Source organism: Podarcis muralis, chromosome Z (genome assembly GCF_964188315.1).
Source record: "Podarcis muralis chromosome Z, rPodMur119.hap1.1, whole genome shotgun sequence".
Classification (NCBI taxonomy): Eukaryota; Metazoa; Chordata; class Lepidosauria; order Squamata; family Lacertidae; genus Podarcis; species Podarcis muralis.
Window position 1 is genome coordinate 28173332 of NC_135673.1, and position 72089 is coordinate 28245420.

General features: G+C 43.9%; 1 protein-coding gene across 2 annotated transcripts; it reads right to left on the reverse strand.

The window, feature by feature from the left end:
• Window positions 1-19285: 19285 nt before the first annotated feature.
• CYSLTR1 (cysteinyl leukotriene receptor 1) lies at window positions 19286-46774 on the reverse strand. Of its 2 annotated transcripts, XM_028715235.2 has the most exons (3): window positions 46468-46773; window positions 26108-26192; window positions 19286-24861 (listed from the first exon to the last, which is right to left on the reverse strand). In XM_028715235.2, exon 3 carries the CDS (start codon window positions 24842-24844, stop codon window positions 23807-23809), a length of 1038 nt encoding a protein of 345 aa, XP_028571068.2. In that variant the 5' UTR covers window positions 24845-24861; window positions 26108-26192; window positions 46468-46773; the 3' UTR covers window positions 19286-23806. The 2 variants fall into 2 exon arrangements, with proteins under 2 accessions (XP_028571068.2, XP_077778420.1); XM_077922294.1 differs by lacking the exon at window positions 26108-26192 and having other exon boundaries at window positions 46468-46774.
• Between the last annotated feature and the right edge of the window lie 25315 nt (window positions 46775-72089).

Here is a 72089-nt window from a genome sequence, read left to right on the forward strand (position 1 = left end):
ATGCAAAACATGTGCTTTGCAGCCCTTCCATGGGAAACTGAATCAGATAGCTCAGTATTATCTATTCAGAGGTTGGGAATTTCAGCCTAGGGGCCAAATACCCTGAGGACTCTTCTCAGCCATGGCTTTCTCCCTGGGACAGTTCTTTCACTGGCCCTGCTCCACACCTGGCTGGAATGTGTGATACAGAATTAATCTCTATTTGCACCATGTAAAGTCATCTGGTTGAGAGATGGGTGTGGCTTTAGGGAAACTGTCTCATGGGCCAAGATTGGCCTGCGGTCTGGAGGTTCCTCACCTCACCCGAAGAATTGATGCTTTTGAATTATGGTGCTGGAGGAGACTCTTGAGAGTCCCATGGACTGCAAGAAGATCAAACCTCTCCATTCTTAAGGAAATCAGCCCTGAGTGCTCACTGGAAGGACAGATCGTGAAGCTGAGGCTCCATTACTTTGGCCACCTCATGGGAAGAGAAGACTCCCTGGAAAAGACCCTGATGTTGGGAAAGATGGAAGGCACAAGGAGAAGGGGACGACAGAGGACAAGATGGTTGGACAGTGTTCTCGAAGCTACCAGCGTGAGTTTGACCAAACTGCGAGAGGCAGTGGAAGACAGGAGTGCCTGGCGTGCTCTGGTCCATGGGTCACAAAGGGTTGGACACGACTAAACGACTAAACAACAACAAAAGTAAAGTTAAAGGGACCCCTGACCATTAGGTCCAGTCGTGGCCGACTCTGGCGTTGCAGCGCTCATCTCGCTTTATTGGCTGAGGGAGCCAGCGTACAGCTTCCGGGTCATGTGGCCAGCATGCCTAAACCGCTTCTGGCAAACAAGAGCAGCACACAGAAACACCGCTTACCTTCCCACCGGAGTGGTACCTATTTATCTACTTGCACTTTGACGTGTTTTCGAACTGCTAGGTTGGCAGGAGCAGGGACCGAGCAACGGGAACTCACCCCGTTGCAGGGATTCGAACCGCTGACCTTCTGATCGGCAAGTCCTAGGCTCTGTGGTTTAACCCACAGCACCACTTGCATCCCTCACCCTATGTAGAGCAACCTTATTGTCTGCTCTGACAGACAAAGGCTCTCCAGGGTCTTTCTCATCACCTGCTACAGATCCTTTGAAGTGGATGTACCAAGAGCTGAGCATGGGAAATAGAATTTGTACTGCCTCTGACCTATGTCCCTTCCCCATTCCCCTTATGCTGAATTAGATCGCTGGTCTATCGTGCCTGGTATTGTGTATTGAGTGGCAGAGGTACTCTTGGGTTCCAAACAGAAGGCCACCCCAACTCTGTGACCTGAGATCCTGTTCCTGGTGTTGGCCGGGTATAGCACCGTATTGGTTTCTTTATTGAAGGAACGTGGCCATAGAAGAGCAGTGGTGCTGCTAAGAACAGGTCTAGCTTAATGTTGTAGGAATGATACCAGTGTTAATATCTGCACTGCATTTACTCTACTGATAATGATGTTTCTAACTATCTTGAACAGAACTGTTGCTTGATCCAAGAGGATGTGCTACATGTGACAAGATGAAGACCAAGCCAAGCATGTTTAACATTAGTCACCATTTCTCTCTCTTCCTTCCCCTTGAAGCAAAAGTACAATCCTTGGGAGTGACATCACTGCATTTAGCCATAATAGCTGAGAGTGCAAGATTCACACTCAGATGCTGAATCAAGGGCTTTGTGTATCCTACAGTTCTATTCAAGTGCAGGAAACGTGCATAATGGAATATCAGCTGCTAAATTTAGCTTCTTGAAAATCTTCATTAAAAAAATAAAATAAAAACAAGCTTCTTGTCCTCATGACTGTGATGGTATATTTGAAAATATGAGGATTATGTTGGGTGAAATATCAGAAACCAGAGGGCTGCTTGATAATGATGTGGTGTGTACCAGTCTCTGGCTGCTGTGACTCCATATCATCCAGGGTAACCATCACACCAAGGATTAAAAAGCCACAAGAAAATACAGATTCTGTAGCTTGGTTCTGTACAGATCAATTCTGACATTGGCACAAAATTGAACTTTGGTGCAGAACACGTGCGTCACTCACACATTGCTGCTAAAATGATATTTGCAAAAGTCCAGGTGTGAATATAGCCTGGTATAGCTGGAAATGTGATCGCATCGATGATTGGAAGAGGAAATCCTCCTGTTATTCAACAGGATTAAGATTTATTTATTTTTTTAAAGAGCAGCAACAAACCTCAAACCCCTCAGACTGAATGAGGCTTAGTGAAGATAGCACTTACAGAAGGATATGAGTTAGGCCTTTTAAACTTTGTGGGTGTTGTTCACATCTTGTGGTTGGACATCAAGGACTGACTAGTTAGTACAAAAGGAAGCAACCTGATCTATTTATTGTGATGGGCATTGCATATGTGTAATGCTGTGTCTCATTTGGTTTTGCCCTAAAGAGGATGCAATTGGTTGCTAAGGAAGGTGCAGATTAAAAGACGTGGGAGGGATTTATATATCATTATTTGTGTTGAGCAAACCTCTCCTGCCTCTATTTAGAATGGGTCCTGGCAATCTGAACTGCAATCTGAACTTTATCAAGTTTGGAACATAGGAACTGGAGTTATACTGCACAGACCACACCTGCTCAATCTCTGTGACTGCTACTTCCCTCATCCCCACACCTGATCTCCAATTTCAGACCTTGTGATATATCAGAACATTGTGATGTTTAGCTGCTGATATATCATGATTTTGAAAAACCAGATATCACTCAATCTTAGTTGTTGTTTTTTTAGTATACCCAAAATCCTTATAAGGGGCTGCCCCACATTTTGTTCAAAAAATTGCTTTGCAGAGATAACTACCATAGAGTTATCAAACATTTTAAAAGTAGGGGGTCTGTGCCTTGGCTTTTGAAAAAATAGGGGGTCCTCAGTTATTAGCTAATTGGGAACCACTGGACTAAAGTGATACCTGCCTTTTCCTGGAACTCTTCTTGGTGCGAGACTTTCATCGGTGAGCTGAAAATTTGTTTGGACCTAAGGCTGAGAGGGGGACGCGGGTGGCGCTGTGGGTAAAAGCCTCAGCGCCTAGGGCTTGCCGATCGAAAGGTTGGCGGTTCGAATCCCCGCGGCGGGGTGCGCTCCCGCTGCTCGGTCCCAACGCCTGCCAACCTAGCAGTTCGAAAGCACCCCCGGGTGCAAGTAGATAAATAGGGACCGCTTACTGGTGGGAAGGTAAACGGCGTTTCCGTGTGCTGCGCTGGCTCGCCAGATGCAGCTTTGTCACGCTGGCCAGATGCAGCTTTGTCACGTGACCCGGAAGTGTCTGCGGACAACGCTGGCCCCCGGCCTCTTAAGTGAGATGGGCGCACAACCCCAGAGTCTGTCAAGACTGGCCCGTACGGGCAGGGGTACCTTTACCTTTAAGGCTGAGAGGGAGGGTGTGTCAGATGGGAAATGAATTGATATTGATTTATATATATTAGTAGCACTGTAATATAATATTTTTATGTGTATATTTGTAATATTTAAAGTTGCCTGTTCTTGCTTCTATTTTCTGTACACCTTTTGGAAATATTTTTAATATATTCCTGTCAAGACTGGCCTGTACGGACAGGGGTACCTTTACCTTTAAGGCTGAGAGGGAGGGTGTGTCAGATGGAAAATGAATTGATATTGATTTATATATATTAGTAGCAGTGTAATATAATATTTTTATGTGTATATTTGTAATATTTAAAGTTGCCTATTCTTGCTTCTATTTTCTGTACACCTTTTGGAAATATTTTTAATATATTCCTGGGACAGTGCAATAGCTACATGTAGGGCAAAAGAATATACCAGCAAATCAAATTAATAACAACATACGTAGCTTCATTGGAGAGAATAAACTTCAGTACAGGGGTGCAGAGACGCAGGAAACTTCAGTTGCTTTTATAAACTATAAAGTAATGTTAAGAAGAACCCTGCTGGCTCAGACCAAAAGCTTGTGTAGTCTAGCATCCTGGTCTCACAGTGGACAACCACATGCCTATAGCAGGAATTTAGAATTTGTTGATTTTAAACCACAGCACTACTTTGAAAAATATCATAAGGCTGCCTTTGAATGAAATTTGTGGAGACACTCGTACACTTTCCCTTACTATCCTGGTAGTCTCATTTCTCATATGCATGATTAAGAACAAGCCACAATAACCAGAATCAATACTGCTGGATATATGGAAATGCACCTCTGTGTTCAGCAAGCATTCTCTGGAGAACTGCTCCACATATGCTATCTGTTGTGATTTGGTGGGTCTGCACCTGACATCTTTCCCATAGCATGTATGGCCAGAGAATCTCTTTTTCTCCTAGCTTGAACACTGGTAGATTTGGGGGGCAATTACAGAACTGCAGCAATTTCAAAGGAAGCGGCTTATCAGAATTATCTCTCACATCAAATTGAGTGCAAGCACTGCCTTACACAGGGAAGTATTAGTGTTGGCAATGTAACACTATTTCATACTTGACTTGTGTACTTTTAAAGAGTAATTTAAAGGAGAAACGAAGGGGGTTCTTTGATGGACTTCCAACAGCCAGTGCACTGAGTCACACTACATTTCTGTCCCTCTCACACTCTTCCTTCCCAGATTATCACTATCTACACACATAGCCTTTGAAATACACAGCATTACTTTTTTCACAGTGCAGATTTGTACATGGTGTTGTTTAGTTGTGTCTGACTCTTCGTGACCCCATGGACCAGAGCACACCAGGCACTCCTGTCTTCCACTGCCTCCATTTTGGTCAAACTCATGCTGGTAGCTTCGAGAACACTGTCCAAACATCTCGTCCTCTGTCATCCCCTTCTCCCTGTGCCCTCAATCTTTCCCAACACCAGGGTCTTTTCTAGGAAGTCTTCTCTTCTCATGAGGTAGCCAAAGTATTGGAGCCTCAGCTTCAGGACCTGTCCTTCAAGTGAGCACTCAGGGCCAGTGGCGTAGCGTGGGTTGTCAGCACCCGGGGCAAGGCAAGTAATTTGCGCCCCCTAACCCGTGGATTTGCGCCCCCTAACCTGTGGATTTGCCCTAACCCTAGATGTTTCCCCCCCGTGCGGCCGGCCCCCCCTGCACCCCCCACGCTACGCCACTGCTCAGGGCTGATTTCCTTCAGAATGGATAGGTTTGATCTTTTTGCAGTCCATGGGACTCTCAAGAGTCTCCTCCAGCACCATAATTCAAAAGCATCAATTCTTCAGTGATCAGCCTTCTTTATGGTCCAGCTCTCATTTCCATACATCACAACTGGGAAAACCATAGCTTTAACTATACGGACCTATACAGATTTGTACATATCCATTTGCAATTGTACATACCTTCATACAACAATGTCATCTGAAGTGTTAGCTACTATCTGTGTTGTACACACTGGTGGGCATGTTTTCAAATTAGAGTACAATGGTTTTCTCTATTCCCTATCTTCAATTGTTTCCACAGACCTTTTCTTAAAAAAAGATATTTATCAGCCTTTCAAAAGAGAAGGGCTGGAAATGGGTACATTGATATACTGCTATATGGAGGCTATATTTTGGTGGACTTGTAAAAGGGTAAAAGAGTATTGAGAAATGATCCATAATGAATTGAAAAAAAAATGTTAAAGGTACTTCCCCCAAAAAACCAGAGTCCTTTCTGTTGGGGATAATTCAGACTGAAATTTCCAGGTATCAGGAAAGGTTATTTATATATGCCACTACTGTGGCCCGTATTTTGTTAGCCCCAAAATGGAAAACGAGTGAGTTTCCAACCAAAGAAGAATGGCAACTTAAGTTGACAGAATATGCACAACTTGCAGACTTAACATATAGAATAAGAGAACAAGAAGAACATACATTTAAAGAAGATTGGAAAACGTTTATTGAAAAATGGGAAATAATTGTGTACAGCTGAAAATGCTGGCAGCATTAAGATAAATTCAACAGTGTAAATAATGGAATACTGAATGGTATAGTGTTTGTAAAATATGCAGGAATTTATGATATGTAAAATGAACCATGGAAAGAGAAGAAGGGATGTCATTGATATCTTAAGGATGTAAAATAAGTATTTTAAATTGTAAAACAAAAAAGCTAATAAAATTATATATATAAAAAAACAAAAGAGAAGGGCTGGAAATGGGTGCGTTGATATACTGCTGTACGGAGGCTATATTTTGGTGTACTATGTTACTGTACTGCTTTCAAGTTTGGATGCTTCAGTCCTGGGCAAGTTAAACATGATAATGAGAAGGGGCACAGCACTGCAACATCAGAACATCTGCCCTAATGGGAGGTGACATGAGAAAGTCGTCTCTGTGTACAAATGTATGGAGCATGTGCATTCTTGGCCTAAAATGGATTGCAACCTTTCCAGTAGAATGTGCTTTAGATCCACAAATACTGTGGGACAGTGATGTTATGGGGGTGCGCAACACCCCTAAAGGGTACCTGCATTCAGTAATGAATGCACATTATCACACGGTGTGTACACACCCTATGTATGTGTAAACAAATTGCTGGTTTTGTTCAGAGGCAGTTGTTATGAGTTAGTAGTCATGTCCTCCAGGGAAACACCAGTAAACCATAATCTACAGAAGTTTCTTCCCAGATTCATGTAGCCTAATCATGGCCTCTAATTCCACCAGCAGGCATTTAATAACCAAGTACCGGTAAGTGCACAGTTTCATTCCACATACCATAGTGTTCTGAGTTTGGGGGGTTAGCCTGTATGAGGCCTGAGTGTGTGTTTGGATTTTGGATTTTATATCCCGCTTTATCACTACCCTCAGGAGTCTCAAAGCGGCTAACATTCTCCTTTCCCTTCCTCCCCCACAACAAACACTCTGTGAGGTGAGTGGGGCTGAGAGACTTCAAAGAAGTGTGACTGGCCCAAGGTCACCCAGCAGCTGCATGTGGAGGAGCGGAGACGCGAACCCAGTTCACCAGATTATGAGCCCACCGCTTTTAACCACTACACCACGCTGGCTCTCAAGAGTCCTTTCTAATACCTGGAGTCCTGGCTCCAGCAAGGGTTAAAATCTAATGAAGCATTCCACGTGTGTCACCTTGCCTCTGTGATAGAGGGGGCTTGGGGCTGCGTGTCATGGGCGGCTGCCACAGAAGTTGGGGTGCGGCCCTCTAAATTAGAATTATTTGGAGGCCCTGTCCCCCATGGCTGCCATACTTGGCACCCCTGGAGCATTCCATTGTTGAACAAGCCAGGCATCTTTCTTGGCGAGTTAATGGCCTTAAGTATTTAATATAACAAAGGAGGTTGCTCTGGGCCAGAGGGCAATTGGGTGGACCCTCTCCCTCACTTGGCTGGTAGTGAGAAAGAGATAAATTTGGTGTGAGTTTGAAGCCTGCTAGAGGGAATGAGCCATATTTGATTTCTGCTTGATTCTAAGGCTGTTATTATGGGAGGAGAAACCTTCTGGGGCTTAATGTCATGAGCCCCCTTCTTCATAGGCTTTGGTTGTATATAAATGTGTAAATAGACCATGTATTCTACCACAGTCTCCACTTCCCCTCATTCCAAGGAAATCAACCCCTGGGTAAGTGCCTGGAACCCCTGGAATCTCATACCACTGGGAGGCTGAGGTGGCATGCAACAAGAGTATGAGAATTATAAGACTTGCAAAAGGCTTCTACTTGCACAACAACTTCCAATCTCAGGGTTGTTGGTTTTTTTTATTAAAAAAGTGGGATGAGACTCATGAATGGAATGCAGGAATTGAGGGCTATAACCTGTTCAAAAGGAATAGACCAAACAGGAAGGTAGGAGGAGTAGCATTACATGTAAAGGATGCGTACGCTTATGAAGAAATCCATGACCCCGGAGCACAGAAAGCAGATTGAGGATATATGAGTAAAAACTGTAGGAGAAATAACAATGACCTTACTGTGGGTGTCTGCTTTAGACCACCAAGCCAGACTGAAGACTTGGCTGAGGCCTTCCTAGAGCAGATTACCAAGCATGCAAAAAGGAGAGATATAATAGTCATGAGAGACTTCAGTTTTCCCGATATCTGTTGGAACTCAAACTCTGCCAAGAATGTAAGGTCCAACAAATTCTTCTATTGCCTTGAGAACAAGTTCATTTCCCAGAAGGTAGAAGAAGCAACAAGGGGGTCATCTGTCTTGGACCTGGACCTCACCAACAGGGGGGAACTGATCAATGAAATGGAAGTACTGGGAACCTTGGGAGGAAGTGATCATGTCCTCCTGGGTTTAATGATACAGAGGCAAGGGAAATCTGCGTATAGTCAGACAGGCACTCCGGACTTTAAGAAGGCCAATTTCATAAACCTTAAAAGGAGTTACTGGGTGAGATCCCATGGTCAGAAATACTCAAAGAGAAGGGAATCCATGATGGCTTGGAATTTCTTAAAGATGGAATATTGAAGGCCCAAATGCAGACAATTCCAATATGAAAGAAAAGTGGGAGGCATCTAAAGAAACTAGTGTGGCTGCATAAAGAGCTTACAGATGAGCTGAGATTTAAGAAAGGCATGTATAAAAGTTGGAGGAAAGTGGGAATCTCAAAGGAATATCCATGAGTATCCAACAGTTGTAGGCAGAAGGTCAGACGGGCCAAAACTCAGGAATGAGCTCAGGCTTGCAAGAGAAGTTAAAAATAATAATAAAGATTTCTTCAGCTATGTTCAAAGCAAAAGGAAAAACAAGCAAGTGGTAAGTGCTTTGTGCGGAGAAGATGGAGAAATGCTATTGGGAGACAGAGAGAAGGCGGAACCGCTCAACACCTACTTTGCCTCTGTTTTCGCCAAAAAAGAAAGCAATGCCCAACCTGGTGATAACATAATAAACGATGAAAGCTGCAGCCCAAGACAGGAAAAGAGGTGGTAAAGAGAACACAAAGCGACTTCCAAGGGTACTAAAGGAGCTTGCGGATGTAGTCTCAGATCCTCTGTTTATAACCTTTGAGAATTCTTGGGCAACAGGTGAGGTCCTTGGCACATCACTATTGAGAACATGCAGCCTGGCTTTGGGACAGGCTGTCCATCTAATTTCAGAGACCTCACTTAACCAGTGTGACAGAGCGCAGGTTGTGGCAGGAAGCCTAGAACTCATGGGGTACCTCTTCTATCCATAGAGAAGAAGGGCTGGAATTGGGCGGGGGGAGGTTGCGCTTGCTCACTCAGAGAGGAGTGAATCCAGGTGTCCCTCACAATGTTGGGATTTGTTCTTCCAGAAATTGGAGAGCCAGTTTGGTGTAGTGGATAGAGTGTTGGATGAGGATTTAGGAGTTTGGAGACGGGGGTTCAAATTGCCACTCAGCCACAAAGGCTAGTGGGCCACTCAGTGACTCTCAACCTCAGCTTTCTTCTGGGGTGGTTGAGAGGATAAAATGGAGAGGGGCAGAACCATGTACAACACTTTGAGTTCTTATGAGGAACTGTGGTATATAAATGAAACAAAGCAAGAGTTTAATGATGTGCCTCCACTAATACTCAACACCCAGATTTGTAAATAAGCACAAATATCAGCAAAAGGCAATAAACCTGCACTGATCCTCTTCATTGCAAGTGAAGCCAAACCGGGTACTGCTTGACCCATTAAACCTCTTGGAGAAACAGAGCAAGCATAGAAATATTATTTCTCCAGTTCCTGCTGCTAAGAGGGTCAGGGTCTGGTCAGTTCCTGGGTGGCTAACAAGCTAGGAATGACGTAGAAATCTTGGTGATAAGATAGCGCCTGCTTTCAGACTTTAATAGACGCAACACAAAAGAAGAAAGGATGGACACTATTTCTTCACCACAGAGTTTTGTAATAAGCTGGTATTGGAATATGTAAAGCAGTGGAAAATACCCCCCCCCCCCAATGACATGGCAAAGTGGGTTCTCCTTCATGGAGAGCACGTGTTGTGGTGGGGGAAACCATGACATCCCCCTGTTGCTGGGCGGGTTAGTATGGCTGGCCACAAATTTGATAGGGCACCTCCAATTGTTGCTGGGGAGAATTCAATGTTGCAAAGTTGATTGACTGTTGGGGTGCTATTTATTCCCTGTGTGCAGCATTGAGCTTCCTCTTTTTGCTGCACGCATTGGATCACCTGCCCACCCTCCCTATATTTAGGCTTGTTCGTGCTGACCTTGCTATGCCTGTCATGGGGTTGTCTGCTTTGGGGCAGGGGCCTGGTAGGAATTTTTACCATTTGGCTGATTGGCTGGTGCCATTTGGTTTTTTGCCTACTGCGTAGCAAATCGTCACAACTTGTAAGGTTGTGGTTAGGCATTGGTTTATGGTTTGGTTGGTTGAGGGGCATGGATTGGCAATGCCTGCCCCTCCAATGCTGCTGCTGCAAGGGAATTCCGTTAAAGGAATCTAGGGGCTCAACATGCTCTTTTCTGAACCCCTGGCAAGGGGCTAGGGCCACGCAAGAGCCCCTGGGAACATTTGGGGAGAGGAGAGAGCCTGGTGCCCAGCCCTATTCTCTCCCCCCAAAATATTTACCCTTACTGACTTTCACAGGCTTGCGGTTGTCAGTTCTGTTCCTACCTCTAAGTGGGAACAGATAGTCGCTAACCAACGCCTAAGCAACCACTCACATTCTGTAATCAATAAAGTTGTGGCCAAAAAACCAAAACAAAAATTTTGTGTGAACTGTGTCTTTATTTGAGGGTGTCCTGGGGGTCCTCGACACGCAAATATGGTTTACTTTTTTCTCCCTAGCAAAGTACGGAGCAGGAGTAAGATGCTTTCCCACTTCCTTTCAAATCTGTGTGCTTTTTAAGGCTGATAGTTGCTCTACAGAATTGGTTCCCAATTGGTGGTCCAGGGACCCCAGGAAGTCCACGTAATCCACCCATGGAGTCCATGGCACATAACAAAAATGACCACAGAAATATCAAACTTTTCAAAAGCAGGGGGTCCATGGCTTGGTTTTTGAAAAACAAGGGTCTCAGTACTTAGCTAATTGGGAACCACTGCTCTACAAGACAGGGGCATAGCATTGAGGGGCATGGGGCAGGCATAGCCCTGGGCACAAAATTATGATGGGGCATGAACTAGGCACGCCCCCCCCCCCCCGAGGAGCCCCATCACGCCCTGCCTGCTGCCGCGGTCCCTACGCCCTGGTGCCCAGCCTGACATCACTGCTGCATCCCCGCCCTCCTTGCTGAATGGCCACCTGGCCAGCATCGGGCAGCAGCAGGGGGATTCACTTGCCAAGGGACTCATTGGCTGGCTGGGTTCTCTCCTGCACGGGCAGGCAGGCAGCACAGTGTGGCCCTGCTTGGCTCTGGTGGCTAGGGCTGGGCTGGCATGGTGGGCATGGTGAGTTCTGTTCACCCTCATGCCCAGTACCCACCCAGTGTGTGCACGGGCTCACACCCTGGTGCCAACAAACAACCCAATGCTGCTGCAACAGGATACAAATGCCTTGGTAAAGCAAAGAAAGGAAGAAAGCACACACTTTCTTCTCTCTCTATGTGGAGATCTGATCTGGGGAAAAGCAGAGAGAGAAGTAACCAGATTTGGTGCCACCTATGACACTCACTTAAAAATAAAAATGTGCCCATGAACCTAAAATGGTGGTAGGAAGAAAAGGGCATTCTAAGCACCGTATTCATCTTCTGTATTAATCAGGGAATTGCTGGCTATTCTGGCCTGCCTCCAATCCTATTTAATATTTTGCCAACTTGAAATCTTGCAGTCAAGGCTTGTGTGGAGCAGGACTATCCAAAAAGACTTCTGACACATATAAGAAAATACAGTTGGTGAGATAGAAATGAAAATTTGCTATATTTGTCCGTTGAGACTCTTGAGTTTCAATGAAAAGCAACATTTTGTGGGGGAAGCTTAGTTTCTGTTTTCTTTCATTTTCAACCAAGGTCATATTGGGAAACATCAGATAACTCCCTTTTCTTGAAGGGTTTGTGTGTGTTTTAAAAAATGGAGGATTCAGGGGAGCTTATCACGCAAACCTTGGGTAGGCAAACTAAGGCCCGGGGGCCGGACCCGGCCCAATCACCTTCTCAGTCCAGCCCACGGATAGTCCAGGAATCAGCATGTTTTTGCATGAGTAGAATGTGTCCCTTTATTTAAAATGCATCTCTGGGTTATTACTGGGGCCTGCCTGGTGTTTTTACATAAGGAGAATGTGTCCTTTTATTTCAAATGCATCTCTGGGTTATTTGTGGGGCATAGGAATTCATTTATCCCCTCCCCCCAAAAATATACTCCAGCCCACCACAAGATCTGAAGGACAGTGGACTCCTGCTGAAAAAAATTGCTGAGCCCTGGTCTCACACCATAGGTTAGGTTTTTTGTGTGTGTTTTTTCTTTAAACCTTTTGGATCAGAGGCAATGAGACAGACACATACAGTATACAGGTTACATGATAGTCTAAAATAAACTTTTTTAAAATATTGAGTGATACAAAATTTATATAAAAAAGTGGAACTTTTGATAAAAGGGTTGGGACATGAAGTCTAGTGTGCTGCTATGCAAAAAAAAAAAAAAAAAAAGCTGTTTTCCGATATCAGGTGTCATTTTCACAACGTCAGGCTGAAACCAACATGTGAGTAATGGTCATGACATTTCTCAGACTGAAAAATGATCAGCACAGCATCAAAAACCTAATTAAGCAGCAGTCTTTTATGTCAGTTGGGGAACGACAACAAAACAACAACAAAAAATTATATGCTGCCCATCTGAATGGGTTGCCCTCTGTGCAGCTTCCAGCAAATTAAAACAAACACATTAAACATTAAAACATCAAACATTAAAAACTTCCCTATACAGGGCTGCCTTCAGATGTTTTGTTGTTTATTTCCTTGACATCTGACAACAGGGCGTTCCACAGGGTGGGAGCCACTACTGAGAAGGCCCTCAGTCTGGTTCCCTGTAACCTCTCTTCTCGCAGTGAGGGAACTGCCAGAAGGCCCTCGGTTCTGGATCTCAGTGTCAGGGCTGAATGTTGATTGTGGAGATGCTTCTTCAGGTATATATAGTAATCTCATGCATATCTTCCTCAGAAGTTCTATTGGGACTGGCAGGGCAGAAGACAAGGAGGCCAACAGTAGGTGGAGCCAAAACCATTGACAGGTGGAGCTGACTATTTCTAGTTTCCTCCCCATCCTCTTCCTCCATGCTAAGGAGGAGGAAGCTGACTGGCAGGGTTTTTTGTTCTTTGAAGTCCCAAAGTCACATCTTCAAAGCACATAGCAGGCAGCAAGGCACTGCTAAGACCCCTATTCTGTAGAGCAGCTGATGAAATGAAGGGGGAGAAACTGGCTGCTAGCTGTGCCTTGCTGCCTGCTTATGTGCTTTGAAAGCCCAGCTAAACTGAGTAGGTTTGGGTGTGTGAGAGAGTCTCCTGCACTAAGCTCTCCCGTGCACTCGGACCAGGTTAAAGACTAGCCCACACTCTTGTGCTAGTGCAATTGAGCCCTCTAACCCAGTTCACTCTTGCAGACCTCAAACTGAATCCCTCCAGCAGGATAATGGCACTATGAAGGCACCCTTAGAGTATCATAGGCAAACAAAAGGAAACAAGGTCAAATCCACCAGTACCTCTGGTTATGAACTTAATTCATTCCGGAGGTCCGTTCTTAACTCGAAACTGTTCTTAACATGAGGCACGCTTTCACTAATGGGGCCTGCTGCGCCACCAGCACGTGACTTCCGCTCACATCCCAGGGCAAAGTTTGCAACCAGCAGCATCTACTTCCAGGTTAGCGGAGCTCGTTATCTGAAGCGTTCGTAAGGAGGACGGTACGTAACCCGATGTTCCACTGTAAACAGTTGAAAATATGCACTGACATGTCAGAATTGCAACCTTTAGTTGCCTGTGTATGGGGGTGTTTTATTTCACTAGAAAGTGGGAAGCCATAGTGCTATCTGCACAAACCAGAAGGAGAAGCCACCAGGTTTAGCACAGGGAGTAGGAAAAATGTGTGTGTGGCAAGATTAAGGAATCTGTGCACCTGCAGATGTTGCTGGACTCCACCTCCCATCAGCCTCAGCATGGACAATAATGTGATGTGATGTGTAATACCTGGGTGCCCACAGATCGCCCACCCATAGGTATGGGGACAATAGTACTGGCCACTGGTTGGAGTGCTGGACCCTGTTCAAATCCTGCACTCAGTCATAAAGCTCACTGAGTGATCCTGGGCCAGCCTATCCTACCTAACAGGGTTGTTGCGAAGGTAAAAATGGGGAAGAGGAGAACTATGCACACCACCTTGAAAGAAAGGTGGGATAAAAACATGACAAACACAAAAAAAGCTGGGAATTATTATTCTAATGATGGGTTGTAGCTTATATTTGTCAACATTGTGAATTATGCCACCCTAGAGAGAAACAATGTCCATTTTCTAATATTCTTAAAAGACCTGTGATTATCCTGAGGTTTGGGAAATAGATGAATCTAGCTAACATTAACCAAGTGATTGATAAAAAGTGGGAAGCTACAGTCTTTAATTGATTGACAGCACACATATGCACTCCCCTTCTGCAAATTTCCTCCAACACTCCATCTGAAGGCTGAGTATAAAGGCAACTTTTGGCCCCACCTGTGGTTTTTAAAGGATTCTGGGAATTGTTAGGAGATCCCTTTTCCCCTCACAGAGTTCTGATTCCTAGAGTGCCCTGAGAAGAGGGATTGACTGTTAAACTGCTCTGGGAATAGCAGCTCTGTGACAGGGTACGAGAGTGTCCTAGCATGTCTTGGCATCCTTAACAAACCACAGTTCCTAGATATTTTGGGTGGTGGGGAGCCACAACTCTTCTAAATGATGGTGCTTTAAATGTATATCGTAGCTGGGACAACACTGAGCCAAAGTCTAAGAAAGTTTTAACTGAGAATTTTGGCATATTCTGAACAGACTAACTGGTTTCTATGCTTTTCACATGTCCTTCTGAAATAGTTGGCACAGTCGCCACAAAGGATGTTGGTTATCCAACACTGAAACATGGATAGATGTTCCAAGCTAACGTTACTTCTTGTTCCAAGATGTTATCCAGTCCTGAATGGCTATCAGTCAGAAATATCCTGCTTTCATGGATGTAGTCTCTCTGAATACAGTACAAACCAATACAATTAATATTTGAGGTGCAAACACCATGCAGGGCTCATTCAGACTTCCTTTTGCACCATGCTTTTCAAGTACAGGTCCACACTTTAAAACTCAGTGTCCAAGCAGGGTTTTTGTTTTTTTGTTTGTCCCAGCACTTCCCTTGAATTTTATCACTGAACTGGAACAAAGGGCAATCCTTAGAAAACCTGACTGCCCTTGGGGATAAATAAAACACAATTCCAGTTACACTGCAGTGCCATCTAGCAACCAGACAGAGCACAGTACTGCCTGCAGAAGCCAGCAGGTTTTCACCCTAAAAGTATTCACTCAGAATGCCTTACTAACTTTGTCTCCATTTCTAACATTAGTTTTACACATGATCCCTGGTGCATCATTGAACTGTAGCTTTTTGATAATTTTGTTAATATTTCTGAGCATTTTAAGCTCTTTAATGAGATAAAACCCATATCGGATAACAGCAACAAAAATCACAATCCCTTACACAGAGAAGAAGTACAGCAAGTTGCTTGGAGCTTGGGCAAAAATACCTGGTTGCTTCTCATTTTCTGGTTGCAAGAGCTTTTGCAGTTGGGGAGCTTAAGCTGCTGGAACAAGATTTGATCCCAGATGAAATTCCTCAGCAGCTACCAATGAGTCAAGGTTTAGCTTCTGAGTCCATCAGGGGAAAGTGTGCATAAAATTGCATGCATTTGTGACAATAACAGATAACATGTTAGTGGAAACTGCTTGAGAAAAATGTGCCTATTAGGAGAAGTTTCCACTAAAATGATGACACGTTTTCATGAGGACTTAAAAGAATTTCAGACTGATAGAGAACTGTAGATAAATAAACTTAAGATGGGGAAAATTAGAAACTGAGAAAACTAAAAACCGTCACAGCTGCCCACTCTTAGCTGTGATTCGGTGCTCAGTTAAAGCGCTATGAATCTACTTAAAACTGTCATGGCTCCCCCCTCCAAAATTATAGGAGTTGTAGCTGGTTAAGGGTGCTGAGAAAGGACGTGGGTGGCGCTGTGGGTAAAAGCCTCAGCGCCTAGGGCTTGCCGATCGAAAGGTCGGCGGTTCGAATCCCCGCGGCGGGGTGCGGTCCCGTCTTTCGGTCCCAGCGCCTGCCAACCTAGCAGTTCAAAAGCACCCCCGGGTGCAAGTAGATAAATAGGCACCGCTTTCTAGCGGGAAGGTAAATGGCGTTTCCGTGTGCTGCGCTGGTGCAGGCTCGCCAGAGTAGCTTTGTCACGCTGGCCATGTGACCCGGAGGTGTCTCCGGACAGCGCTGGCCCCCGGCCCCTTGAGTGAGATGGGCGCACAACCCCAGAGTCTGGCAAGACTGGCCCGTACGGGCAGGGGTACCTTTACCTTTACCTTTAAGGGTGCTGAGAGTTCTTAGGATGCCCCTATTCCTCTCACGGAGCTACAGTTCTCAAGTGGTTTATCAGTCAATCCCACTTCACAGGAAACTCTTTCAGGAGAATAGCCGTCTCCTAACAACTCTCAGCACCCTTAACCAGCTCTGCTCCCATAAAAATTTTTTTTTGGGGGGGGGGGGAGGAGCCATGTCTGTTTAAAGTAGCACTACAGTGCCACAAAGGTGAAGTGTGAATGTGGTCTGCATTCCATGCTCTCTTGCGGTTGCATGAGCAGGGCAGGGCAGCCATTGACTCAGGGGATAGTTATTTTAAATGATTTCCCCTTGTGAACTTAAAATCAATGGCAGGGCAATTTCTCCTGCCAGATCCTGGTATAAAGTTGTGCCAGTGATAGGGTGTTGGCATGGATTGAAGGGATGTTATTATTCTAGGATATGGCAGAAGTGTAATGCAGGTTGGCATTGATGCACTGTCAGACAAGTTGCTGATGGCAGACCCTATTTTTCAGGGACACCCCTGATTTAGAGAAGCCATCCCAGTTTCTGATTTGATCCCAGAATGCCCCGCTTTTCCTTAGGATGTCCCTATTTTCATTGGAAAAATGTTGGAGGGAATGAAATTATCCGACCCCTGAGCCAGCGGAAGGCAATCCTGTATACGGAAGGTGTTTTTTAAAAAATGTTTAATGTTTTATTTTGTTTTTATATATGTTGGAAGCTGTCCAGAGTGCTTCATCAGTTGTATGTCTTCTATCTTATTCCCAGCTGATGAAGATTATTACGAAACAGTAGTATCATTCTGGAAACAGTGTCCTTTTGAGGCTTTTGAGATGTCTTCCATTGAAACGTTTGAAAGACTATAGAGAGACTTTACTTCTGAAACTTTTGAGACATCTTCTGTTGAAACTTTTCAAAGACTATTGTGAGACTGCCCTTAGATATCTGTTCTGAACACACAGCTTGATGGTCCTCGCTACCACTCTGTTATATTGTACATATGAACTTGGATTGGCTAATTCTGTTATATATTCTCTACTATTAGCCTACATGTTGTGTTTGTATTGTTGTAATTAGCTTTTTCTTTTTAGCTGGTGCTGTTCCCACCCTGCTGTTATCAAGGGGAGGGAGCAGCAGTGAGTGGGACCACCACAGTGAGGGGAAATCCCAATCATTCAAGACCAGAGGCCTAATTAGGCCTTGCCAGGCCTTCCCAGTTGACCTCAAGGCTGATTTGGTAAAGGTGAGACTTGGACGAGGGTGGAGCTTGGATGAAAGGGGTTTTCACTGATGACCTGGGGACCTGAAAGAACTTGTGATCGTCTCAAGGCAGCCAGAAGTGCCTCATCAATGTCCCACCTGCCCACAGTCCAAGAGTTCTACTCGATGCCCAGTTGCACCTCTTCATCAGCCAAGTCTCAAGAATGAGGGCAGCAGCAGAATTTGTGGGAAGCCCAGAGTTGGTGTAGGAGTGCCCATTTGGTTGCCAGGAGGCTCTATCACCCAAAGTCTCCTTGGGAGGAGGGAGAAGATCCCACTGCAAACAACGATCCAGCTGATGATCAGGTAGAAAAAGGCTCAATCCCCAGCATCTTCAAGCTGGGTTGGGAAATGCTCCTGCCTGAAACTCAGGAGAGCAGCTGCTGGTTAGTGTCGGCAACACTGACCTAGATGGATTACTGGTCTGACACAAAAAAGTCAGCTTCGTATGTTCAATGTAGATCCATTTGTAAAGGACCATAGCTCACTACAGGTTTTGTGAAACTCTGGAGAACAACTGCCAGTCAATACTGAATGAGATGGTTCAGTGTGGTATAAGGCAGTTTCATATTAAAGAGGAGGAGCAGGCAATAATGAAATACATTTCTTGGTCTCTTCTGGACCGTTGTTGAGCTAACAGCTCCTTAATGAGCAGTAATGGACAGCATTGCCGGGGTGTGTGTGTGCTCATATGACTTCCCAATAGGGGCAGGGGCATGGTGCAAATGCTTTGGCAGAACCAATCTGGTACTCCTGCCAGTGTTTGCACCACACCAACCTCCCTCTGCCTTTTCTCCCCACTTCACCTTCTTGATAAGTTGCAGTGAATCAACTGGCAAGAGGTCAGGTGAGGGGTGCAGCTCTACCATGCCACAAGCTGCTGCTCTCGAGCTCCTTAGTGCCAAGCGCACTTACCTTCCCTTGGTGATGATCATGACAGGGGTCAATTTGGAGGGAATGCCAAGGCTCCTCCTGCCAAAATCTGGTGATGGGTCAAGAGCACCATCTCTATGCAGCTCAGGGGTGAGGAAGCTTTTTCAGACCAAGGGCTGCATTGCCTTTGGGACCAACCTTCTGGAGGCAGTAGTGGGCAGGGCCAGGCATAAATGACTAGAGGCAAAAGTGGGCACAGCAATGGATGTGACTTACTTTTGTATTGTTGGCTACTTTCCTGCCACACAAAAGCCAAAGGTTTCTGCGTGCACACCCACCCACACCCACACGTGTCTCCATCTACCATCCAGGAAAGATTTTCACTTGAGGAGGATGTGGAACAGGGTCAGCAGCGAGGGTTGTGGCTAGAGGAGACCCCCAAGAACCAAGTATAGAGGTCTGAAGGGCCACTTTTCACCTCTAGGCCTGAAGTGCCCCGTCCCCGATAAAGATCCATTTGATCTTGCTCCTAGCCTCAGCAGCTCCTGATATTTCTGCTACCTTTTCTGGAAGTAAACTGGTCTAGCCATTTTTGCAGTCTTTCCTTCTAACCTTTTTTGCAGTTAGCCATCGGAGACCTCACTGGATAAATACAAAGAGCTACAAACTACAGAATTTTCCTGGCCACTCGTGTAATTTGTGCTCATTTTACAAGCCCCACCTCAAGGGAAGCAAAAAAAGGAGGGTCTGCATACGTATATTTACATTCAGCACAAAGACAAAATTGACACGATATATATTTTACATGCATGTTACTCTTGGCAATACACTCCACATAGGCCATAGTTTCTAATAACTACACTGGCAATTAGAAAATCACTTTTGAAATTTAATACTTTCTGCAATTGCTACCTTGCTGAGGTTTCCTTGTTCATTTCTTTGCAGGAGGTGTCCAGTGCATTTGCCTTTAAACCATTGTTTAGTTTTTCTATGATTTAAAGTTAAGTGCCCTTAACTCTAGAATGGGGGTTAGAATCATAGAATTGTACAGTTGGAAGAGACCACAAGGAGCATCTAGTTCAATTTCCTGCAATGCAGGAATTTTTTGCCCAATGTGGGGCTCGAACCACAATCCTGAGATCAGATATCTCAGGCTCTACTGACTGAACAATCCCTTCTTAGCATTAGGAGAGCTTTAACCCATTGCGCTTCACTGTAGCCCCAATTTGGATTGGGCTCCCCTCTGCTGGCAGTTTGCATATGGAACAAAACTCCAGTTCAGTTCGATGGAAGGCCCATCCCCACCTTGTGCCAGTTGGTGGCAAATGGGGATGTTGATTCAGATTGTAATCATAGTTGGGACAATGAACAGTTAAAGTCTCAACTCCAAAGCTAGGTTTTCTGATCCAGATCAGAGCCACCAAAACAATCATTCATGTTTTCTTGAAATAAATAAATAAATAAATGAAACCCTGTGCTAGAGATAGAAATTTCTTTCAATTTTTGTTCTCTCAGTTTTTCATTTTTTCCCAGTCTGAAATTCAATTATGTATAGTCCTGCAGCAATTTGCTTTCTAATAAAAAAGGAAAAAAATTAATCCCTTCCCCCCAGCATTATTGTACAATTTTCTCCTGCTAAATACATTTTCTATGCAATATGGACTACGGCACACATTTTCACAACCATATACATTTTTATATATCTAATATATGTATTTTTGTCAACACTGTTTGGAGAACTGCATTGCAAAGTTCAGATAAGTGCAAAATTTCGAAGTGCAAATGGCAGTGTTTCACTTCTCATTCTGTCTTGGAAAGTGTTAATTAGGTAGGTTTGCTTTTAAATGTGAACTGACTCAAATTCATCCTACCTCCCCTTCTCTGCCCTCAAGGATAAAGATACAGAGTTAGTGTGTCTATCTAGTTTGGCACCATGAGGAAGAGATTACTCCTACGTTGCTTGATTGGATAGGCATTGACTCTGGCATGTTGAAGGGAGATGAGCCCTGCCTTGATCTCCCTGGAGCCTTTATACCAAATAATATTTTGCATTTTTGCCATAGCACTATTTAGGAAGTAGGCTTAAGGGTCCCATTGGCCCTGACGCAGTTCTGAATTCCCTGCCTCTTTGGGAATTCAGTGCACATACTCATCAGCTCCCCAGCTGCATTAATTCCCACCATGACAAATGTTTACATTTCCCACTGGCACTGTGATTAATGTCTTGAAAGTTTGCGCAATGGTCTTGCTGGAGTTTCCAATCCTGTTTACTTTGGTCCACCAGCAGAGCTGTATTTTCTGCTGCGGCTCCACCATAACCTCCTGAGTGCTGAAGGAATGTGTGCATTTCCCTACCGGCTGTTTCTCTTCTGTCTCTTTCTCTCCCCCCGCCCCAGCAGCCCCACTTCACTCAGATTTAGGTCACTCTGACATTTTCCTCCCCTGCTCTCTCTTGAGATTTTACAAGGATGCTGAAAATTCTGCAGAACCTTGCCAACTAAACTTTGGGTGTGGGAAGAGGATTCAAACATAGCTCATTTATCTTTGCATTATCAACACTGATTGGCAGAAGCTTTTCAGGGTTTCAGACCTGGTCTAGTGCACACTATAACTAAAGCACAATTGAAGTGCATACATTCCATTGCAGAATTGTGGGCACTTTAGTTCATCCCTCACAGAGTTTACAATCCCTAGTAAACCATAACAAACTATAGCCTGCAGAGTTCTTTGAGGGACAATACTTAACTAGATGGACCTAAGGTCTGATTCAGTGTGATTCTATGTTGCTAACATGAGCCTTCTTGGTCATAGCTCAAAACTCTAAACATGCCCTCCCAGTTCTCTTTTCTGCACTAGTATCAGAGCTCACTATAGCTTTGTGGTCCCTGCTTTGTGGTGCACGCATTTCAGCCAGGGCTGGCCCAAGACATTTTGGCAGCTGAGATGGACCCCCAAAATGGCAACCCCCCCCCCACCAGGGAAATCTACATCAGGAACAAGGAAGGGGAAAAGATTTAAATCAGGATCTGCAGTCACCTCACCTTGCCGGATGGGTGGGTCGGCCCTGATATACAATGTAAGCCAGTTTAATCAGTTTCTTGGCAAGCAGTCTCATTGACACCAACTCAAGAAATAAGACAGTGGTTCTCACATACTCGGTGGAAATTCTAGATATGCAAAAGCATATACATTTGTAAATTAAAATTTAATAAGAACGTTTTTAAAAACAAACAAACTGATGACCTGAGAAAGCTCTGTTAGCCTCCAGGATATAATGGAATGTCAAAGTGCCTGTTGAAAGGGAGGGGAAAGATGGTGTAGGTGAGAAGAGGAAACTGGTGTGGGGAATGTTTAGCCCTCTGGATGCTGTTGAACTACAACTCCCATCAGCCCCAGCAAGCATGGCCAATGGCCAGGGATGTTGGGAGCTGTAGTTCAGTAACATCTGGAGGACCAAAGGTTCCCCACTGAAGTCCTTTACATCTTATACTAAGTACGCTGGAAGGTGGGATTAAAACTGGTGTGTGTATCTAAAACAACCCTTTCCTGCTATATATGCTCTGGAGGTAGAAAAGGGTAAGGAAATGGATAGGGAAAGGTTTTTACCCTTCTCTCTTAACTCTAGAACTTGGGAACATCCACTGATGCTGGCAATTCAGGACAAACTAAACAAAGCATAAGCACCAGTTCCTGGAGGTTGAGGCACTTTCAGGGGCTCCCTAATGTTTATTTTATTTTGAGGAGGCCAGGCCCCCTCAGTGTTCAGAGGGCATTTGGCTCTGTCCCCTGGCTCCTTGCGGTGTCACATGCATGACGCCAGGACATCACATGGGGCCCCTTCAATCATCTTGAAAAGATGGCACCTCTGAAACAAAGTACAGTGGTACCTCGGTTTAAGAACAGTCCAGTTTAGGAACTATTTGGTTTCCAAACTCCGCAAAACCTGAAATAGTGTCCCAGTTTGAGAACTTTACCTCAGTCTAAGAACAGAATCTGAACAGTGGAAGGGCACCGGCGGCAGGAGGCCTCATTAGGGAAAGTGCGCCTCAGTTTAAGAACGGACTTCTGGAACAGATTAAGTTTGTAAACTGAGGTACCACTGTACTTCTTCACACAGCACATATTTAAGGTAGTGATGGTCACCAATCTCGATGGCTTGAGAAGAGGATTAGAGAATTTCATGGAGGACAAGGCTATCAATAACTACTAACCATGATGGCAGTGTGTTCCTGAATGCCTGTTCATAGGACTCATAAGCGGTGGAGACCGCTGTTGTGTTCAGGTCCTTCTTTCAGGCATCTGGTTGGCCACAATGAGGACAGGATGCTGGCCTAGATGGGCCACTGGCCTTATCCAACAGGGGTCTTAGGTTCCTATACCTATTCCCTCTCCCATTCTCCAGAGGACCTTCACCCTTCTTCACCCAATTATAGCTATGATCTTTCTGAGAATCAGATCACTAGGATGTGATAGTGACTTTGCAACACTTAAGAATTAATTCATTTCCCTTAATTTGGAGAGAATCTTGTGGTTCGATAAGTGTTACTGGGAATTGTAACTCAGTGAGGGGTAAACTACAGTGACCAGATTTTTGGGGAGTGGGTGGGATGTGTGTGCTTCAAAAGTGCTGTGTGTCCCTTTATCTTAGAACAAGCAGTATCTAGCCATTGTTTACTCTTTAGCATTGCCTCCACAAGGCTACATGTTTGCAAGTCAAGCTGTAAAAGACACAAATGCACAAGCAGTCCAGGATGTATTGATTGATTGATTGATTGATTGATTGCTTACTTGCAATGCAAAGTTACTGGGCAACTGTGAGACAGCCACTATCTTTCAGCCTAATCTACCTTGGACTCACATAGCTGTCAACGTTTCCCTTTTTTAAAGGGAAATTCCCTTATTCTGAATAGGATTCCTCGCAAGAAAAGGGAAAAGTTGACAGCTATGCCTTGGAGGTTTGCTCTGTAGATAAAACAGGAGGAGAGAAAACCATGTACACTTCCTTGAGCTTGGAGAAAAGGTGGGACATAAATGTGGCAAATAAATATGACAAATCATCCCACACATCTGCTAAACCACCAACACACATGGGATAATGCAGCTCAGATTGGTATGACTGCTACAGAGGTATCTGAATGACACCAGAGGTCATGCCAGTTCCAGGTTGCCTTGCACCATCATGTTCATAACTTAAGAGAAAGCAGTGTGCCAGCTCTTTTGGCTTCCCACCCTGTCATGATTTTCTGGTAGCTTCTGCAAAGGCTATAAGCCCATCTCTTCTCGTGCCTTCCCATTAGCTGGCTCCTCCTCAAAGTTCTTTAAGGACATCTTGAACTTGTGTGCCTGTGACACACTGGAGGCCGACCCCTTTCGGAAGGTAGAAAGCCTTTTGCGAAAGTTGCCTCCAGAGAAGAAATAGAGAAGTGGGTCGAAGCAGCAATTGAAAGCTGCCAGGGAAAGCGTTATCACCACAGATTTCTGCATGTAGAGGGTATCCTCACAACGTGAACCCCTTTCCATCATGAAATGAATGTGGACCGTGCGTTGGACATGATAGGGAGCGAAGCTCAAGAGGAAGGTCAAGGTGACAATGACAATCATCCAGACGGCTTTCCGGCGGGCCGCTTCCTTTTTTTGCAGGGAATTTTTCAGCAAGGTTCTTATGATCATGGTGTAGCAGGCGGCGATGGTGGTGAAGGGAATGATGAAGCCAATAAATAATGCAATATAATGGAGGACCACCAGCTTCAGCATCTCATCTGCTGGCGGGGGCTCAAAGCACTTAGTCTTGTTGCTCGAACTGTCCAGGTATGAGCCACTCAGCAGAAATGGCATGCTCGTCAGTGTCACAAAGATCCAAATGGCTCCGCATACCAGCACGGCTTTCTTCCGAGTTACAAACCTGAGGTTCTGCATGGGGAAAACTATGGCAATGCAGCGGAAGAAGCTCATGGCCGTCATGAACATGATGCTGCAGTACAAGTTGACGTACATGGCGTAGGAGCTGATCCGGCATAGGAAGTCACCAAAGAACCAGTCGCCCTTGTGGACATAGTATACCACCCGCAGAGGCAGTGTGCACACAAACAACAGGTCTGAAGTAGCAAGGTTGAGCATGTATATCTGGAAGGCTGTTTTCTCCTGGAATGTTCTTATAAGGACACACAGCACAAAGCCGTTTCCTAATAAGCCCAACACTGAGATTATAGAGTACGTCGTAGTGTACACTTGACTCCGGAATTCATCAATGGTGGCACTGCATGTCGTCACGTTGCTCTGCATATTTTCGCCACGAGTCATCAAATTGAACTCAGATCCTGCAGTGGGGTTGGGGTGGGAGAAAAGGAAAGGGAAACAGCATTAGTGTGGTGTTTTTATACAACTTTTGCAACTGCTGAAAGAGATGGCTTTACAGGGCTCCCAGTGAGCTAGTAAGCTGCAAATTAATAATCGGATCTGAGACATCAGTTATTTGAGCAAGCTGGTAGAGATATTATTTCAGTGACCTCTGGATGTGAAAAAGTTAGGGAGAATTGTGAAACCATTATTCAACAACAAGCTGAATAATCAGATCGATCAATCAAATAAACACCTGGTGGTTTCAAAAGCTATCCCCTTCATTTAAATGTTGCACTTAAGAAAATGCAGCAAATTAAAATAATTCTAATTACTTGAGCACATGTCCTTATACAAGCTCCACTTTAAAAGAAGCATTTTCTTCCATGTGTGGAGAAGAAATTTAATTCAAAATCAAGCTTAGTCTTCCATTTCAAACTATTGCTTCTGTAATACGTGAAGGTGTCCGTATTTAATTATTAATTTAATAATTAATTGAGCAAAGTTCAGGCATTTTATTGATGATGAATGGTCACAGGGCAGGGCTGAATTGGTCTCTGAAACCTGCTTTTGGACCAGTGAATTATACCAATACTGGTTCTGTTCTGAGTTGCAAATCTGCTAAGCGAGTTTGAGCAATTGTCCAACAAGCTGGGAAAGGGAATTTTTTACATTTTAATGGAAACCTACACAATTCACATTTTCTTAAAGAAATAGTTTTAAAAATACACAAAGTTAAGCACAGCTATCCATCAGAATTTGCACATCTCTCAATTTTGCAATGCATATCTCTAAACGCAAAATGTACAAAAATAGGGGAAAGTGTATATTAACAACACACACTTTGCTTAACTTTCAAAAATGCATTGTATTAGGGAAAATATTTTTTGTTAAAAGGTGTATATTATACAAAATTGCATACAAAAATGTGCATATGGGGAGAGATGCATGCTAAAATGCTCATGAGTTTCCATAATGAAATCTAGCAAACCGAACTTGAGACTGGGAAAATGAGAAATTGAGAGAAATTTAAATGGACAGAGGCCAGAACTTACATATTCATCTATCCCAGAAGATTCCCTGGACAGAAGCTCATGCATTCAGCCTTGTATCCTACACAGTTATCTGCCTATTCACTATTTCTGTTGGCATGGCAGACGATGTGATTACCAGAAGGGGGCGATCCTGCTTAAGGAGAGGACTGCTTTACCACTGAAAAGAACTTACTGTATCCTTTTTCGGTGAGTGGCTGGCTCTGTTGGGAAGGCTTTAATACTAGCAGCTAGCTCTCCTGCATTGCCAAACTGGGAACCTGATAAAATGGAAAACGGATAAAACAGTGTCTGATTTTGCCTTGTGCACAGATTTTTTTCCATCACAGTTTACCGGGGGGGGGGGGGGAGTAAGCTGCATTGAAAATAGCAGGACTCACTTCTGCATAAAGATGTTTAAGGCTTTATTGGAAACCTGTTATCCATGTGCACCAGTTGGGATTGCAGAACTGAAAATCAGAACACACTGGCCTGTGCCGTCATCCAGGGGGCAAAAGGCCACTGGAGAGTTAAACCCCCTGCCTCCCAGGAAGAATATCACAGCAAGGGGAAGATCAGCCTGGGCCCAGCTATTGGCCAAAGAAGCACCAGCACCAAAGAGCTTGCTCCCTCACCCCTTGCCAGACAGAACACTTGTAAGAATTTGGTGACTAAGAGCTGGTTCCTTGAATTTTTCCTCCTCCCTCCCAATTTCCATTTCTTTTATGTTGAGACTTTTAGACTGTGCAACCTGAGACCATTGACCCTCTTATTACTGAGAGTTACTGATACATGCAGAAACTATTCGAGGTGCATCTGATATGTGTGCAAACGTGCACATCACAGTGAACCTGGAAGTGATCTGAAAACATCACAGAAAGGGAGCAGAGGTGCTTTGGCACGACCTTTTTACAATTGCCAGGCACCTTCTTGGAAGGTGTTTTGGCGATTGTAAAAAGGTCACACCAAATCAGCTCTGGGAGGCTCTGGGAAGCGGCGGTAGTGGTCAAAGCAGGGGGAAGGGAGGAGGTGGACAAGCAGTGGTGGTGGGATAGTGGCAGAGGGAGTACAAGCAAACAGCGACGCAATGGTGGGGGAGATGGGGGGCACGGTGTGTAGCGACACAATTTTTCATAGAAATAAGGCACTACCAATAACCCTTACTCCAGACTTTATGCACCATTTCAAAGAAATCAGATGAAGGCTTGCACAGGCAGAAGCCAAACCAAAACCACAACCTGCCATTAGAAGTAAGGGCGCATCTACTTAGACACAACCCAAGGTATTTATTTCTAATTGTTATTCTACTTGGGGAAATGAAAATAGTGATCCTGTACAGGCTTACTCAGAAGTATGTCCTATCAAGTTCAATGTGATTTCTCCCCCAGGTAAGTTTGGGCATAATTGCTGCCCATGAAGGGAAGGCAACTGGGCGCTCTGATTCTCTTTTTTTTTTTTTTCTGCATAATTTTTATTGAATTTCAGAATATAAAACACAAAACAAATGAGTCAGTATTCATGTTGTTCACAAAAAGAAAAAGATAAGACTTCCTTCTGTCATTCCACGAATCTTCCAAAGTAACATTAAACTATACATCCGCATTTCCTTGTTTGTAATGCCTCAAGTTATTCTCGTTCATCTGTTTTCCTTTGGCATTACCCTTACTTTTTACAGAGCACCTTTATAACCCGCCAGTGTTATCTGTTCATCCGTTAAGTTTTCCAGATATTTCGTAAAACTTTCCCAACTTTTGACAAACCTCTGATCTTTTGTATATCTAATTTTACCTGTCATCCTATCCATCTCCACATATTCTAATAATTTGGATCTCCATTCCTCCATTGTTGGTAAACTCTCTTGTTTCCAATTCTTAGCTATCAGGACCCTTGCTGCCGTTGTAGCATATTGAAACAGTTTGTAATCCTTTTTCTTTATTTCTGTTCCTACCAAGCCTAGTAGGAACGCCTCGGGTTTTTTAACAAAGGTGTATCTTAACATTTTCTTCATTTCATTGTATACACTCTCCCAGAACCCTTTGATCTTTTGGCATTCCCACCACATGTGGTAGAAAGTCCCCTCCCTATCCTTGCATTTCCAACATTTGTTGCAGGATCCGTACATTTTAGCTAATTTGACCGGGGTCAAATACCAACGGTAAAACATTTTCATTAGATTCTCTTTAAGTAACACACAGGCTGTAAATTTAAGATGTTGTTTCCAAAGTTTTTCCCACTCTTCAAAATAAATATTGCGACCAAAGTCTCTGGCCCAGTGTGTCATTACCGCCTTGACCTCCTCGTCAGCTAAGTTCCATTCCAGTAATTGCTTATACATTTTAGATAAGATTTTTGTATTATCCCCCAGGATCTCAGTTTGGAATCTGGAATTTTTATCGGCGTATCCTTTGTCTTTAACGTCTTTTCTAAACATGTCATTTATCTGGTGGTAGTGTAGCCAATCATATACTTGGGATTTGACCTGGTCATATGGCCTCATTTTCCACTTTCCTTCCACCTTCATTACCAGATGCTCATAAGTTGCCCATTTGTCCCTCATATTAATCTTTTTGACAGCCATAACCTCTAATGGAGATAGCCATTGGGGTGTTTTAGGTTCTAGCATATCCTTATATCTTTCCCATACCTCCATCAGGGGACCCCTAAATATGTGATTTTCAAATCCCTTATGGCCCTTCTTTCGCCCATGCCATAGATAGGCATGCCATCCGAAGCGATTATCGTGCCCCTCCAAGTCTAACACTTCCCTGTCTTCCAATTTTATCCATGTTTTGACCCAGCATAGGCACGATGCCTCGTAATAAAGTTTCAGATCGGGCAGGGCGAAGCCTCCCCTTTCTTTTGTATCTGTCAATAGTTTAAACTTAACTCTCGGCTTCCTCCCCTGCCAGATGAATTTAGAGATCTCTCTATGCCAGATTCTAAATATCTTTGTACCTTTTATAATTGGAATGTTTTGGAAGAGAAATAAAATTCTTGGTAGCACCGACATTTTGATTGTGTCTATCCTTCCCCAAAAAGATAATCTGAGCCGACCCCACACTTCTATATCTTTTTTAACTCCTTTCCATACTGGTTCGTAGTTGTTTTTGTAAAGGTCTATGTTTTTTGGCGTTACCCATACCCCTAAATATTTCACCTTCTTTGTCGTATCTATTCCTGTTTCTGGGCTCAATAAAAGAGGTACTCAGAGAATTTGAACAATTTGGGGAAGTTGCGGGCTTTAAGTTAAACAAAAGGAAAACAAAAATACTAGCTAAGAATATGCAGGCAGATAAGATTGAGGAATTACAGAAAGAAACTGGGCGCTCTGATTCTCTGTGTTCTCAACACAACACACATTCTCAAAGGGAGAACTAGGTTTTGACAGAGGGAAAGAGGTAGCATCATCTGAGATGCATTGCCTGCACGAGTCCTAGAATGGCCACACATCATAGAGGTACAATTACTCTGCACCACCACTTTGGGCCCTTCCAGACTGGTGTTTTATTGCATCATGTTCTTGACATAATGATAGTGCACTGGCAGTGGATTTATTCTGCTTAGTCTGTTCTGTGATGCTTCCCCAATGCTACTCCTGATAGCTCAGTTGGTTAGAGTATGGTGTTCATAATGCCAAGGTTGCAGGTTTGATCCCCATATGGGACAGCGGTGTATTCCTGCATTGCAGGGAGTTGGACTAGAAGATCCTCAGGGTCCCGTCCAACTTCACAATTCTATGATTACAGTGTGGAGAGGTTATAGCACAACCAGAGCAGATTAGAAATAAATCAGAATGTTTGTGGCCTGTGAGGGGGACTGAAGCAGTCACCTTGGGGGGCAGGATTCCGTGGGCACACCCCGCCCTTGCAGCCGCTGGGGTTGCATGGCAGCAGCTACTGGCAAGGTCTTGTGGAAATCTCATGAGACCTCACCAGAAGCCACCACTGCACAACCCCAGTACGTGAGGCTTCAGCAGAGGCAGGGCAGCTTCTTCCTGTTCCGCCTCAGGCGGCTAAACAGGATGGACCATCTCGTTTGTGATATAAAAAGTTATGGGATTTCTGCAGGAAGTTATATGATATGCATTGGCTGGAAATGAGGCAGTGTGAATAACCCAAAACCTTTGCAGGCACAAACAGTATTGAAAGCAGAGTTGCATGTGGCCACCCCAAGAGCATCACGGACACAAATCATCATGAGTGTGCAGTAAAAAAAAAAAATTAAAAAGGATGTCTGGAGAGGCCTTGTTGCAAAATTTCAGAGTGTGTACCCAAAGTAAAACAAAAATCTGCCTTTTTGAAAGAGAGGAAACAATTGCTCTGACCACGATGCAACCAGGGAATTCCTCGCCGGAATTCCTGTTTCTGCTTGTAGTTATGCATTTCTTGGAGGATACCCAGAGCATTACTTTGAAAAGGAGTGGTGCTGGAACCTAGTCATTCCCCCCCCCCCAGAAGTCATATCATTTGGTCTGAAAGATCACACGCCCAATCCTAGAAATCTTGAGTGATGACTGGGGTGGGGGTCACGCAGAGGCTCAATGGGATTGTATCATACCCTAGTTAGGCTGAGGAAGGCTGTAGCCAGGTGAGCTGTGTGCCTATTCGGTCTGCTGTTCAGGTAACTTCAAGGCTTCTGTTCTCATTATTTAGGGTTCTTTATATTTGGACCTGGACTTTGACAGCCATTCCAGAGCATTGCTGTCTCTGAAGTAGGGGAAAGGAGCATAGCTCAGTGGTAGAGCACCTGCTTTGCATGCAGAAGACCCCCCCCCCCCAGTTTAATCCCTGACATCTCCAGGTAGGGCCAGGAGTGAACCCTGCTTGAAATCCTGGACAGCTTCTGCCAGTCAGTGCAGAGAAAACTAAGCTAGATGGACCCAAAGTCTAAAATGGTCTATAGCAGCTTCCTATGTTCTTATGTGCAATGACAAACCTAGACAGCATCTTGAAAAGTAGAGACATCACCTTGCCAACAAAGGTCCGTATAGTAAAAGCTATGGTTTTCCCAGTAGTGATGTATGGAAGTGAGAGCTGGACCATAAAAAAGGCTGATCGCCGAAGAATTGATGCTTTTGAATTATGGTGCTGGAGGAGACTCTTGAGAGTCCCATGGACTGCAAGATCAAACCTCTCCATTCTGAAGGAAATCAGCCCTGAGTGCTCACTGGAAGGACAGATTGTGAAGCTGAGGCTCCAATACTTTGGCCACCTCATGAGAAGAGAAGACTCCCTGGAAAAGACCCTGATGTTGGGAAAGATGGAGGGCACAAGGATAAGGGGACGACAGAGGACGAGATAGTAGGATAGTGTTCTCGAAGCTACCAGCATGAGTTTGACCAAACTGCGGGAGGCAGTGGAAGACAGGAGTGCCTGGCGTGCTCTGGTCCATGGGGTCACAAAGAGTCGGACACGACTAAACAACAACAACAAATGTTCTTATGTAAAGTAGGACAGATGCCCCCACCCCCAGTCGAGTCCTGGGGCTGTTAAAATGATACAGGTCTGAACTGTGACAAGATATGACTCAAATTAAGTCTGAGATTCAGTAAATTTGCATAAACCACCCTAGTTTTTATCAGGAACTTATCTAGGGGGGGGGGGACTACAAAACATTTCCTGGTAGTTTTAAAAACCTTCCTGGCTCCACTCACTAAGTGGAGCATTTTACCATATCATAATTTATTTCTGCTAGTTAATTTCCACTTGGTAACTGATATCACCTGGTCATTATTATTGTTGTTATCTGTAGCCTGATTTTATTTTTGTAACTTAGTTTTAAACTCTGATATAAGCCCACTGTGTTCTTCACTTTGAAGCAGAGTATAATAAATATCTTTTACAATGAAGCTAAAACAATTTTCATACCAGTGGTTAATAATAAAGTATTTGGTGATTTATACAAAAAATAGAAATGAAGGAGAAGAATTATAACTAAGAGCAGAACAATAAAAAGAACCATCTTTATGGGTGGTCAAAGTGACTTCTAATATAAATATTAGATTGGACTGAGCTGGGGAGTGGGAGAGAGGTGACAGACAGGTGAGAAGTTGGGTCCAGTGTAGATGCACTGGTGTATAGAATCCAGTGCTCCTACTGGATCAGCTGCATGATTTGAGATTGCCCCATTCTGTCCCACTTAAGCCCCATTCAGGTAAGCTGCAGTGATGCCCATGTTAGGAGAGTGGTTCTGTGGCTCAAGGTATGCAAAGTTCTGGCCAAAATGACAGAGGGAGGGAAATGTCCCTGGAGCTGTTCTTGAAAATGTTTACTTGAGAAAATAACTTGCAACAACCGTAAATCCTTTCAGTGGGAAAGCATGCCCAGAAACATGCGTAGCCTCCTCTCATGTCTATAACTGTCCATGCCTATGATGTGAAATTCAGTTGCTGTTTATGTCTTTGTTGGCCTCGATCCAACAAACATAGAAGCTGAATCATATATCAGAGGCTTTTCAAGCATCCTCTCAGTAGGCTATGTGCCCTTTGCCCCTGAGATTCCACAGAACTTGAGCACTCTCTGAAACCTCTTCCCAATCAGCCTATAAATTTGCAAGCAGGACAGGCCGTGTGAAGGTTAACAGGCTTTCTGAGAGGAGAAGAGGGATATGACGTGGAAGAAATTTTAGAAGTGGGAGAGTAGGAACATTTATGCAGCCAGAGCTGATAAATGGAGTAAAAACTTGTCTCTTCTTCTATGCAAGTCACCCTGAAGAGCCACTACTTGGCAGTAGAGGCTGATCCATTAGGGTGAATGGGACACCTCAGTTAGTCCTCAGCAAGCTCCTCCCACCTGCTTGCCTTATCTACAACCAGTCCAGTACTGCCTGCCAGCTTCCTCCTCCGTAGTCTTTGTGCAGCCAGCCTTTATGGACAGAGACAATTCACTAGGATTAGTTGGGCCTGCCTGTCATTGGCCCCGGCTCCGCCTACTCTTGGCATTTTACCAATCCCAATAGGCACTAGGCACTTGTGCCTGAGATGGTTGTCATTTTCACCACTCAGGAAGTTCACATTCAGCTGTTCAAAGGCAGAGCAATTCTGTTTCTCAAAGTACTTCCCAACAAATGGAGGCATGGTCTGTGGCCTATATAGAATTAGAGAGTTGTAAATAACCTGTAAGTCATCAGGTTTGGACCTATGCTAGTTGCTTTATTTTCCACACTTAAATCTTGTCTGAATGAATGAATGCATGTGATGGCCTCTGAGGCAGATGCATGAATACCTACGTTGGGGTGCAAGCTCATGACACAATTTTGCATAAAATCTCCACATGCTAATTTATACCTATAGAAGCAAATTTAAGTTGATTTTCAGAGGGGAACGGCATTCTGGTCTTTGTTGTCAGGGCTTAGTCTGAGTAACAGGGTGCCAACGGGATGTAGCTCAGCATACTATGTGTGGATCAGGCCGTCTGCTCTATGGTGGCAGACTTCAGTAGCATGGTGCCCTGCGCAATGCCAGGTAAGGGGGCACTGTGTTTTGGGAAGGAGATGCAAGGTTCTGGGAGGGTCCTAGAGCCCTATCACCTGCCTCCGAAAGCCGGGAAAGTGCTAACTAGAATCATAGAGTTGGAATAGACCACAAGGGCCATCGAGTCCAACCCCCTGCCAAGCAGGAAACACCATCAGAGCACTCCTGACATATGGTTGTCAAGCCTCCACTTAAAGACCTCCAAAGACGGAGACTCCACCACACTCCTTGGCAGCAAATTCCACTGTCAAACAGCTCTTACTGTCAGGAAGTTCTTCCTAATGTTTAGGTGGAATCTTCTTTCTTGTAGTTTGGATCCATTGCTCCGTGTCCGCTTCTCTGGAGCAGCAGAAAACAACCTTTCTCCCTCCTCTATGTGACATCCTTTTATATATTTGAACATGGCTATCATATCACCCCTTAACCTCCTCTTCTCCAGGCTAAACATGCCCAGCTCCCTTAGCCGTTCCTCATAAGGCATCGTTTCCAGGCCTTTGACCATTTTGGTTGCCCTCCACTGGACACATTCCATTTTGTCAGTGTCCTTCTTGAACTGTGGTGCCCAGAACTGGACACAGTACTCCAGGTGAGGTCTGACCAGAGCAGAATACAGTGGCACTATTACTTCCCTTGATCTACATGCTATACTCCTATTGATGCAGCCCAGAATTGCATTGGTTTTTTTTAGCTGCCGCGTCACACTGTTGGCTCATGTCAAGTTTGTGGTCAACCAAGACTCCTAGATCCTTTTCACATGTACTGCTCTCAAGCCAGGTGTCACCCATCTTGTATTTGTGCCTCTCATTTTTTTTGCCCAAGTGCAATACTTTACATTTCTCCCTGTTAAAGTTCATCTTGTTTGTTTTGGCCCAGTTCTCTAATCTGTCAAGGTCGTTTTGAAGTGTGATCCTGTCCTCTGGATCTAGTCTTTGAGAAGGAGGAAGGAGGTTTCTAGGACTCTGTCAGAGCCTCACACTTCCTTCCCAAAGCACAATGCCTCACTAACCTGGGTTTGAAACAGTGTCCCCTTGGCTCAGAACTGGGTGCATGGACACCACTGGCACAGCCCCCAATCTGCGCCTGGCCTTACCAACAATGTATTGGAAATAACTACTTCTTAGTACTAAAAGAAGTCCTGTTCACCATCTAACATCACTCCACTCTCTCACACACTCTTATACATATTCTTTGCACACACTTATCTTTCCTAATCCTATCCACCTGTTGCAAGGTTGGAGAACTTCAGGCACAAGGACCAAATGTGGACCCTCAAGCTACTCTATCTAGCCCTCAGCATTCCCTCCCTAAGCACAACCCATCTCCCTAAGCCACACCCCTTACTATCCCTGCTCTGATCATGTCTCTTGTCTACCTACATAGAAGAGAGAGAGAGAGAGAGAGAGAGAGAGAGAGAGAGAGAGAAACCGAGAAACCAGGACTCTGGTCCACAACAATATTTAACCAAATTATATATAGGTTTTATATATATATATATATATATTTGCTTTCGTAGATTTTCACGGGTACAGGAATGCAGGTTTTGGTGTCCTCGGGTATCTTCCCGTGTAAAAGTTGGGGTGTCTAGGCGACGTTTCGACGAGGTCTCACTGAAGATGACGAGTGAGACCTCGTCGAAACGTCGCCTAGACACCCCAACTTTTACACGGGAAGATACCCGAGGACACCAAAACCTGCATATATATATATATATATATATATATATATATATATATATATATATATATATGGTTATTTATTTAACAAAATTGCTACACCACTTGATTGCAGTAAAACCGCTAAGCGCTTTACAGGAAGTATTAAAACTCTCAACATGAAAAGCAACGAAAATAAATTAAAGATAAATAAAGATAAATAAAATTAGCAGCAAGAAAGGCTAAAGCACGCCAACATCTGCCTGGGTGGATAGGCTTGCATAAGCAAAATGTTTTAAGCAGGCACAGAAAAGAGTGCAGTGAAGGCTCCTGCCTCACATTTACAGGCAGGCAGTGTGACCTGCCACACTAAAAGACCAATTTCTTACAACTACGGAATGAGTGGCACCTGTATCAGGGCTAGTTTTGCAGATCAAAGGGGTCAAGTGGGCACATATGGGGCAAGGCAATCCTGCAAGTACACATGAACGGCTTTGTATACCAACAGCAACACCTTGAATGTGGTCCTGAAACGAATTGGGAACCAGTGCAGATCTCCAAGCAGAGGTGTTATATGCCGAAAGGTTCTTACTTCTGTCAGCAACCGTGGCGCAGCGTTGTGCACTAACTGCATTTTCCAGATTAAGTGAAACCTCTCACACTGTGGAGATTTCAGCCAATGGATCCTACAGTGTTTGAAGGATGCTTTTAATATTTATAATTTTTTAAGGTGATTTCCATTAAAAGAAATAAAGTGATACAGAAAAAGAAGGAGGAAAAGTGAACAACAAAGATACATATAAAAGTGAAAATATACAAAAAAGAGAGCAATATACGACATTCCCATGCATTTTTGAATAAATTGGTATAGTGTTATTGTCCTAGTGCTTATGTAAATGCTAATAGCCTACTACATTTTATATAAATTCATTCCAAATGTTATCGTATTTATCCATACAGAGTCTGCACCAATAAGCAATCCATTCATAAATTGCCAGTGATGTCGTATCAATCCATTGATTGAAGGAGTATCATATCTTTCTTTTTCCAGTTCCTCAATATCAATATCTTGGCTTCCTCAATATCAATATCTTGGCCACTATTAGGGCACAGGAAATCCATTTCCATTGTCCCGTTGATAATTTCCATACTGCAGGTATATAGTTCAATAAAAGATTCTCTGCTGAAAGATTTAACTTTTTCTGCACAGTCATAGTTACCCAGTGCAGCACTTTCTCTCAAAACTTGTTAAGTAAAGAACACTGTACGAACATGTGTTTCAGAGAGGCATTGTCCTTGCCACATCTCCAACACTGAGCTATCTTAGCTAACCCTTTTTTATACAACCATAAAGGGGTCCAATAAACTCTAAATATTATTTTCTATTGCATTAGTCCTAATTTTAAAACTAATTACACCTTAGGTATTGAAGCTAATACATTTTCCCACTATCTGGGTAATAATGAAAGTTCCAATCATCTTTTACAGTCTGTATATTGAACTTAAGGTAAAGGGACTTAAGGTAAAGGGAACTTAAGGTATATTGAACTTAAGGTAAAGGGACCCCTGACCATAAGGTCCAGTTGTGGCCGACTCTGGGGTTGCGGCGCTCATCTCTCTTTACTGGCCAAGGGAGCCGGCGTACAGCTTCCAGGTCATGTGGCCAGCATGACTAAGCTGCTTCTCGTGAACCACAGCAGCGCACGGAAACGCCGTTTACGTTCCCGCCAGAGTGGTACCTAATTATCTATTTGCACTTTGACGTGCTTTCGAACGGCTCAAACACACTTGTTGTAACAGATGTTGTAATTGAAGATATTGCCATTGGGCTGCATCTGATAGACAATATTTTTGTCTTAAAATAGCAAAAGTATAAAATTCCATCTTCCCCATCTATCAGTTGGTGCAATGCCAATACACCTGCTTCCCTCCAATTTTTCCATATCACCATCTTTTTTGCAATTCTTAGTGTGGGGTTTCACCACAGAGTAAGTTTAGCATGTGAAAATGGATCAAATTTGTTTTTATTAGCTAATATATTCCATATTGGGACGCGGGTGGCGCTGTGGGTTGCCCACATTGGAAAATTAGGGCCAACAGTGGGATTCCTAAATTTAGTACTTGACAGTAGGTAAGCATAGCAATATAATTCCAAATTTGGGATTTCAAAACCGTCTTCTTTAATTTGTAGCTTCATTTTCTGCAAGGATATTCTTGGTGTTGCTGAGCCCCAAAGGCATTTCCTAAAAAAGGAATTTATTTCTTTTTAATATGATCCAGGTATAAAAACCCAGTTTTTATAGTCCTCTCAGGATACAAATGAATCTGGGAATAATATTCATTTTGAGTGTTAGAAGGGTGGTGTCTAACTGCACGTATTAACTTACCGTATATACTTGAATATAAGCTGACTTTTTCAGCACGTTTTTTATGCTGAAAAAGCCTCCCTCAGCTTATACTCGAGTGAGGCGGGCAGCAGCGGTGGAGAGATGAGTGGCCTGAATGGAGCCTTTTCTTGCCGCTGGTCCTGCCAGCGGCCCCCTCCTCTCACAAGGGCAGGCACAGGAGCCGCAGTTGGGAGAGGCACTGTGCTGCACTGTACCTCTCCCAACCGCAGCTCCTATGCCTGCTCTTGTGAGTGGCAGAGGCAGCGGTGGAGGGACAAGCGGCCCGAAAGGAGCCCTTTCAGGCTGCTTGTTCTTCCTCCTCCGCTGCCGCCACCACCTGGTTTGTGGTGTGGTGAACCGGCTTATACTCGAGTCAATAAGTTTTCCCAGTTTTTTGTGCTAAAATTAGGTGCCTCGGCTTATATTCAGGTTGGCTTATACTCGAGTATATATGGTAGATATCTACAGTGGTGGAGCTATGAAAGCTATTCTACATTATCTGTTCTCTGGTTCCATTTATATGAGGCCATTTTTAAGGCCTCATAAAAATCAGTGGAATTTCTAGGTAATGATAACAAAAATCATACAAATGACAGCTAACTTTTCTTTGGCTGCAGTGATAGGAAGTGTTTTAATGTGAAGGCAAACACCTTCTTCTTCCAGATAGTTTTTCAGTAAAGATACTGTGGTCGTATAGGGCTTTTACTGGCTAGGAGGGTTGGTAAGGTTTCAGCTCGGAAAAGGTTTCCAACTTCCATCAGTCCCAGCCAGCATGACCAATGGTTAGGGAGTTGTAATCAGTGCTTTTTTTTAAAAGGGAAAGAGAGAAAAAGGCGCTAGTACTCACCATGAAGTCATTGCAATAAGTGCCACTTTTAACACGGGGTGTGTGTGTCGGCATTGGGTACCTTTGAATACCCCCAGAAAAAAGCATTGGTTGTAACCCAACATCATCTAGAGGGCTACAGGTGTCCCAGTCTCCCATCACTATGTTAAAGGCAATAGCTGTTCTCACTGTGCCCCTGTCAGCAACTGGTATTCAGTGGTATTATGCCACAGTGGAGTCCAGCAAACATGGAAGTTCCAAATTGCCCTTATAATGAGTAATCACTGATTGAGGATAGGGTCTGTCTCAGTGGGAGGGGGGAACCTGGAGCTCTCCACGCATTGTTCAACTACAACTCCCATCAGACCCAGCCAGAATGGTCCAGGGTGTGGGATGTCAGAATTTATAATCCAGGGTCACAGGTTAGTCACCTCTGGTTTTATTATGCTGGTTTCACCAGCTGCCTAGTTCCAGCTGGTCTTATGTTCATAACGTCTTTTTATAGAATCCTAGAATTGTAGAGCTGGAAGGGACCTCAAGAGCCGTCTAGTCCAACCCCCTGCAATGTAAGAATCGGAGCTAAAGATAGCTTAATATTTATACAAATCTGTAGTGAAATTCCTTTGCTTTTGGTATTTCTAACTTCTCCAGAGTTGACCAACTTATAGGGCTTGTCCACACTGCTTATTCCATCGCTTATTCCACTGCTTTCTTTCAGGAAAAACGGCTGTTTACTGCTGAGTCAGAACAAATGGCAAAAGATGTTTTTGTGGATTGATGTTTGTTCCAGTTCAGGGGTAAACAGTGGGTTTTCCCATGGAAAGTAGCGGGACAGATGAAAAACTGCTTGGACTCATGCCTAGAAAGTGGGACAAGCAGGAAAGCTCTTGAACCCATGCTTTTAAGGCACAGGACAAGCAGAAGTGTGGACAAGTCCATAGTTTTTCTGCCATCAGTCATTTAATAATTTAATTCTTCTTTTCTGTCCCAGTTCTGCCCATATGCAGTCGAATAGATTTCTGCTCTTCTCCTTGATCTTCCTCAATCTCTGAACCCCAAACATTTGAATAACTGGATATTTTCACAGACTATCCATTCCTGCGTGTATTACAATGTTTACATTTCCAACTAGTCATATCTCTTTCAACTGCCGTGTGCCATCTAGCTCTTATTTTGCAAAAGTTTCCCAGTAGATGTATCTTTGATGTCATAAAATGTACTCTTTCCCCCAAACCTTCTCTGAAATTTCATTATTTGCACCAGCAGACCAGCTATTACAATATAGTTATTCATTACATTTAACTTTATCAGACTGTATTTTTTATATTTGTATATTTTCAAGATAATTCTTTCATGTTAGCAACTCTTCAGACTTACATTTCCTTACCTATCCTGTTCCATCTAATTTACTTTGGGTGCTTCCAGCTGGGAGCTTAATGTTGAAAATAAGTCATTCAGATATTGCAAGCTGGTGATTGTGGTGACATGATTTTATGTCTTATTGGATTTTCAAAGGAAAGGGGAAATCAGGAATAAATGTAGGCGATGAGGGCTGACATTCTGATGCCAATGGCATTGTGTAGATACTGTGAAAAAAATTGCATGCATCAGCACCCATCCCATAATAAACACCTTTCTGCTTTTAATGCAGAAGGTCCCAGGTTCAATCCCTGACATTTATTTATTTAATTTCTATACCGCCCTATACCAGAAGGTCTAAGGGTGGTTCACATAAAGGATCACATACATAAAATCAAAATACAAACGACAAACCAATAGAACCCCCCTAAAAAGAGCTAGCATTTTAAAAAGGGTATAGGGTGTAGATCGGGTCAGGCAAAGGCCTGGTTACAAAGGAACATTTTTGCCTGGTGCCTAAAGGTGTATAGTGAAGGTCCCAGGCGAACTTCCCTGTGGAGAGCATTCCACAGACGGGGAGCCACTGCAGAGAAGGCCCCGTTCTCATGTTGCCACCCTCCTGACTTCTTGAGGAGGGAGCACAGAAAGAAGGGGACATCTCCTGGTATGTATTTATAAAAATACAATTTCGTTTTTTAAAATGGTTTACGACAATTACACACACACACACACACACACACACAGACAAATAAAAACCACTTTAAAAAACCCAAATACCATAAAAACCAACCAGATCACCAACTAACTATTACTGAAAGTGCCCGCCTGAATTGCCTGCATAAGCCTGGCACTAAAGAAAAGTGTTCTGCAAATGTTTAAAGGTCAAGGCAGAAAATGCCTGCCTAGTTTGTACTGGAAGAGCATTCCACAGAGCTGGGTCAATGACCATATAAACTCAATTTCATGTCAGTATCATGTGAGCCTCGCCAACTCAGTGCACAGTCAGCATTGCTCCCATACAAGATCATAGAGGTTGAGCTGGGATATTAGGCTTCAGGACATGGGTGGCACTGTGGGCTAAACCACAGAGCCTAGGACTTGCCGATCAGAAAGTCAGCGGTTCGAATCCCCACGACGGGGTGAGCTCCCGTTGCTCGGTCCCTGCTCCTGCCAACCTAGCAGTTCGAAAGCACATAAAAGTGCAAGTAGATAAATAGGTACCGCTCCAGCGGGAAGGTAAACAGCCTTTCCGTGCGCTGCTCTAGTTCGCCAGAAGCGGCTTAGTCATGCTGGCCACATGACCCGGAAGCTGTACGCCGGCTCCCTCGGCCAATAAAGCAAGATGAGCGCCGCAACCCCAGAGTCATCCACAACTGGACCTAATAGTCAGGGGTCCTTTTACCTTTTTAAGATATCTTGGACCAAAGTTATTTAGGGTTTTGTATAGTAATACAAGGGTCTTGAACTTGGCTCAGTGCAGATGTTTTAACAATGGTGATGCAGATTGTTGACCACGCTACCCCATCGGCATTATGGCTGCTGCATTCTGCACCAGCAAGTACTTCTGCACCAGTTCCAAGGGCAGTCCCACATAGAGCACATTCCAGTATTCCAGCCTTGCAATTAGCAGCCCACAAACCACAGTGGTCAGGCTATCCATGCCCAGATATGTCTGCAGCTGGCAAACCAGACAAAGATAGTAAAAGGTGCTCCTGACAGAGAGGACGTGTGGGCAGAGAGCGTATATAGGAGTACCCCCAAGCTACATACCTGCTCCTTCATAGGGAGCACATTCTCATACAGAATGGGTAACTTGCCTGTCTCCAGCACATGGGAACCACCAAATCAAAGAGCACTCATCCTCCCAGGATTTATTGTTTATACCACAGTTTTTTTGCCAATAAGGTGGGATTTGGAAAGACCTCTATGTGAAATCTTATCAATTTCTTCTGGCAATCAGTGGGCTCATCCACACTTCTGCTTATCACATGCCTAGAAAGCACAGCCCGGTGGTATTCCATTTGATCCATGCTTTCTAGGCACAGATCCAAGCGGTTTCCTTCTTGCCCCGTTCCTTTCTGAGGGAAAACCTGATATTTAGCTCTAAATGGGAGCAAACGTCAATCTGGAGGAAACCTGAACTGCTGTTTGCTCTGAATGAGTGCTAAAGTGCTGTTTCCCCCCCAGGGAAAGCAGTGGGGCAAAAGGAAGTGTGGATAAGCCCAAGTGTCAACAATACTGAACTAGATGGACTAGTGGTCAGACTTTATGTAAGACGGTTTCCTAAGTTCATGTAAGAGGAACTTGCCCTTCACATGCCCTTCTGAGGAACTAACTTGCTTCAAGCCTAAATTTCAACATACTTAAGTCTCATTGGCTGTTTCAATGGGAGAGTTAAACATGGGTGCATATATATATATATATATATATATATATATATATATATATATATATGTATATAAAAAATTGTGGGATGGATTGTTCTAAAGCTTTCTTCCTGGGCAAATTTTAATCCCCTGTAGAGCCCTGCATAATCAATATGAGGAGTAATCATGTCTGCCAGCCGCACCTCCTTGAACACTTTGCATGCATTACTTCTTTATCTACAGTATATCTATACTTTTCTGCATCCAATGCACCAAAATTAAAAGCACTACAAACTCAGATACTGTATTAACTGAATGTCAGTAACTCATGATAAACCCTCACAAAGGAGGGGCTTGGAAGGAATGATGTGATCTTTACATCACATAATTTGCAATGTACAGATCACACAATCCATCACGTTGGACATTGGTATCCATGTACATCTGCCCTCCTTACAGATGCTATAACTTAATGCAAGGGTCCAGGACTAGCAGGCACAACCACATTCCCACTTCAGTATACCATCTGCACGCGGCTTCCATGGATGAAAAGATGGCAAGCTATTTACCCAGATCCTTCTTCCCTTCAAAGCTCTTTTAATGCAAAACGCATGCACACCCCCACCAAACAAAGGCAGTGGTGGCTGGGACCCATTGAGATGGGGGGCTTATTCACACTTCCACTTATACTGCTGGTTTCCCCCAGGGAAAACTGCTCTTTAGCGCTCAATCGGAGCAAATGGCAATTCGAGTTTTCTCCAATTTAGGGCTAAAGGGTGGGGTTTCCCTGGAAAAGATGCAGGGCAAGTGGAAAATTTATTGGACCTGTGCTTTCTAGGAATGGGACAAGTGGAAGTGTGGTTGAGCCCTGGTAGTGCAGAAAGCAGAGATGCCAACAGTAGCTGGAGACAGTGCTAATGAAAAATAGAGGCAACTAACTCTTGTTTTGCCTTTGTCCTACTGAGCTCAAAAACAGGAATACTGAAACTTAGGAGGAGGAAGTTGACATTCAGTACCACCCCCTGGAGTGAATGGAAAAACAACAGACAGGTGGAGGCTGGCTAAGGACAGACTGAGATTGATGGGCCCTAACAAATCAGCCTCCAGGTGTTACAAAAGATACCTCTGCACATCTCCTTCCACATCCTTGCTATTTTAAGAATGTTTACAGGAGTGCAAAAAGGAGACATCATTTTTTTCTATTTCCAACTTAATTCTCCAAGCACCTCTGTTTTTCTATTTCTGATGTTCCTAAGGTCTACGAATATAAGAAGAAAGGGACTACTATAACCACGGCTGAATGGTAATATCTTCAGTGACAGCACCTTTTGGTGCCTGTTTATGGACTGTCAGCTTCAGAATCTGCTGCATTGGTGGAGGGAATAATTGGATCATTATAGGGTTGCCATACGTCCGGAATTTCCTGGACATACATGGAATACTGCAGTCAAAAGTAGTTTCCTGGCAGAAATCGGCCAAATGCCTGGGAAAATCCGGACATATGGCAACCAATGTCGGCAGTGTCTCCCTTCCCCCTGTGTTTTCCTCAAAAATAGCTTTAAAATGTCCAGTTTCTTTGCGATTTTGCAAAAACAGCTCAATAACTTTTCTGTCCAGATTTTCACTTTTTGAAATATGGCAACCCTACATTACAGAAAGTTAAACCTGTAGTTGCTGGTCTTTTAAAAATAATTATTTATTGGAATGTCTTAAAGTGGATACTCAAAGTGCTTAAGGAACAACATTAGAATCTACACTAATGTTGGTTTTAAAATTGAGACTTCTTCAGCAACCACAACAATGATGTTTTGGGTATACTGAACTCAGCAGTGTCTTCACAGGAAGGGTTGGTTCAGACAGACACTGGTGATGTAATGATGATAATGTCTCATTGCAACATATGATGTTGCAGTGCCCTGTGGTGTCTCACTTTTGGCCAGAAACAGCTTTTTGTATTAACTTCCTTTTGGAAATATCTTTGATATCCACAGAAGTTCACACACTTTTAAACTACATTCCTATGATGTAGGAACTCACAGACAAGCCATTGTGGTTGCAAAGAGACTTATACTTCAAGGTCGGATTGTACTGCTCTTTCTAAATTTGAATGGATTTATTTTAATCATTAATCTTGGACCTATGGACAGCTTATATTCTTGTATATATTTAAATTAGGATGGTTGGATTATTATTAACTTTTCTTGATGGAATATTCTTCTTGGTAATGGGAGCCAACATTGCTTCTTTCACACACCCCTCGTGTTATATTTTAAACAACCAGTATTAAAATCATTAAAAATAAGGACAACAACCCAATTCTCCAAGTGTTGTTGCTTATGTAGGCAAAACTGTATCACCTCCTCCACACAGAAGGAAGACACTGGGCAGCCTGTACACACTGTACATTCACACTCTACATTTAAAGAAGTATCATACCACTTTAAGCAGTCATCAGTTCCCCAAGGAATTCTGGGAGCTTTGGCTACTTAAAGGTGGTAAGAGTTGTTAGGAGACACCTGTCCCCCTCACAGAGCTACAGTTTGCAGAGCGGTTTAACAACCACCCCCTCTTCACTGAGAATTCTGGGAACTTGTTTTCAGTGATTTACCTCCACAGTCCCTTGAACCCCTCACTAAATTTGGCCCAGAAGGACTAGAGAACCCTCCAGAGCAAATTTAGCAGTGATAGTGAGGTGACAGTATGGAGAAGGCATTGTTCAACATAAGCCTTACCATCAGCTGAGTGAGATTATTTGATGCAACACTGTTAGAAAAACAACAGATGTCCTTGCTATTTATGAGCACCTCTGTTAAGTCTCATGTGAAGCAAAAAAAATATGAAGAATGACAGTCCGCTTGCTAAGCAAGTACCACTGGGAATTATCACTCTAATGTAATTGGTACATGCAGAGAAAAAGATGGTTATGTGCTTCTCACTTCCTCCGTCAATGGAAAGTTCTGGGCCAATTCTAACTGGCCTGGTTTCCTTTGGGTGAGAGAGACTTACACTGGCTTTGTTCCAGTTGCCTCATTTGTGGATCCACAAATAGAGCAGATGTAGGTGCAAAAAGGCAGTCCTGCTATGCAACAGATCCACTGGTCCACATTAGATCTGGAGAAAGATCAATATGGGAATAGATCCAACCAAGTGCCATGGGTACCACATCCAAACACACCAAGATCCCCAACTCCAAGAACCCATGTCCTAATTAATAAGACTCACTGATGAAACATCCATTGACAATTATGTGCAGCTACTTCACTTCTTGCCTTGCCTTGGAGACACCTAGTGTCACAGCTTTGCAGGTTCAATTCCTTGCATTCCCAGGTGGTGCTCGGGACCAATGATCTTAAGTCTATATCATGACAGCTTCCTGCGTCCCTATGATTATTCTTGACTATGGACCAGTAAGGTGCTTAATATAAGGGCTTATTCATACTTACCCTTCGCCCTGTGCTTTCCAGACACAGGTTTGCACTTTAAAGTTCTGTGTCTAGGCGCTCTCTTTCCCCCCCACCATGGCGCTTTCCCCACAAAACCACAGTCTTTAAAGCAGAAGCACACCAAATGGAAATTTGGGTCTTCCATGGATTGCTGTTTGCTCTGATTCAGCAGTAAAGAGCGGGTTTTCTTGGGGAAGGCTCCAGAGCAAAAAAGAAAGTAAGCAAGATAAAAGAAAAGTGCTCGGACACAGAGCTTTAAAGCATGGATAAGCCATTAAGAGTGACTGGGCAGAAGCCATAACAATATGGGTCACATTGACAGTATACCGTACATTTAAAGCACCACTATACCACTTTAAACAGTCACAACTTTCCTCAAATAATCCTGTGAAATGTAGTTTGTCAAGTGCACAGATAGTTGTTCAGAGAGCTGCGATTTCCCTGACTTCTCTGGGGGAAGGTGTGACTGTTATATGAGTGTGATATTTGGTGTGACATTTGAATGCCTTAAATGCATGGTGTTGATGCTAAGAAGCTAGTGAATAGTTGTAATCCTGTAGTAAATCTCAGGCATTCTGATATATAGGCCATTTCTGACTGAGCTGTGATAAGACAATTGAAATGTGCACCTTTATCATGCTGGGATCTTCATCTTGGCAAAACCATGTGAGCATCTTGGGATTTTCATGCCTATATATCTGGTAATGAGCTTCTCTTCCTCCTCCGATAACACGGAGAAAAAACAAACATAGGGAAAGCCTTGGTCATTCAGCTAAGATTGAAAAGATTTCTGCTTTATGAATACCTTGCTTGTTGCATCACTCAGAGTTTCACATATCAGATGTCATATGACAGGAAGGGTTTATGGCACAGGTCTGTTTATATATATTGCAAGAGCAAACTACAGAGAAGCAACATAACCACTGCACAAATCAGCCCCGGCTGTGAAGCCTTTTAGAAGACTATACAGCAAATTTGCTAACATAAATTTACATTCTTTGACTTTTGAACATACCAAAACTTACATGCAAATTATCAGGCTAGCTACTTACAAGCTTTTCTTCATCATCAAGGAAAGTGGATAATTCCGGTGAAGAATTCTTGCGCTAAATGTATCACAAATCAAGTAGCAAAAACTGTGATACTGAAAGCAGTTGCTTCTGATTGCAGGCAGATCAGTTCCTTCTTTTAGAAAGAGGAAAAGGTGTATCCTGTCTTCTGAAGAAAAATGCTGATGAAAAGTTGACTAAATCTCTGAGGCTTACAGGAAAGCAAAAGCATTTGAAATGCAATAGATGTTCTGCTGCTGCTTGTATCCCAGCTGCCTTAACAGACCCTTTCTGCTCCGCTGCCTGGAGCATAACGTTTAAAAAGAAAACCTGCAAAGGTCCCACCCCAGATTCTTTGGCAAGGGAGGGGCTAAGTCCTCCCTAGTTGGTAAAAATGCAAATAAGTCCACTATGAACTGTTTGATTAACCAAGCCTTGTTTCTTCTTTTTCAAAAAACAGGAATTATAATACTATGTGCCCTTAGTAAACAGAAAGCAGTTGCGCTTGTATGCCTTATATTGTATGCTCGTTCCTTGCTTTTAATTGTTGTTCCATTTGTGGTTGCTACTACTTCCACAGTGTGGAAGTTACAAAAATGGTCACAGTTATGCTATCTTAAGATAGAGAGCACTGATTATATGGGGATAAATGCTGCAAGTGGGCTCAGACTGAAAAATCTCAGAAGAATCTGGGTTGAGGCAGACTCGTTAAGCCAGCTCATGAAAGAACATGTCAATTGCTAGGGTTCATAATAATCTAAATACTTTTTGTCACACACTTTCTACAATGTACTTTCATAACCCCCCCCCCCCATTTCAGTATTAGGACTCAGGAGCTCTATTTACTCATTCTCTTTTCATATAAAAGGAAAAAAGTAAAGGACCTCAGGATGGTTAAGTCCAGTCAAAGGCAACTATGGGGTTGTGGCACTCATCTCGCTTTCAGGCTGAGGGAGCTGGCATTTGTCCACAGACAGCTTTCCGGGTCATGTTGTTATTATTATTATTATTATTATTATTATTATTATTATTATTATGTGGCCAGCATGACTAAACCGCTTCTGGAGCAACAGAACACCATGACGGAAACCAGAGCACACAGAAACGTCGTTTACTTGTACTATTTATCTACTTGCACTGCTATGCTTTCAAACTGCTAGGTTGGCAGGAGCTGTGACAGAGCAATGGGAGCTCATACCGTCACAGGGATACGAACCACCGACCTTCGGCAAGTCCAGGAGGCTTAGTGGTTTAGACCAGAGCACCACCTGTATATAGAACTAGGGATGCTGCTCTCACTTGCTTCACTCTCCATCCCACCTACCCAGCCCCTTGCCAACCCTCTCCCTTTGCACATGACTAAGCTCCCCTCCTTTTAAAATGTAAAGGTAAAGCGACCCCTGACCATTAGGTCCAGTCATGACCGACTCTGGGGTTGCAGTGCTCATCTTGCTTTATTGGCCGAGGGAGCCGGCGTGTACAGCTTCCGGGTCATGTGGCCAGCATGACTAAGCCACTTCCCTAACCCTTTGATGTGCCAGCATGTGGCCAGCATGACTAAGCCACTACCCTAACCCTTTGATGTGCTTTCGAACTGCTAGGTGGGCAGGAGCAGGGACCGAGCAACGGGAGCTCACCCCGTCGTGGGGATTTGAACCGCCGACCTTCTGATCAGCAAGTTCTAGGCTCTGTGGTTTAACCCACAGCACCACCCGTGTCCCTCCCCTCCTTTTACACCTCATCAACTCCTTCTTCCCCTCCCTTTATACCTCACCCATATCATCCCTCCTCCTTCCAGCTTGCCCAAACCCCATTGCATTCTGGCTCATCCAAAAAACCCACTTCCCCTCACTGTCTGCCCAGTCCCCCAAGTACTCACGTCTCATCCAAATGTGAGTGAGTGCCCTTCCTTTCTAACTTCGGGGTTACGTCTGATATTGGGGTCTGCCTCTGGGGTAAACCAGCTATAGGGCCATGGTCCTACCTAGTAAAGCAAGGGCACAGAACTCACCATCCTCCAGATGCAACATCGATCATCCCTGGCAGTGCTGTAGTTATGGGGGGAGGGCTAGCCAGGTTTTTTTTGCCCTGGGTAAAGCCTCCAGAGGGACATCATTGAGGCTCCCAGCTTGTGTATGTGTACACATGGGGTGTGTGTGCCAAACGGTGTTTAAAGCCCAGTTTTTTTCTCTGATCCTTGGCCCTTGGCCATGCTGCTTGGGGCTGATAGAGTACAGCATTTAGAGCTTCACCGGAGCTTCACTTGGCGCGAAGGCCAAAGGGTTTTTCTTCACTCCAGGGTTTTCTGCCTCCAGGTCACTGCTTTCCAACAGGGCTGTTCTTGCTTCCTCCTGCGCGCTCTCTTCTTTGGTATCACATTACAAGACATTATTCCTCAAGGCTGCATCCTTCAGCTCTCAGAACTGCTTTTCCTAACACCTTTACCATTCCTGGAAATTTGCCTCTAGTATCTCATTCTCATCCTTGCTGACAGGCTCCCCCAAAGACTACGAATGTGGACAGCCACATCCCCCAGTACGGTCCTACACCACATTCTGTATTATTATTTTATTAAATTTATTGATCGCTTTCCCCCCTTTTACTGAAGTAGCTCAAATATATAATATATATACAATACTTACAATATATAAACAAACAAACAAACAAACAAACAAACAAACAAACACATACCTTAATAGTAGCATACAGGAAAACAAAGAAAAATCTAAAAGACAACCCTGTTTTTAAAGGTAAAGGTAAAAGTAAAGGTAAAGTGACCCCTGACAGTTAAGTCCAGTTGCGAATGACTCCAGGGTGTGGCACTCATCTCGCTTTAAAGGTCAAGGGAGACGGCGTTTGTCCGCTTCCACAGACAGTTTTTCCGGGTCATGTGGCCAGTATGACTAAGCCACTTCTGGCAAAGCCAGAGCAGCACACAGAAACACTGTTTACCTTCCTGCCGAAGCGGTACCTATTTATCTACTTGCACTGCATGCTTTCGAACTGCAAGGCTGGCAGGAGCTGGGACTGAGCAACGGGAGCTCACCCTGTTGCGGGGCCTCGAACTGCCAACCTTCCGATCGGCAAGTCCAAGGGGCTCAGTGGTTTAAACCACAGCTCCACCCGCGTCCCAAAGGTAAAGGTAAAGGGACTCCTGACAGTTAAGTCCAGTCACGAATGACTCTGGGGTTGTGGCTCTCATCTCACTTTAAAGGCTGAGGGAGCCGGCATTTGTCCGCTTCCGCAGACAGTTTTTCCAGGTCATGTGGCCAGCATGACTAAGCCGCTTCTGGCATCCGGTGATAGGCTTGGCAGAAAAAGAAATATGTTTTGTCTGACGGATTCCGCAAGAGTGGAGCCACTACTGAAAAGGCCAATTGTGTTGCCATCCTCTAGACTTTCTGTGAAAGGACACATGAAGAAGGGCCTTAGTTGATGATCACAGGATCTGGGTTTGCTCACATCGAACTCATCCAGTCCTAGCAGGCTGCTCCATAGCTGGGGGTCTGGGCCAGTCTTGACCTGCTTTAGCAAGACTCTCGCCTCCACAGGCACATCCTCCTGATGATCAAGACTCATAGTTCTGTTTTCCTATTTGCTTTTAAATAATATTCAAGGAAAGGGTAATAGCTGAGAGAGAGAGAGAGAGAGAGATGACTTTGCATGCAGAAAGTTCCAGGCTCCATCCCTGATTTCTCCTGGTAGGCCTGGGGTTGGAAGGACTCCTGCCTGATACTCTAGAGAGCTGCTGCTAGTCAGTGTAGACCAAGCATGGGAACTTGTGGCTTTCCACGCGTCGTCCAACTGCCATCAGTCTCAACCAGCATGGCCAATGGGCAGGGATGTGAATGTTGGTACTTACCATCATAAGTTCCTTCTCTGTAAGAAGAATTGGGATCCATTATGTGGGTTTTCTGTGCCCATTTCACCACTGGCAGGAAGTATTTAAAAACAAACTTTGAGGAGGGTCACAGATTCCCAACCCCGATATAGAAATGATGAGCTAGATGAATCAATAGCCCGATGTGCATTAAGGCAGCTTCTTACGCCCTTCTGCAGACTGTTGTGATGTTCTCATTTACTCCATCTTGTTTCATTCCCCAGCTCACCGTTTTATGCCTGGTAATTGCTACACCACAGTAACTCCAGCACTACACATTACTCTGAGCAGTGGAAAGTTCCATGGACTGGGTTTGATTGCCTTTTGGTGCTAAAGCGCTAGAGACTTAAGGGTCTTCTGCAATCTTTGCTCTCTTTACAGAATGAAGAAGAAGAAGAAGAAGAAGAAGAAGAAGAGGAGGAGGAGGAGGAGTTTGGATTTGATACCCCGCCTTTCACTCCCTTTAAGGAGTCTCAAAGTGGCTAGCATTCTCCTTTCCCTTCCTCCCCCACAACAAACACTCTGTGAGGTGAGTGGGGCTGAGAGACTTCAAAGAAGTGTGACTGGCCCAAGGTCACCCAGCAGCTGCATGTGGAGGAGCAGAGACGCGAACCCGGTTCCCCAGATTATGAGACTACCGCTCTTAACCACTACACCACACTGGCTAGAACCATATGAATTGGTTCTAATGGACAAACCTGACATAACAGGCCATTTATCTCATGCTTGCCCCATTCACATGTAAATGAAGGGAGGATCTTTCTTTAGACAATAAAAGGACTCCTCAGAAGAGGCAGCCCTCCCATGCTTTTCCTAATTGTTGCTCCAGCCGCTTTTACTTCCCTGTTATTCATAATTGCACTGTTTCTCCAGGGAGTTTAGGTTTGACCCTCACAACAACCCTCTGGGTTGGGCTAGGCAGGCTAAGAGAAAGAGGCTGGTAATGCTCCTGAACTGCTGAACCAGTCGTCCCCCCCCCCCCCGAGACAATTCAAGGCCCTGGGTTAAATGTGCTTGAGAAACATACTTGATTCACTCACAAACATTAAAAACTGCCATTTTGGAACATGTGAGTCACTACGAAATAAGATATATCGAGAGAGTGAACTGGTATTTTGCACTGAAATGTCTTTGTAAACCATCGGGGATAACCTGACTGGCGGTTTGGTATAAAAATATAATACATGCATAAATATTATTCATAAAACAAATCATGTACAAAGTCTTACACGACTTGGGACCTTAGAGTAAAGACAGACAGACTTTCAAACATGCTGTGGAAAGGAGAGAGACACACATTTCCTGAATTCCAAGGCATTTGTTTTCAGGGCAGAGATTGACTGAAGCTTAATTGACAGCTATTGCTTCAGAGAAGAAGCAGCTCAGACTGGGAACCTGCATATGAGCTGAAGGATCTACCTCTTCTTGGCTCTCAATCAGGCCTGATCCATACCAGTGTTTCCATGTGCATAACTAGGGCTGTTCTTTTTCAAAGCAGATTTTCCAACTCCGCAAATTCCCCACCAGACACCCCAAGCTATGTTTTTAAAAAAGCCAAATGAAATCTGAACGAAGAGAAAGCATGTTTTGCTCTTTGTTTACACCCTCTGTCTGTGGTTGTTTCTTCATAGGAATCAGTGATTCTTATCTGCTATACAGTGATGATTCATTTATGAATCTGCCTTCACTCAGTAACCAACAGGCACAAAACCAAGAGTGGTTTAAGGGTATTTAGAAGGATGCAATAAGGCATTTCCTGCCCAAAGTAATGAAGGTGTGCAAGAGGAGGTTCCGGCCCTAATGAAGGGTTTTAATACCATTTGGGCAGTTTATTTAAAGTATAGAAACTGAGTGCATTCTACCCTCATATAATTTGGGTACATGCTTTTGAGTCCTTAATAAGCACTTTTGTCCAACATCTCTAATTTCCCCCAAATTTTTCAAGCTGCGCATTACTGCACAACTTTATTATTTTTTTGCAATTCCACATTTCCTGCCTATCTGTACACACTTATCTTGTATTCACTCTCTTCCTGTGTAGCCTCAAAGGCATGTAACTGGGCACAAATCGGGCAATAATAACTCTGCCACTCCTGCCTTGTTTGCTGTCCCCTCTGTTCCTGCTGCTGCTGCTGGAGAGATGAGGGGGAGAAGACTAAACCTGAGAGCCTATGAAACTGGTGTGGAGACCTCCAGTCCTCAGGCAGGAATGCCAAGCTCCTCAGGATCGTTGGCGGTGGGCCAGTGCCGAAGGGTCCCACTTTCCTTGCTTCTCTTCGGAGAACATATCAGGTTCAAAGTCAGGGCAAGGCTGAACTCTAGGATACAGTCTGATTTGGCCATGGTCACCCAAGTCTTAGTTACATTCTGTCTGGATTACTGTATGCATGGGGCTACCTTTGAAAAGTGCTCAGAAACTTCAGCTGGCTCAAAGAGCAGCAGCCAGATTGTCAGCTGGGGCTGGTTCTAGGGAGCAGACAATTTCCTTGCTAGAACACCTTCCTGGCTACCGGTCTGTTTCCAGGTACAATTCAACATTTCCAGGTACAATTCAACATACAGAGCTTCATAAAGCCCTCTACAGCTTAGGTACAAGCTATCTGAAATACCTTATTCCCTCATATAAACTTTTCCAGGCTCTGACATCTTCAAGGAAGGCCCTTCTCTCAGTCCTGCCATCCTCACAAGGTCTTCTTGGTGGCTGCTCCCAAACTTTGGAACTGCCTCCCTAGAGAAGCTGGACTGGCTTACTCCTTGGTCTTTCCACCAGCAGGTGAAGATTTTCTTGTTCCGAAAAGCTTTGGGAACTGATTGTTTTTAAGGAAAAGGTGGATGTTGTGAGGATTTTATCTGTATGTTTTAATAGATCATATTCATATAAATATTCTAATTAATGTTTAATTTTTTAAAATTATTGCTTCCCCACTCCCTATGTTTTTAGCTGTTTCTATTTTAGCTGTAAACTGCCTCGAATCCCTGTCAGGGGAAAAAGTGAGGCATAAATAAAAATAAAGATAATAATATGTAGTAAAGATTTCTGTGTATCAAACACAAGCAGCAGTAAGATCCATATATAGGAACATATACTTTTAATATGCTTCAAAGAACAAACACATGAGAATAAGGCAATGGACAACAAAACAAATAGCACAGTGAGAAATAATGCTATGGAATAACCCGTTATAGATCGGTTCCAACCATTAAGTCTGTGTACACACCAAACATTTAAAGTACCCTCTGCAAGAATCCTGGGAACTGTGGTCTGTCAAGAGTGCTGGGAATAGCGCTGTGAGGGATAAACTATTAGTTGCTAGTATTATATATATTTTTTGCAGCAGGGTGGGTGCTACAAATTTGTGGTGTGTATACAGCCAGAGATTTTTGGTGCCCAGGTGCAGCCACCCCACATTCCGGGAGCCAGACCTCAGATCAAGGGAAACACATGACAACATATTTGGGATTAAAATGGCCACAACTTTATTAAAAATTCAAATGTAGGAAACCTTGGTTTAGGCATTGGGCATGTATCCTTCTCAGCACCCCGCTGGGGGAATGAGGCAAGACAAGGTCAATCGGGAATATGGAGACACTGCAAAACATGTGTTTACACAGCTGGCCCCCTTCCGCATTGCTGGGGGGAGTTCTATGGCCCACTGCTGTGCATTTGTCGTCAGAGACTCTCCTCAAGATCCCTCTAACGGGGAACCCTGATATCACCTCCACAAAAGGGGTGAGTCATGACACCACCCCTTCTTTGATTTTTGGACTAAAGGATTCCGCTCATGGCCTAAAGCTGCCAAAGTTGTGACAATTGCTACAGGGAAGGCAAAACCTGCAGAGCAGGGAATTCCTTCCTGGCTCTGAAAAGACAGCAACCGTTATCCAACTGTAGCAAAAACCAATGGACCTGGAAAGGAGAAAAGTTAGCCTGTAAGGAATGATACAGTTAGAGGGAGGGCTGGGTCGACTGGATGCTCCGGGGCCGACTGTGCTGCTGGCATCAGCAGGGGACAAGAGTGAAGCCTGCTCACTCACAGTCCGCTCCTCTAGCCCCGGTCGCCACGGATTGGACAATTTGAAATTGGGTTTGGCGGGAACCCAGAAGGCACCATGACAACCAAGGGGGGAGGAGCAATGGTCAGCAGAACGGCGTGGCTTCGGAAGGACGGTGGACCGCGTGCCAGGCTGCAAACCTCACCCACTGCTGGACCCAGTGAGTAGGCATTTCAAATATGCCCTAATTAGTCCCAAGTATTTGGGAAAGGTTTTCAATCTTCTTTGGGGAATGTGTCCCAATAATCCTCTTATATGACTGACTGGATATTCTCAACCAATTCATCTGCATGCTGGGTAAGTTTATAGCCTTTTTAATCAGCTACAAAAAAGGGAAAATATGTGACATACTAACATATAATTATGTAAATAGATAGCCGCCTTTCAACAAAAATAAAACTGTTTAGTTAAAGACTTCTTATCAGTCACTGGTGTGTAAGAGGAAATATTTTCACATATTATATAAAAAATGTTTCGTTCAAAAGCCTTTCCTAAGGACTTGGGACATGGGGCATTTTTGGAAAAAAGATTTAATCATAGAATTGCAGAGTTGGAAGGAACGCCAAGAGTCATCTAGTTCAACGCCCTGCAATACAGGAACCTCAACTAGACCTCCCTCCCTCCCTCCCTCCCTTCCTTCCTTCCTTCCTCCCTCCCTCCCTTCCTTCCTTCCTTCCTTCCGCACCATGCAATTTGACCTTGCTATGGTTTAGTGATGGTTGCCATATTTAGAGCCAGGAAGGAAATTGCCTGCAAACAAGCCTGTTTTGCTTTCCTCATAGCAATATTCACAACTTTTGGCAGGCCAGGCATTGGGTGGAATCTTTTAGTCTAATATGAGGTGGTGCATCATCCAACCTGAAACAGGTGTGATTTTAGGGTATCCCGTTAGGGGGGGGGATCTAGTGGGAAGTCTCTGTCTAGAAGTCAAGTGTGGGGCAGACAGGTGATAGAGCTTCCAGCAGTAGCCTGGGAGGGCACCTCAGTAGACCTGCATCTTGAGGAGGTCTCATAATCCCAGGAACGTTCCATCTAGAGGCTAATAATGGACAGACACCTAATGCCTGTGTCAAAGCCTACTTACATCTGTAATCAATAAAAGTTGTGGCCAATTTTAAATCCCAGGACATTTTGTTGTCCAGTTTGCTACACCTATCTTTGTCTAGGCCTCCACTCCCTTGGTCAGGGGTCACTGAATGTGGGTCTGCAATACAGAGTTAGATGGACCAATGGTTTGGCTCAGAATAAGGCAGCTTCCTAGGTTCCTATGCAATCAACAGAAGTGGCTTGACTTTCCACAAAAATGTTCCTAATCAGCCAGCAGAGGGTTAACAGGTTTCTTCACAAATAAATTGGTTTAAGAATGATCATCTTGAGTGCTCATTGTTTCAGTTACAGTAACATGGCAAGAAGAATGGCTTGAAGAGCACTTTTCCCTAACCTAATTGAGAGCCAGCTATACCTCATGCATTACCCAAGTGCTATCTTTTGCAAACCATTATGCTTCTCCGGCAGCTGTTTGGAGTCGGCATGGGCCATGTGTTGAATCAATGCCATTTTTTGGCCATCAAGTAATTTTGCTTAGCGCACCAAAGGCCTTGTAGCAGCTCTTCTGCTTCTCCCCAATGCTTGTAGGTCACCCGCAGTGTGTGTTTCAAAAGTGCTAAATGATCAGATAAGGCCATTTGTTGCAATGCAAAGCAGCACAGTTTAAACTACTTCCTCCCAGACGCACAGCACTTCTAATAGCATTAAATTGCTTACTTGCTGCAATTAGAAGAATGACCTCTCACTTTGCTTCTTTTTTAAACAAAGTTAATCTCCTGGCACTGTATGGTGATTACAATTTCACCCCTCCTTGCAGAGTACTGATACATCAGCAGACAGGAGGCTGAAGAGGATGGCATTTTGGAAAGGAAGCTTGCTGCTCCAAAGGCCACTTATACATCACTCAGGGGGGATGCATCACCAGAGGCATAGCATGGAGGAGTAGGGGGGGGGAATGGCTCCAGGCACCCATTTTTGATGGGGTGCAAGTAGGCACCCCCATGGCAGACATGGAACCCTGGCAGTGGAGGTCTAGTGAGCAGGTGGATGGAGGCAGTGGGTGAGGAGCCTGTTGGAGGGGGGCTCTGTTCACCCTCTGCATGTGCCCCTCATGTGACCCCTGGAGTGCCCCCACCCCAGCTGCCCAGGCCACCAGGGGGCACAACACTTGCCCTACCCATGGCACCAGCAACCCACACTATGCCACTGTGGATAGATAGCCAAAGGACAAGACAACAGATTTGCCTAAAAATTGCATGTGCTATAATTTAAGTAGAGATGCAACACATCTTGCCTTGGTGGGGTAGACACTGACCAGTTGGCCTGCATGTCCAGGTGCTAGATTTCTGGAAATCTAGCAGAATCTAGTGGAAGTTCTCATTTCTGTGTTAATTGCTTCCAGCAAAGAAGGGAGGTGGGGGATCCATTTGCAAACCCATTAACTTGAAAAATCACAAGATGAAATTTGGGGCGTGACATGGCAGTGTATTGATCCAAATGTCACAATTAACAATTACGTAGCACACCAATAATGCAGCATAAAAAGAACATTAGGAATCAGGGCAGGAATGCTGGCCTGACATCTTCCATTCTGTGGACATGCACGCTGAGTTACCCAGATAACTTGTTGGCCCCCTCATGATTGTGTGACTTCTTTACAATTGTTAATACAGTGATACCTCGTTCCAGAGGCCTGTTCTTAACCTGAAACTGTTCTTAACCTGAAGCACCACTTTAGCTAATGGGGCCTCCTGCTGCTGCTGTGCTGCCGCCGCACAATTTCTGTTCTCATCCTGAAGCAAAGTTCTTAACCTGAAGCACTATTTCTGGGTTAGCGGAGTCTGTAACCTGAAGCGTATGTAGTCTGAAGCGTATGTAACCCGAGGTACCACTGTATTTTTAAATGGTATGGGGATCTGGCGATGGGGGAAATCTCCACTTTTTTTTTTTAATTGCCAGACACAAAACTTTTAAAGACATGTGGATCTGCCAGGAAAATAGAGAGGGGGAAAAAAGAGGTGAAATATCTTTGGAAAGACATCAAGACTTTGGGAAAGTGATTTATATTTTATCATATAATTTTGCTATGTGAAAAAGTTATAAGTATTTGCAGCAACACTGAGAGCTGAAGTTGTGTTAATGTATCTGTAGTGTGAGAAATAGATGTTTTATGTCCAAATGATTTTTCTTTGTGCATTTTGGGCTTATATGGCTCTAAAGGGTGAAATGTGCTCACATTTTTACTTTTGTTGATAGTAATCACACTAAAATAAAATCCAAAGATGGCCTGTGCTGGGACAAGTGAACATATGTGCTTCTTTGGACACCAGAGGGGGGGAAATCTAAAACGAAGGCCTGAAAGATTTTGGTGCTACATTTCAAATGTCTTTAGAAAGAAAAATGCAGGAAGAATTGGAACCAGATAATTTCCAGATAATTTAACTGTGTTTGGATGCAATCCTGTGATCCTTTACGGTAGCCTTTCTCAAGCTTGGGTCCACAGATGTTGTTGGACTAAAACTCCCATCACTCCTAGTTAGTAGGACCAGTGGTCAGGGATGATGGGCGTTGTAGTTCAACATCTGTGGACCCAAGCTTGAGAAAGGCTGCTTTAGCTTTCTGTATGTTATTTTTACTAATCTATACATGCTTGTGCACACTTTACTATATAGTATATGCATTTTGCACTTGTTACTTAGCTGGTGAACTGCACTGCTCTGCCAAATTCAGAGAAGTGCAAATTTCAAGCTCAAGCACAGTGGATTATAGGATAAGGCAGTTTAGCTACCATCTGTATCTCTCTTGTGTCTGTCTGTCTCTTTCTTTCTTTCTACATCCCCACCATACATTTAAAGTACATTTAAAGCACATGTCCCCCCCCCCCATCCCAGGAACTGTAGTTTGTTAAGGATGCTGGGGATTGTAGTGCTGTGAAGGGTACACTACAGTTCTCGGGATTCTTTTGGGGAAGAAGCTATAATTGTTTGTTTTTCCCCCCAAATAATTATTGGTTTTCACAAAATTAAAAAACACACTAACAAATAAACAGGCAAACATAAATCATAACCTTATTAAAACTAATCTTCTTAACATTGTTAAGCGACTTCCTCGTATCCCCCTAGTTGAATTTCAATGCATATCATTTTAACAGTTTTCCAAATCAAAGTAGTTAAAGTCTTAAGGTAATCACTTAACATCAGTCATTCTTCCCAATTCAGTATTAAATATAATAATTCCTCGCATTACTTATTTAAATCCTAGGCCTAGCTGGTAATTGCAAGCTTTTTCCAATTAATTTAACTTAATGTATTTAGCTAAATGGTCATTAAATTCCTTCCATTCTTCCTGATACTCCTCCTCATTCTGGTTGCGGACTCTTCTGGTCAGGTCAGCTAGCTCCCATCATCTTCATCTGCCATTCTTCCACAGTTGGTCGTTCTTGTGTTTTCCACTTCTTAGCTAGTAATATTTGAGCAGCAGTTGTGGCATACAAAAATAATTTGGCATCTTTCTCGGGCAATTCCAAACCTGTTATTCCAAGAAGAAAGGCCTCTGGTTTCTTTATAAAGAAGCTATAATTGTTAAAATGGTATAACATCCCCTCCAACGTGTCATGATGCAAAAACCAGGATGGCATCTTATGGGGCTGCCCTCTAGCATGAGTCACATGACCTGTGCAAGATTGCGGCCCCGAAAAAGTGCTCTCCCCCCCCCCCAGGTAAGACCACGATGCCAAATTGCAGCACCCAAAATGGGCTGCTGTGCTCTCGTGGGGGGGGGGAGGGGAATGGGATGCCCCATTTGTCCTGGGACAGTTGAGGAGTATGCTATAAGTGTGCTTTAAATGTACAGTATGGATATGACCTCTCCCATATACACACAGACCTCCTTTGGGTCTTACAAAAAGAGCAGTTTCAAAGGATGCTGCCTACAATCAGCAATAAAATACACAAACAAAGAACTGGTATGCTTATTGGCATATAGAAGAAGCCTTTCCTGCCTAGGCAGGGAAGTTTTCCTGCTGCTGTGCCCAGATGCAGCAAACAAGAGTGCCTTGTTATTGTGGCGTGGTGGGGTAGGGTTAAACTCTCTTTCCTTTAACCCTTTGCAATCTGCATGACATATAGTTGTTTGTTAAGGTATGAAAACAGAGCACTCATGGTTAAGAATGTGTCTCCATGTTTTTAAGGAAATAAACATCAGAATTATTAAACACAAAGCAACATTGCCAACTCTGTTTTGCAATTTACTAACAAACTAAGGTACTTGAATTGGTTTAAAATAAAAACAAAAAAACTTTACAGGAAGTTTCCCAGCTAAACAATTGTTACGCACAATGAGCAAGCAAATGACAGGAAGCTTGGAGTGAAAGGGGCAAGTCAAATATGGATGCAAGCCTTAGAAAAATAAAAGTTTGCTTTTGCTTTTTTGTGGGAAGTGTCAGGAAGTTAAACAAAATGTTCCACCGTCTCAGGAGCCCTGTCAATCTGACCCCAGCTTCTCTTCAGATCCACATTTTGCTCATCTGAGGCCTAGAAGATTATTGTTCTCATCAAGCCATTGTTCTTTTGCAGGCATTGTTTATTTTGATTAGTGTTCTTAACACTACAGAGGTTGTATAGAGCACTTTCAGTCAGTTGCTATTTTTGAACAGGATTCAATTCCACAGAATTCAAGTTGTGCAATTAAAGTTGATTTGGCACTCTTGCCAAATCTGTTTTTGCAGTAAGAAAAATGATGGGGAAAATGAAATGGGAAGTGTGGGATAATAATTGCATGTCTTCTTCTTCTTCTTTGGAAATCACTCAAAGCCAGGTAAGATTGTCTTCCATGAACACGGTCTTAACAGTGAGTCCATAAGTGACTGTGAAGGCCAATTCTGGATCCATACGTCCTGTTACAGTGGAGACATAGTTTTCCGGGTGGGAGTTGATCAAGGTAAGGATTTGCTAAGCATGCCTTCTTCTTAGCACGTTTCTCCCTTTCGTCCTGAGTTTGAGCATCTTCAAAGTCCATGACACCTTTGGTAAAGGCTGTTCTCCAATTGGAGTGCTCGCAGGCAAGTGTTTTCCAGTTGTCGGTGTTTAAACTACATTTTTAAAGATTTGCCTTGAGACAGTCTTTAAGCCTCTTTTGTTGACCACCAGCATTACGCTTTCCATTTTTAAGTTCAAAATAAATAGAGTAGTTGCTTTGGAAGATGATAATCAGGCATCTGAACAACACGATCAACGAAGTCATTGCTTCAACACTAGTGATCTTTGCTTCTTCTAGTACACTGGTATTAGTTTGCCTGTCTTCCCAGGTGATGTGTAAAATTTTCAGAGACACCATTGATGGAATCTTTCAAGAAGCTGGAGATGACGTTTCACAAGCATACAGTAAGGTTGGTAGTACAATAGCTTTGTAACAAGTATTTCAATTTCCTTGCGAATGTCCCAGTCCTCAAACACTCTGCACTTCAATTAGGAAAAAGCTGCACTCACAGAACTCAGGCGATGCTGGATTTCAGTATCAATGTCAGCCCTTGTGGAAAGATAACTGCCCAGGTAGCAGAAGTGATCAACACTTGCCAACGTTACACAATTGAGTTGGATTTGTGGTGCTGCAGAGGGCTTGTTTTGTGTTTGTTGGTGCAGCATAGGGGCTGGTGCTTACAGTCACACCTGTTTCTAGCCCGCATTCTAATTTAGTCCCTGCCCACAACTGACATGTGATCCCAATAAAGTTGTCTGTGTGGTATTGTGGTTCTCAGACTGAAAATATATCTCTCCAGCTCTCCTGTACAATCCCATATCTTTTCCTAATCTGTCACCTCTACAGCTGTCCTTTTATCCCCAGTGGAAGGGTAAACTCTTAATTAGAACATAACTACTTTCCCCCCTGATCCCTTTCAAGAGGATAAGCTCTCAGTTAAAATGTAATCCTTTTCCTCTATCCCTGACATGTTCAGCTTTGACCCCAACCCATGTCCTCCAACATTTTCTGTGGGACTATAATTGTATTCCAAGTCTATTTGCCTTACAAGTTCAGAGAAGGCACAACTCCAAGGAATTATGTGCAGAAAGGCTAACTGTCACAGTGAAAGCAGTAAGCTCCTTTGCTTCTGTTATCCCATAAGGAATTCTGATGTTCCTAAGTGGCTGCAGTCGGTAGCAGCTCATGCACAGCTATTTCTGGCCATGGAGAGATCCAAGAGAAAGTGGTCACAGTCTTGGACTGAGGCATGCTGGAAGGATACACTCCCCAGTAGGCAACCTCCTGGGGTGGGGTGGGGGTCACATGTCAGTGGTGGGAGGAGCCAGACACAAGAACCAGGCAGAGCAATGCATGTGACAATCACACAAGAGTCTGTATTCTAACCCCCCAGAAATCAATAGTTTTAATAACATGATATGGACTTGAAACCAGTTTTGGATGATATATTGCCCAGCCCCAATGCACATAATAATTTGTGACATATTGCCAGGTCAAAAACCACGAAACAGCACAATATGGACTTCAAACTGGTTTTGGACGATATATGAATATATATGATCCAGTGGGAAGGTAAATGGTGTTTCCGCTTGCTGCTCTGGTTTCGCCAGAAGCGGCTTAGTCATGCTGGCCACATGACCCAGAAGCTGTACGCCGGCTCCCTCGGCCTGTAAAGTGAGATGAGCGCCGCAACCCCAGAGTCGTCCGTGACTGGACTTAACAGTCAGGAGTCCCTTTACATTTACCTATGTATGTGAACATTGAAGTTAAGTATTCTGAACCTGTTTCTTGCACCCTGGAGCCAAGAGGAGACAAATGCATTATGTTGTGGCTAGAGTGTAGGAGTAGTTTTGGGTGTTGAAAAATGCTTGCAATAAGTTACCTGGACCAATTAGGAGGGATAGACAGAAAAGCAAACTATTCACCCCTTGCTGATTCCTTCTTCAATAATTACCTGTCATGTAGATTGTGTTCTAGCCTCTGCTTCCTTCCTGCTTCTTCTCCAAGTTAATGTGTTAAAATCTTGACTCCATCTTCATAGAACATGCAGCTGGGTCTTCCTGTCTAAGTGCAGAACCTTACATTTGTCCCTATTGAAATTTATTTTGTTAGTTTGGGCCCAGTTCTCCAATCTGTTAAAGTCATTTTGAATCCCAATTCTGTCTTCTGAGGCATTGCTACCCCTCCAAGTTTGGTGTCATCTGCAAATTTGACGAGCATCCCCTCAATTCCTTCATCCAAGTCATTTATAAAGATGTTGAACAATGGGCTCAGGACAGAACCCTGCATGACCCTACTTGTCACTTTCCCCCCAGGATGACGAGGAACCATTAATGAGTACTCTTTGGGTCCAGTCAGTCAACCAGCAACGGTTACCTCGTTCAACCCACATTTTACCAGCTTCCTTACAAGAATATCGTGGGGGACTTTTGTCAGAAGCCTTACTGAAATCAAGATACACACTATGTCCACAGCATTCTCCTAATCCACCAAGAGTGTAACTTCATAAAAAGAAAAAAGAAATGAGATTTTTGAGAAACCCATGCTGTGTTTTAATAATCACAACATCCTTTTCTATGTGTTCACAGACCGGCTGTTGAATGATGTCTTCTAGGACCTTTCCTGGTATCAATGTCAAGCTCACCAGTCAGTAGTTATCTGGGTCTTCTCCGCCCCCCCCCTCTTTTGTAGATGAGGACAACATTTGCCTGCCCAATATTTGCAAAATGTTAGATCCCTGCAAGATCCCTGAAAAAAGATTGGTGGCAAGTCTTAGATCTTTACAGCTTAGATTTTTCTTGAAACCAGGTCAGCACCAGCAAGAAGCAAAGGGTCTCACTTCATTTTGCCTGTGGCATGATTGAAGCTTTAATTTGAATTTCTTGGAAATACACCTAGTCATCATCTGCCAAGAAGCAGGAATCCTCCGTACCTGCAATTCCTCTGCACAGCCTTAGGGCAAAAAGAAATTACAGCTCATCAAGGGAAATGTGGGTGTTGCCATGGGGTTTCCAGAGCCGGATGTTTTAATCACTCCTTTACATTTGGAGAAGTTTGGGGTGATAGGAAATACATTCATTTGCAAAAGTTTACTGCTGCATAGATCTTTGAGGGGTGTTTGGAAGCAAAAAGGAAAACTCATCGCATAGGCTGTGTACACGCCATACATTTTACCCCCCCCCCCCAAAAAAAAGAATTACGGGAACTGTAGTTTTCTAAGAGTGTTTGGAGTCATAGTTATGTAAGTTGTAGAGCGGGTGGCGCTGTGGTCTAAACCACTGAATCTCTTTGGAAGGTTGGCGGTTTGAATCCGTGCAACGGGGTGAGCTCCCATTGTTCTGTCCCAGTTCCTGCCAACCTAGCAGTTCAGAAGCATACCAGTGTGAGTAGATAAATAGGTACCACTGTGGCGGGAAGGTAAACAGCATTTCCGTGCACTCTGGCACTCATCACCGTGTTTCGTTGTGTCAGAAGCGGTTTAGTCACGCTGGCCACATGACCCGGAAAGCTGCCTGTGATCAAATGCTCTCTCCCTCAGCCTGAAGCGAGATGAGCGCCACAACCCCATAGTCACCTTTGATTGGACTTAACCATGCAGGGGTCCTTTACCTTTGCCTTACAGTTCCCAGCATTCTTTTTGGGAGGTGAATATGCTTTAAATTATGGTGTATATGCAACCCACATTTGTCTCTCATTAGTTGTTTTTCTTAAACAACCTGTGGTTTTACCTCTTGCACTTGCAGACCATCCAAGTGTCCCTATTTTCCAGGGACATCCCTGATTTAGAGAAGCCATCCCAGTATCTTATTTGATTCCAGAATGTCCCACTTTTCCTTAGGATGTCCCTATTTTCATTGGCGTAATGTTGGAGGTTATGGAGTTACCTGATCCTCAAGCCATCTGAAGGCAATCCTGTAGAGGGAATTGTTTTTTTAAAAAAATATGTTTACTGTTTTATTATGTTTTTATAGATGTTGGAAACTCCCAGGGTGACTGGGGCAACCCACTAAGATGTGTGGGGTATAAATAGTAAAATTATCAATATGGAATGGGACATACCTATTTTTATCGAGAAACGTTGGAGGGTATGGACTTGCCTTCTTCATTGGTAGCTTGCCTCCCACTGCAAATAGGGGACTTGGGCCTGTGTGTGTGAATATATGTTCCAATCAGGGCGGTCACTTATGCATCACTAAAACATAGAATGTATTACCCCTTCCCCCAAAAGAGGAGGACAAAGGAGGATATTTGCATAAAAATAGCTTATGCTGATCTTCTGTATAGTTGCAAATTTAGTATAATTACTTTCATTTAAATATCTCAGTGGAGTGGGGGGCAGTCTGTGCCTTAGGTCCATCTGCACTATATATTTTAAGCAATATAAAGGTAAAGGTAAAGGTACCCCTGCCCGTAGGGGCCAGTCTTGCCAGACTCTAGGGTTGTGCGCCCATCTCACTCTATAGGCCGGGGGCCAGCGCTGTCCGGAGACACTTCCGGGTCACGTGGCCAGCATGACAAAGCTGCATCTGGCGAGCCAGCGCAGCACATGGAAACGCCGTTTACCTTCCCGCCAGTAAGCGGTCCCTATTTATCTACTTGCACCTGGGGGTGCTTTCAAACTGCTAGGTTGGCAGGCGCTGGGACCGAGCAGCGGGAGTGCACCCCGCCGCAGGGATTCGAACCGCTGACCTTTCGATCGGCAAGTCCTAGGCGCTGAGGCTTTTACCCACAGCGCCACCCGTGTCCCTTTTAAGCAATATAATACCCCTTTAAACAGTCCCGCGAAGCATCCTTGGAACTGTAGGCTGTTAAGGGCACTGAGAGTTGTCAGAAGACCCCATTCCCATCAAGGAACTACAATTCCCAGAGCAGCTTAACAGTCAGTCCCTCTTCACAGGGAACTCTGGTCTGTGAGGGGAAAGGGGTTTTTCTAACCACACCCAGCACCCTTAGCAAACTATAGCTCCCAGGATTCTTTCGGGGGAAAGTCATGACTGTTTAAATTGGTATGATATCACTTAAAATGTATGGGGCAGAGGGCATGTGTATAAGCCTGCTCAGTCTGCTGCCCAGGACACATATTTGCTTATGATAACTTATATGCATTGATGCAAATTTAGAAATCATTACTATAATTTAAATAGAAATATCAGAAATACATCTCAGCATAGTGGAGAAACTCTGTCTGCTAACTGTTGTTGTTTAGTCATTTAGTCATGTCCGACTCTTCATGACCCCATGGACCAGAGCACACCAGGCACTCCTGTCTTCTACTGCCTCCCACAGTTTGGTCAAACTCATGTTTGTAGCTTCGAGAATGCTGTCCAACCATCTCATCCTCTGTCGTCCTCTTCTCCTTGTGCCCTCAATCTTTCCCAACATCATGGTCTTTTCCAGGGGGTCTTCTCTTCTCATGAGGTGGCCAAAGTATTGGAGCCTCAGCTTCACGATCTGTCCTTCCAGTGAGCACTCAGGGCTGATTTCCTTAGGAATGGATAGGTTTCATCTTCTTGCAGTCCATGGGAGTCTCCTCTAGCACCATAATTCAAAAGCATCAATTCTTTGGTGATCAGCCTTCTTTATGGTCCAACTCTCATTTCCATACATCACTACTGGGAAAACCATAGCTTTAACTATAAGGACCTTTGTCGGCAAGGTGATGTCTCTGCTTTTTAAGATGCTGTCTAGGTTTGTCATTGCTTTTCTCCCAAGAAGCAGGTGTCTTTTAATTTCGTCACTGCTGTCACCATCTGCAGTGATCATGGAGCCCAAGAAAGTAAAATCTCACACTGCCTCCATTTCCCCCCCTTCTATTTGCCAGGAGGTGATGGAACCAGTGGCCATGATCTTCGTGTTTTTTATGTTGAGCTTCAGTCCATATTTTACGCTCTCCTCTTTCACCCTCATTAAGACGTTCTTTAATTCCTCCTCACTTTCTGCCAACTACAAGGTCCCTCCTCCTTTCCCTTCTGGTTGATTCCCTTCTGGTTGATTCCAGACTTGAACCAGACAGCCCTCCAAACTGATTTCTGAAAAATGATATATAAAGAATTGGGGGGGGGGGGATGCTGAAAATAACTTTTCCTAAGAAACCAGAAGCTTTCCTTTCGGGAATTTGTGGCGCAGAGATCCCAAAGGTTCAGATGAAACTATTTATGTACGCAACCTTGGCTGCCCGGATTTTCCCATCTTCCCAGAGATGGAAAGAAGGCACAATTCAAACCAAGGAAGAGGAGCAGATAAAATTGATGAACTATGCTGAAATGGCAAAACTTACAGGAAGAATTAGAAACCAGGAAGAGGCAGGTTTTAATAAAGAATGGAGAAAGTTCATAATTTATTCAAAAAAATATTGTAAACACTTACATTCATTGGTAGATTTGACAGAAAACATGTAGTAAAAACCTGAATTATGGATTGGCAAAGGATTTATAACAATAGAGTTACAGAAGAGATGCAGAGGGAAATCATTATATCATCATCATCATCATCATCATAAACTTTATTGCACTAGCCAAAGGCCATGGCAACATTCACAAAGGGAACAAAAGAAAAAGCAACAATAACAATAAAAACCATAAAAAAACCAGACACTGCAATTACAATAAACCATGATTACACCTCCTAAAAGTTATTTGTTGCATACAATAGAATAGCAGGGGGTTCTCAGGTAGAATATGCCAGCTTAAATGTCTGAATCACCTTTGCAATTGACCACTATTTTATCTAGATCTTTTCTCCTGATCTTCTTAGCTGTCAATGCATATAGTGCTACTTTATAAGTTACGAAGTCATCAGTATCACTCAGCAGCCATTTCACCCTTTCCACCCTGTTTGATTGTGTTCCATTCGTAAGCAGGGGTTTTATAAATCAGTCTCTTGGTTCTATATATAGCGGGCATTGCAGTAAATAGTGGTACAGGTCCTCTACGCAAGGTTGCCCACACAGGCAAAGTCTCTCCTTGTACTAAACTTTGCCATACCAACCATCCACCACCCCCGAGGGCATCGATTGGAATTGTAATTCTGTAAAAGCGATTCTTAGTACAGCAAATGGGAGCTTTGTCAGATAACTAGCTTGGATGTGTTCCGTTTTGATAAGTGGGAACCATGGTGAACTTTTCATATAGGCAATCGTGGTTAAATCCCTTTCTGCATCGGACCTGAAGAGACAATCTCTTAAGTGCCTCTTATCCATCTTCATGATCACCTGAAGATCTTGTAATTGATATTGGGTGAAGAGACATTGGATGCCCTCCTTCCAACATTTGGACTGTTCCTGTTCTGTGTGGGATATGGTGGGGAATCTCTCCTCCAAGAGAGATTGAAGTCTTTTCACATAGTTTAGACACAGATAGTCAGTTCTAGCCTGTATTGTTGTCACATCCGCTTCCATGCAGAGAAGAGCAGCTGGGGAGCAATAGCACTTTCCTGAGGAATTTGTTCTGCACTATTTCTAAGGCTTTGTTAGGGAAAATCATTATATGAGGATCCACAAAGGGGAATTCACGTTTTTATTGTGTTTGTTTATTTTTATTTTGCTTATTGTAAGTAAAATTGAAAATGCAAAAATAAATTATATATAAAGAAATGAAACAGAGGACTGTGCTCTATAAAGTAGGACAAACAGCCGTTACAATCAGGAGCACACTGGGGCCAAAGGATTAAAGCCCCTCCCTCTGGCCATTCTGGTTTGTGTGCGCGCGCACATGCTATTTGCTACACACAGGCTATTTGTTAAAGAAAACTAGCAAGGACAAGCTGACCCTTAAGCAGAGGACCTTAGATCAGTGTTTCCCAACCGGTGTTCCGCGGCACACTAGTGTGCCGCGGAACGTTGCCTTGTGTTCCGTGGGAGGGAGGCGGGCGGCGAGAGGCGGGGCGGCGGCGGCGAGCACACGCGGGGCGGCGAGCGAGCTCCCTCCCACATCCCATCGCCGCTCGCTTCGGCCAGCCTACTGGAGGAAGGCGCGAAAACCTCGCACATGCGCAGGCCTTCCGCCTGCGACAGCCCAGTAGGCCGGCCGAAGCGAGCGGCGATGGGATGTGGGAGGGAGCTCGCTCGCCGCCCCGAGTGTGCTCGCCGCCCAACTCGCCCGCCTCCCTCCCACGGCACACCAGCCTACCTCCGTGTGCCTTTGCCCAAAAAAGGTTGGGAAACACTGCCTTAGATGTGTGTGTCTTTATCTTGTGTATCTGAGCAGCCTAAAAGAAGCTCAGAAATGGAAACGATTACTATTTCCATAGGACTAGAGATGTAGCTGGGAGCATATGAAGAAGCAAATACTGCCCTTTGTCTTGGTAATACTGGTACAGTAATATTTAGCTGGAGCAGCTTTTTAAAGCAGCTATGGGTGGAAAAACACGTATCAGCCATGGAAATATACTTTTGTAATGTGTAAATAGTGAATGATGAACGACCTCATTACATTTGTTTATGTTCTTTCCCCATCATTCTCAGCAATAGCTGTAAGCTATTTAGAACTCTTCTGGGGACCAGGCCTTCTTTGAGAGGAAATGGTTGTTGAAGTTTTGCCTAACCTAATGACTGTTTAGAGCAGCCTTTCTTAACCTTCTTTTGCTAGATGTTGTCGGGCTGCAATCACAACTCCCATCATTCTGAGCCAGCAAGGCCAGTGGTCAGGGATTGTGGGTGTTGTAGTACAAGGAAACATGGGGACCCAGAGTTGAGAAGGCTGGTCTGGAGTAATAAAATCATAGAATTGCAGAGTTGGAAGTGACCCCAATGGATATCTAGCCCAACCCCCTGCAGTATTACAAAGGAATAAAGTTTCTTAATAGCTGTGGAATGTCCCTAGAATGGGCAAGTGAAGGACAGACAGACAGAAGTGCTTGAAAGAGTATGTAAGAAACAGCAGCTGGCAATTTTTTATGTGTTTGCTTGTTTCTAAAAAGGAAGGGGAGCCAAAAATGCCCTTCGGATATCGTTGGACACCCAACTCCCATCAGCTTAAACCAGGATTTCCAATGGCTGGAGAAGATGGGAGTTATAGTCTAAAACATCTGGAGGGCACCAGGTTGAGGAGTTGCTATAGATGAACTAATATGCAATTTTGTAAATTGTTGCAGGTGCTATTTACAGTAGATCATGAGAACAGTCTAAGCTGGGGTCATTGAATCATTACATTGGAGAATTACTTGAAAAATCACTCTTGAATAACTGAGAATACAGTACTAGATTCAGTGAAGTTGAAGAGAGCACCATCTGAGATATTAACAGTTATTTTTAACAAGCCCATTGGATCAACCATGGTTCTATAAACAAGCTAGGGATGGTGACAGCCATCTGCCTTAGTCTCTTCTACTTGACTAAAAAAGGACTGTGGTGGAATAATTGTCTGTTACTTGGCCCTTAAAGCAGTTGGCAATTCTGAATGGAAAGAAGAGAGCTAAAAGTTTCTCACTGGAGTTAGTCAGAAGTGAGGCGACAGTGCTGTTGGAGGGAATTTAGAGGAAGAGTGATTCAAGTTCAGAGAAAATAAGCTAAAAGAAGATCAAAAGAATTGTATTCCCAAGCATCTTGGCCTAAAAGCAAGGTCAGTTAAATCAGAAAGAGAACGTAGCTCTCACAGAAATATTCATGGCTAGACTCTTCAACATAACTAAGATAATTACATGTACAGGGAATGTTATAACAGAAAGGTGTGTTTATATTCTCTGTGCTGTGATGAGTGGAGCATTTCAGAACTCAGATTATGGGAGGGGGAGGTAGAGGGACAATTAATGAAATTCACAAGCCCCACCAACTGTTAGGATCTAGTGCAAACATTATCTTGAGGAGTCTATGACCACTTCCAGACAGTTTATTGAGCATTTCTCCTGATTTGTTTGCAAGCAGATTAGATAACATTTTTTCACAGCAGGTGCTCTCCCACTCTTTCCAATGCATTTTCTCTTCACTTTTCTTATTTCAAAAAGCCTGATCCTTTGAGGACACAGGTATTTTGTGCAAAACATCCCAATCAACAACAATTGTGCATCCTGAATTTGCCTGTATGAGATGTATCCCATCAGATAATAGGAACAGACTGGAAGCTCCCCTCAACAGAGGAAGAGTTGTGGAACCTGCAAAGACCTCTGGTACAACTGGGGGCCCTGAAGAATCTGCTTTCACCATACAGCAGCCCAGCTTATTCATCCTCAAGGACATGGTGCCCAAGTTCCCGATGAACCCACATATCCCACCTGGACCCTATTCCATTCATCTTCATCCTTCCAGGAACTGAGGCAGGGTTGAACCTGGCAAAAAGGCAAGAGGTGGAAGAGGAGTGCTTGCCTGGCTACTATCAAAGATCTATTCCGGAAAAGGGAGAAGCCAGGAAAGTATTAGGAGTGCCCTTTGGTCTAGCAGATGACTAGTTATGGAGTGAGGAGGTGGCCTGTAATAATAATAATTTATTATTTATACCCTGCCCATCTGGCTGGGCTTCCCCAGCCACTCTGGGCAGCTTCCAACAAAATATTAAAATACCGTAATACAAAATGTAAACTTCATAGGTAAGTGGTGTCTCTTCTTAAGTGCTTGGGCAATTACCTGGTGGCAACAATGGCAGACTTGGTCAACTAACGTGCCTCCTTTTTATAGATCTAAATAGAGTGGAGCAGTAGTGGCATGCAAGGGAGAAAGAGAACAAGTGACCCATGGTTTCGAACAAGTGGGTTGTCTCCAGTGGCAAATTTGTACTAGCAGAAGGTGCTTCCAATTGTGCCAAGCAAAGCATCCAATTTTCACCCATCACCTCCACCCCTATGTGCTTCACTACATCCCAGACTGTCCCAGAGGTGGGAGGCATAAGTGCATAGGAGAGATTGACAACATTTCAATACCTTGCTTTCTTGTATGAGCAGAAATGCTTTCTGCTAAGGAAGTGGTGGCAGCCTTCAGCCTGCAAGCTAATCTTGACTTGCCAGGGGTCCCAATTGGGCCCTGAGGCCATTTTCCAAAACCACACCCACCTGTCACTCAGCTGACATCACTCTGATGGGCAGTTGACATCAGCTGGGGGCCAGGGTGGGGTTCAATTTTCCTGTTGGCTGTGTGTGCAGCAGAATTTAACCTCCCACTAACCAGCTGATGAGCAACACCCTTCCTGATCACAAGGTGGTTTACACTGAAACCCCTGCCAAAATAAAATGTTTTTGTTTGTTCCATTTTAGTAGCACTGTGTTGCCTGCGAGGTGTTTTGGAGTCCCAACTTTGGAACATCAAAATGCCAAATAATCTGACATTATTGTGACATCAAGTCACAAATCTTGTCTATGGAGCTAAAAAGGTTCCTCACCTCCCTGTGGAGTGGACTAAGCCACCATGTATAAAGATCTTATTAGATTCTCAGAGATATTGCTTGAAACATGACCATGGGGACGAAACATCTCTTGGAAGGGACTTGGTTTGGGTAGCCTTTTCTTTTCCATCTTCAGACTTTGCAATTGTGCAATTCAATTAGCAAAGGCCAGAGGGGAGGAAAAAAACCTCCGCATAATGGACTTGGGAGGATATTGATGTCAGGCTGTGGGCTAAGGAGCAAAAGCACTAATTGGTAGTGCTGTCCAGAAGGAAGTACCGAGGCGCCAGGGTTGGGAAGAGCTAATAAATCAGGACAATAATAAAATGATGGGGATGATGATAATAATAATAATCCATCTT

What these genes read in the sequence shown, in the direction of transcription:
- CYSLTR1 (XM_077922294.1), bottom strand. Translation starts at nt 24,844, where the DNA reads ATGACTCGTGGCGAAAATATGCAGAGCAACGTGACGACATGCAGTGCC.